Raw genomic sequence first — 62,993 nt, 5'->3', positions numbered from 1 at the left:
TATTTTGGGTAGTTTCAAATTTCTAAAAAAGTCAAAGGTCATTTTGGAAAAGGTTATATACTATTTGGGCCATTTTCATGTATTGGCTATTATTATTTAGTTATCTTCTAAATTTTCACATAATCTCCATCTCTCACAAAATAAATACTAAAAAAAAAAAAAATGACGGGTGGATTGTATTGGCAAGTCCATGAGCCGATTTCTCAAATCTAAAAGACGGTCTAAACCTAATTCAAAGTTCAATCTTAGCCCCCGTTTGACATCTATTAAATTAAAACTTTAAAATAAAACTTATTTTCTTACACATTCACATAATAAAATATTTGACAAGTAAATTCACAAAATCGCTATTTCAAAATTCATTTTCTCAAAAAAAATAAAAAATCTCACTGAATAAATGTGAAACGGCAGTTTAGGATTGACAACTCATTTTGACACCCCTATAATATTACACCCATGTTCAACCCCATTAAATTTTAATTCATTTCTCTCTCAATTCTTATACATGTATTTTACACTTGTTTATGGAATATTATTTTCGAGAATTGTACTACAAGTACAACTTATTTCACACCATTGTTGACAGCTCTCTCATATGAGGAAGTGAGATTCACGATTAAAATAATCACGAACTTCACACTTTGTGAAAGAACAGTCAAATGTACAACATGTGTTGTACACTTATCATTTTCCTATTTTTGAATGATGCATGTGAAGTGAATTAATTACTCTCCACTCCCAAATGGGAGAAATTATCAATTTCCAGTACTAAATCACAGATTCCAAGGATCCATTACCATAAAATAATCCCATTGCAGGATCTTTATGTTTTCGAACTCTGCAAAGTTTAGTTCCAATCAAATATAGCCCCTATTTGGTTCTCATTCTTTCCTCATTAAAATGAAAAATATGACCGTTATCTATTATATCAAACCACCAAATTTGAATTTCTATTTCTTGTGTGGGGACCGTAACGGCTATATTTTTCATTCTCATTCTTACAAAAATGAGAAACAAACGGGGGCATAAATTCTTTAGAAATGTAAACACATTATTTGATTTTTACACACATGTTATAACAAATAAAAAATTTCTTAATTTTATATTCTACAATATAAAAATGATATATTAGAGTCCTGAATGCGTCGAAAACGTGTTTATTGCAAGTCAATATAAAGATGTAGGATTTTTGTTGAACGGCTTATTAGCACAAAACGTTCATACATTTGGCTTTTAGTGAGCAAAATATCTCCATGTTTCAATTTTTTTGCATTTTTACCCCTATTTCCATGTTTCTTTATGTAAAACATCGTTCTATCTATTCACTGTTAGTTTCATTGTCAAACGCACACTTGGACTCAGTTTTATTGTAAACACAACCACTGTAAAATGGGCAAGCAACTTCAAATTTTTTTTTAAAAAAGTCCGTTGTGAAAAGAGAGGAGAATAGAGATAAGTCGATAGATTTGCGTATTTTATTAAGAACCAAAACTTTATATTTATAGAACAAAGTTAGGAATAATTTCTAGGGTTATAGGGGTATAATTATCATAAACCCTAATGAACTTACCATTCATAACACACCCTCTTGAATGACACATTACAAAATATCTGTCTCATTAAAACATTATTTGATAAAACTCAATGGGACAAAAAATCAAACGAAAGAAAAAGACTGCAGTGATTTTGAAGTATTAAAATAAATGCTACCTCATTAAAATATTGTTAAGAAATTCAGTGGGATAAAACCTAAGCAAAAAGCTCGGTTTGACTCAAGCCAAAAAAAGTTCGAACCATTTTTACTCGAACCGAGCCTGGGTATCAAGGGGTACCTTTCTTCTTGGCACAAAATGGGATACCGTGCGGTAGTAGTTTGATCCATTAGACTATCTTTTGCATTTTATCGATCGCGTCGAGACGAAAGAAAATTTGATTATAATTTTGTAGAAAACTTACAACGGAAAACTTGAATGTTTTGAAAGTAAAGTGATCTTTGATTGATGAAAGCTGAAAATTACAATTACTGGTGCAGAGGCGGACACTAGTGAGCTTAAAAGAGTTGTGAATGACTAATACCCCCTATAATAACATTCAGAACAAAAACATAAGTGACAGGATTAAACGTTTAAATAACGAGGAATCATACTAAATGTTTACAAATATCAGAGCTATTTTACAATTAAAATAACTATTACAATGGAAATGAAATTACAACTCAAACTAGAACAAATATTTACAATGTGCGGTTGAAGTTGGGCAAGCTGCGGTTGCGATTGTATCAAAGGGCTAAGTAAAGCTGCGGTCTTTGACATTCTCCCCATTTGTTTTGGCAACATCCTCAGTATCATCAATGCATGATATGCTTCAATTAATGGTTTGAAAGTTCGAAGATCTTTTTCTCTTTTCCAAGTATTCTCCTCCCTTCTACATTCAATCCATTTAACCAAGTACTCTTGATGATCTTTTCTAGAAGTTCGAGTGATTCTATCGTCAAGAATAATTTCAGCAACCTTCTTTCCAGCTTTCTTCATTTCAAACACAGGTCATTTTGGCTCATTTCTGGATGCGTCCTCCTTATTTGTAGAGTATGGCTTCAGTACACTAACATGAAGGACCTTGTGGATTTTACACCATGAAGGAAGTTCAACTCTGAATGCAACTCTTCCAATTCTCTTCATGATGGGTAATGGTCCAATATATTTCGGTGCCAAACTCGAGTCCCTTCCTCTTGTTGATTTATAAACATTTCTGTCGGGAAGCTTAATCATGACCAGATCTCCAATGTTGAATTACAAAAAAAAACGCTTTAGATTTGCAAACTTTTTATACCATTTCTGAGCTTTCTCAAGATAACTCCGAGCAATTTCAATATTTCATTTCCACACTTGAGAAAAGTTTTTCGCCTAAGGAGACTTTATCCTTTGTTCGATATCTACTGTATGAGGGAATAATTGTTACTGGCCAGTAATAATCTCAAAAGGTCTTTTATTGGTGGAAGAGCTCTTTTGGGTATTGAAGCAAATCTAAGCTGCATCCAAGAGTTTCATCCAATTTTTTTGTGAAGTAGAGATAAAGTGCTGAAAATATTCTTCTAGCATAGAATTGAAATGCTCCATCTGTTCATTAGATCGTGGGTGAAAGCGAGAACTCGTACTTAAAGTTAAACCAAGAAGTTTGAACAACTCGATCCAAAATATGCAGTGAATCGAGAATCTTAATTACTGATGATGTCCTTAGATAGTCCCTAGTATTTGACAATATGTTTGAAGTAAAGTTGAGCTGTCTCTTCCACTAATACATACTTAAGCATTGCAATGAAAGTTGTGTACTTAGAAAGACGGTCCACCACGACGATGATAGTGCCAAAATCCTCAACTTTTGGCAACCCAATAATGTAGTCTTTCGATACACTTTCGAATAGCCTAGTTGGGACAGAAAGGGGTTCCAGCAAGTCTACCTTTTTCTGATGATTTGTCTTATCTTGCTGACAAATAAGATAGGTTTTCACATAAGTTGCAATGTCATCCCGCATTTGAGGCCAGTAGTATGCACGTTAAAGTAGTGCACAAGTTCGTTTCTCTCCAGGATGCCCTACCCAAATTGTGTCGTGACATTTTGTAATTAACGATTTCCTCAAATCTCCACCCTTAAGAACATATAGGCGATTTCCCTTAGTCTTCACTAGTTCCCCATCGAGCCAGAACCATCGAGTCTTACCCTGCTTGATTAGTTCAACCAAATATTGAGTAACCGGATCCTAATCCATAAGTGCCCGAATTTGGTCTCTCGTGTTCGTAATAATGGTACTCCATAAAAGAACAGTCATGGAGCAAATGGCAGCCAAATCGGCCTACCGATTAAGAGCATTAGCAACATGATTACTAGATTCGGGCCGATACTTGAACATAAAATTGAACTCTGAAAGAAATTCCTGCTAACAAGCCTATTTGCTCGATAGTTTTAGTTGAACATGAAGTGACTAACTGCAGTGTTATTCGTCTTCACAATAAATGGAGACCCAAGCAAATAGCGGCGCCATCCTCTAAGGCAATGGAATACTGTCAACAATTCATTTTCATGGTTCCACTTCCGACTCTCATATGCTATCGGATGTTCTTCTTGCATAAGGACTTCACCAAGTGCAAAATTTGAAGCATCTATGTGAACTTCAAATGGTTTAGTCATATCTGGTAAGGCTAAAATCGAGTTTGTCCACATGGGCTTTTTCAACCTTTCAAAAGCAATTTGACGTTGGGACGACCAGTCCCAATCTTTATCCTTCTTTGTTAATTTGGTAAGTGACAGTGCAATTTTTGAGTATCCTTTCGCAAATCTTCTATAGTAATTGCATAACCCGAGAAATGAACATACATCATGTACAATTTTTGGTAATCGTCAATCTTTGATGGCTGTAACCTTCTTCAAATCCATGCAAATTTTACCTTGTTCAATGATGTGACCCAATAAACTGATAGATGTTTGAGCAAATGAGCATTTAGACGGTTTGACATAGAGTTCATTCTCTCGTAGTCGATTAAAAACTTGCCTCACATGTTGCACACGTTCCTCCCATGTCTCGCTATAAATTACTATGTCGTCCAAGTACACCACGATAAAGTCGTCTAAGAACCCGTGAAGTACCCGATTCATCATAGTACAAAAAGTTGATGGTGCATTCGTCAAGCCAAAAGGTATCACTTTAAATTCAAAGGCTCCATATCTAGTTACCACCGTATTCTTTTCTTCATCTCCCTCCTTGATCCGAACTTGCCAATATCCGGACCTAAGATCAATTTTTGTATAATACTTCACCCGATTCAATCGATCGAAACATTCCGTAACCAATGGGATATAATAGTTATTTTTTACAGTGATCTTGTCTAAAGCTCGATAGTCACAGCACATACTAAGAGAACCATCGGCCTTTTCTGAAACAACACAGGAGCTCTGTATGGTGACTTGCAGGCACAATAATTCCACTATCCAACATTTCTCCCAATTACTTCCTAAACTCTTCAAACTCAGGCTGAGACATATGGTATGGTACCCTGGCGGGAGGTTTGACACCTGAAATAAGTTTAATTTCATGATCAATTATCCTTCTTAGTGGCAATTTCTTTGGTAATTCGTCCGACATGATGTTCTCAAATTTCCCAATAAGCCTTTTAACGGGTATTGGAATAGGACCAGTCGCCTCTTCCATCTTCTCTAATCGAAAAGTGTACAAAAAAGAAGGTTCATTTCTCTTGAACCCCTTGCTAAATTGTATGGCCGAGATACTCTTCTCGCCCATCCTCCCAGCTTGTGTAGAGATGACACACGACTTATTACCCATCGTTATTAACAAATCGAAGTATGACAGCACTGTTGTCTTAGTATCCTGAAGGAATTCCAATCTCAAAATAAGTTTGAAGTCATCCATCTGAACTGCAGATAAGTTTGTCCTTCCTTCGAAAGGACCTATTTTGATCAACATCGATTTTGCCACTCCAGCTATTGGTTGAGCAGCAAAGTTAATTGCTTTGACTTTCCCAGTACCCCTTTCTAGAACAAGTCCGAGTCGCTCTACTTCAGTACATGCAAGGTAGCTGTGGGTGGCATCAGTATCCACCATAGCCTTGATTGGCTTCGCATTGATCTTCACATCAATGTACATTAGGCATTTGGCCCTACAAAAACGAGTCTTCGCTTCTTTCGTCTTTGCTTCTATCAAGGGGACACCATCCTTTTCAGCAATCCGATGCGATAGTTTATTGCACCGATGTGAAAATACACCAACTATATCCTCATCTTCTTTGGAATCGGTCTCACCATGACAATAGCTTGTGGGGGCATCTCGCTTTGAACTTAATCCGCCACTTGCTAGTTGACAATATGCATTTACCATCTGTTTTTCAGGACACTCCTGCGCACGATGATGTCCTTTGCATAAAAAGTACACAATTTAGGAGTGGCATCAGGTCGGCCTACTGTTGCTTTCCCTTTGTTCTAGTTGTTACTGTTGCTCCTGTTATAATTCCCTTGACGGCTATTATTATAATTTTCTTGAGATTGACGGGTGCCTTGAGGGGCTCCTTCCTTATTCTGAGAGTAATGCTCTCCCCCATTTGGGTTCGAGCTGGGTTTGTAAGGTCTGTTTCTACCTCTAATTGTTTGATTACTCCCCGAAGGTCGATCTTTTCTCGATTCTATTTGATAGTCACTCAAACATTCGACGGCTCCCATGACCGCGCTCAAATCAGTAACCTTCTGTCTCTGAAGTTCCGTACATGTCAACAGTTTCAACCTTTCCATAAAGGTGAAGAGCTTATCATTTTTCGATATATTTCGAATATTCAGCATATGCCCTGAAAAGGTTTTCACATACTCCTTGATGGAGCTTGTATGTTTCAGGTCTCGAAGTGCCCGTCGAGCCTGGGACTCAACATTTTTTTGGGAAAAAACTATGATTTGATTGCTTCCTTGAGGAGATTCCAAGAATCTATTTGGACTCTGTTGGCCTAAATATCAGCATATTTGGTTCACCACCCTAGTTTTGCGTCTCCACCCAGATACATGGTAGTTGTAGTTACCTTTCTTGCTTCGTCTTCAATCGAAGCTGCGAGAAAGTATTGTTTCATGTCAAATAAGAAGATTTCGACTTCTTTTGCATCACGTACCCCTCCGAGGAACACGGTTCAGGAGCTCTGAGTTTGGGAGCATACTCACGCATGGCAGCTTGCCCATTGCCCATCGCACGTTGGAGTACTTGTAATTGAGCTCTCAACGCTTCGATTTCATCCTACAGATCAGGAATAATTGCAACAGCTTCAGTCATTGCTGCGCAAGCCTTTTGGCTTTCATCCAGTTGGTTGTGTAATTCACAAATCTCCGACTTTGCCACCTTGACTTTTTCCTCGAGGCCCTCCACGGCATAGCATAACCTAATATTTATCTTATCAAGCGCATCCACGCGCTGTTTAGTACTCTTCCTTTGAGGATCTCCCACTTCAGTGGTGTGTGATGTAATTGGATCCATAGCTTTCTTATCAAGGGTCGTGAGCTACAACTCTGATACTAGCTTTCATGAGGTGACTTTCTTCTTGGCACAGAAAGGGACATCATGCGGCAATAGTTTGCTCCACTAGACTACTTTCTACTTTTTCTCAGCACGTTGGGACAAAAGAAAATTTGATTACAATTTTGTAGAAAGCTTGTAACAGAGAATTTGAATGCACTGAAAGTAAATTGATCTTTGATTGATGAAAGCTGAAAATTACAATTGATGAAAGCAAAAAATTACAATTGCTGGTGCGAGAGGCGGACACCAGTGAGCTTGAAAGATTTTTGAATGACTAATACCCCCATATAATAATATTTGGAATAAAAGCCTAAGTGATAGAAGTAGAGTTTTAAATGACTAGGAATCATATTAAACGTTTACAAATATCAGAGCTATTCTACATAGGAAATAACTATTACAATGAAAGGAAATTACAATTCAAACTTGAATAAATATTTACAATGTGCGGTCAAAGTTGGGAAAATTGTGGATACGATTGTGTCAAGGGGCTAAGTAAAGTTGCGATCCTTGACACCGGGTTTCGAGTTTCCGCTTGACCCGTTGATATCCATAAGTATGGACATTCGGAGCTAGTGCAAATAGGTGGCGTGTGAGACATAAAAATGTACAGATGCACTCTCGCCCTCAAAAGATGAAACTAGTGGTGGCAAATAAGCCCGTCCACTCGGAGCTTGTTTGTACAAGCCCAGACTCGGGTCAAGCCTCAAAAATGATATTTGGCTTGAGCCTGAGGCTAGTCCGCGAGCCGCATGAGCTCAAATATGGCCCGACCTGTACGTGGGCTCATGCAACTCGATTTTTAAATTAATTTTGTGACTTGTAAATTAACAATCAATTTTTCGCATATTTGAGTAAAAAATGTAAAATAGATAAGCCTGTGAGTCGGATTGACTCGACCCGACAAAGTTCACGCCAAAACCCGAACCAAGCCCGAGCTCAGTTTAAGCCCAAAAAGCTCAAGCCTTTTTTTATGAGCTGGTACAGAGCCTGAGACTTGGCTCCCAGGCTAGCTTGACATGACTCGTTGCCACCACCAGGCGAAACATTTGCTTTACATTTAGTTGATTTAGTTGCTTTAAAATTTTCTATAAATTTAACAATCAATTGAATAAAACAGAAAGGACTCTATTAACCAATCTTAAATTGGGAACAAAGCTTCGTTTATCATTTTATTGTTTCTTCAGTCTTGTTCCCAAATACTTGAAAAAAATTGATCTTTTTATTGAACAGTGTCCATCCATTCACACAGACGAACGAAAAATCATAAGAGTCTATTTACCCAATCAATAGTCCAAACAAGTTATATATATCACTCATACTATTAGTAAGATAGATTAGACAATGCTTAATAGTATTAGAACCAAAAGTTTACAAAATGCTATTCGTTTCAATCTAATACACTGTACATACAATATCATCCGCCAAAAGCACGAACATGGAATTCAAATTTCAGACAATTGCTTAAGGTTCATGGGATGAACTTCAGCGTTGAAGTTGGAAGCATAAGCTACGTTTGCAATAACAAGATTTACAGCTTCCGTAGGATGTAATCCATTAAAAAAAAAAAAAGCATGGTTGCTTCTGTTAGTGCAAATGGATCCTCCTCTTTTGCACAGAATTCCAGCTCCACCTTCATTTATTGCAGCCACTTCACAACAAGAGGTTCTTGTAGTGTTAAACCCTGTATTGGAAAACTATTGTAATCAATAAATTTGAAGGATGATAACATTGATTTGCTTTAGCACCCCTCAACTCACCCAGAAAAAGAAAAAAATCGATACTACTTTAGCTATCATTAAAATAAAAAATTATAGTATATAGAATGTTTGGGTACTTTCATAAAGTAGCTTTGAAGTTAATTTTAATTAAGCATAGACAAATGTGGTAATTTCCCAGGCACCTTGATCTCAATCCATAGGGAAAAAATAACTAAGAAGATGCAAAAGACGTACCTTTAAAGGCAGGATCTCTTATGATATCCCTAATAACTTTGTATTGACAAAAACAAGACCTGAATCAGGCATTTATTCTCTTACAGCAACTACCAACGTCTTCAAGTGCACGTTGAAAATATGTACGGCTCGATTTAAACTTTGTGCACAGCACAGCCATCGAGAGCCGGAAAACCTAGCCCTGGCCATTGGAGTGCAGCCATTGGGATTGATTGACATGAGAGCAAACTTTCGAGCACCCAAATTATACAACCTCTGCATTGACATTAAATTTCATTAAACTTACATATGGCTTGTTAGATCATGCGTAAAATCTGCGGTGCAAGTCAGATTTTGGGATTATGCTAGCTGTGTTTTAACATTATACAAACTTACATATGGCTGGTTAAATCATGCATAAAATCTGCGGTGCAAGTCAGATTTTGAGATTATTCTAGCTAGTTTATTTATCATATCCCGTCGCATGTGAGCGTATGTCAACCAACATGTTAAAACTCTTCTGGCAAACAAGCTTTATTCTTAGGATCGTGCTACACTTACAAACTTTTTTTACAAAATTTTTTACTCACTACTTACAATAAGAGGTGGAGATTACAAGCCGACATTTTTTAAATTCACGTGGAGGCCGCTTGTTTGTGAGAATAAGTTATGTGTGCAAGTTGGACATGTCATTCTATTTCAGGACGTGGAATAGAGTTAGGCCTTGATAAGAGTTGATTCCCACAATACAATGAAGCTTAGTCCCTCAAAGTGTACTTAGGGGTTGTTTAACAAAATTTTTGATGAAAGTTTTAGCAATGTTTATTAAAAGTTGATAAAATATGTGATTGAAGAATTGATAAAAATTGTGAATTTCATAAAATGTGGGATTAAAATTGATGTTTTGTATTGAAGGACTTGTTTAGTAGTGATTATAAGGATTGATTTTTTGACCGTTAAAGAGAAAAGTGAGTCTCACCTGTAAGTGAGAAAATAAAAAATGACGACTGAAATAGTGAAATAATGATCAAAAAATTAATTTTTTAAAATGAAAAATTGCTATCAAATGGAGGTTTAATGGCATCTTGCATTGTCACTCCGACCAAACGAAGTTCAAGAATGACCTAGAAGTTTTCCTTGACTGTGGGAGCACAAAAATAATAAATTCTGCAAAAAATTATTGCTCCGTTTGGCCTACATTACATCACATCAAATTAAATCGAAATTTTTTCTCTTTTACAATCATTCATTAAAAAAAAAAAAAAAACACTATTCTCCCATTATAATCAAAATTACTACTACCTCTGCCTATTTTAATTATAAGTTTTGTTTAGTATATTCGTGTTATTACTCATTTTCATTTCCGCCCCCTTTCCCCTAGTAATTCTTCAAGATTGTTGGCAGCACATTTGACAAAATCATATCCAAAATTACAAACCTGCATTTGCCTATTTTAATTATATTTTTTTTTGTCAGTGGTGTTATTCCTCATTTCGCAACAAGATAACATGATCATCTTTCAAGACTTTGTTCTTGTGTCTCTTTAGTTTTATCTATTCATACAGGTAGAAAGAATCAAAGACACCGGTTTAAGATTAAATTTTTAATAAATGTAAATGGAATGTAACTGGGCCCCATATGACTCATTAAAAAGAATTCAAAAAGTACCTCGAGTTGGTGAATCAATGTAGTAGTCAACTTTGCAGTGAATTCTTCAAGACTGACATTGCTGTTAACCAAGCCCATAAAATAATGGAGTGAATTCCCTCTGCTTCCCACCACAAACAAGAATTTAGGCAGTGATTCTCTGCTTTTACTCCTCAGCTGCATCTCCAAATCTGGCAAAGTCACAGCCTCAAATTTCTGATTTGTGCATTTAAACTCATTAGCAATGCAATTTTGCTTATTAAGTTATGAAGTTCAAATCAAGGGACTGAGGTGTATGGCACCTCAACGTGTGTTTAAGAAATTGTCAAAATAAATAAGTTAATAAAAAACTCATAAGCTTGTTAGTGTTGACTTCAATAGTAAAAAAATATTGTACCATCGGTTTTCAACTTATTACTCAAGCTAGCAATTTGGTAGCCAACCTGAGGGAGAGAGTAAGTGGGTGCTCGACCTGTAATTGAAGAGTAGATTGTCATGTGCACATTTCCAATTTTGAAGTTAAGTTACATGCCTCAACTTGAATTCTTGTCTAGAAATTTGAAGTTGAGCATGTTTCATTAAATCCCTGTTTGAGCTCCATTTTTTTGGGGGAAGAATGCATTTGTAGTGTGAGATGATGATTTAATAGAAGTTCGAAAGATTTTCAAATTGATTTTGCAACTATATATTGAAGACTATCTTTCTCTTTCTTAAATAATTTGGTCGTCAATCTATGCCCCTGTTTGAGCCCAATTCATATAAAAATTCATTTTTTCAAAATTCATTTTTAATCACATATTATTCAATAACATAATATTAGACGCAAACTTAAAACTTTTCTTTAATTTTTAACTACACATTCGCTATTAACCTACTATTTAAAATGCATTCTTTCCCCAAAAATAAGGCTCAAACAAGGACTATATATATACTTGTATCATACGTACTCGACAACGGAAAATATCTATATCTATCAATCGTTACATGTCTTAACTTGTTTAACATTTTGAAGAACTAGTTTGATTTCCTACATAAATGCGTGCCTAAAAATTTGAGGTGGGATATATTTCCATAAAGGTTAAATGAACACTTAGATCCTGTTTGATTAACAAAAAATCATAATTTAATGAAATATGTGATTGAAAAATTGGTAAAAATTATAAATCATACGAAATGTAGGATTAAAAATTAGTTTGAAGAAAAATAATTTTAAAAAATTTGGTCAAACATGATCTTAATGTAATTTGAAATATTTATGATATTATGATTGTTTAATTATAATTAAAGTTGGTGAATACCTTGCTCTTTTTAAAAGCTAAAAACAATTTCCACTCGAAGGTTGGAGACCTAAAATACTTTTCCCATAATTAATATTGTTTGAAATTGATCATCTGCCTATTATGACTCAAAGGCAACATGCAAATGATCATGCTACTTGCTGCATGTTTGATTGAGCTTAAAAATAACTTAAAAAGCAAATTTCAAGGCACAAATTTATCATTACCGAATATAAAACGATGTCTGTTCGTACATGTTTGATAAGTACTTTCTTTAGTTCTTTAATAAAGAGTGCTGTCTAATACTAATTATCAAATATTTGCATGAACAAAGGAAAAAGAACCCAAAAAATAATAAAATAAAATAAAATCTTACAGCAATTGCCCCACTATCATCCAGAATTCCAGAGCCCTCAGAGGCAAAAGTTACGCCATAAACAATTTTTTTGCCCTTAGTTGATGGATCAGTGAATGGGGGAATATATGTTGGAATCCCCCAATGCTCCCCAAGAAGGTCAATAACATTTTTACCATTGGTAAATCTTCCAGAAGGACCAAACGGGAAATCTATTCCGTAGGGAAGATAATCAACCTTGGCTATGGTAATTTTTATGAAATTATTGTTGCCGTTACGTGTTGTCATACTTGGCCAATTTACGTGAGCCTATGGCCCACTCAATCTGAATCACGTGGCGCTCTACTCGAGGTGGTTTGTATATCCGAGGCCCTTCATGCCGAGGCCTGTGAAGATAGCCGGGGCAGAAGCCTCGAATCCGAAGCTGAAGCAGAAGCCCCTGAACCATGAAGGAACGTCTTCCATGATCACTTCTCCCAAGAGATCTTCTACATAAAGATCTTGTTAAAATGATTGATGGAACGTTTGTCATAAGTATACATGTCAAGTCTTATCATTAGCATGGGGGGTTCTGTATAAGCAATAAATGCGTAGCAAGCTAGCAAGTCAAGAATGGTGCCTAGGATTGGATATTTGAATTAAAGAGATGAGGCCACGTGCCACCTCATCTAAGAGCTGCCATTTCACATGTAACACTATAAATACTTCCCTTGTATAACATTGAAGGACTAATGCAAGAATCAAGACAAGAAACCACACTTTACTATCTCTTTTTCATATTATCTTACAACACTATACGAGTTCATACATATTTACATTCACATTTATGAGCACCGACTGGTAATTATTGTACAATCGGATTACGAACATCCCGCTGAATTCCGAACGTTCTCGTCCCGCGTCGTTGAGCTATTCCCACGCCCCTGATTCTTTGGTTTTAGACCGTCCACGTGTCTTAGTGTGTAGGACCTTCGCTCACGTATGCGCTGATGGGTCCGGCATATGTTGGCAACACTTTTTGGGGTCAACAGATTGATACCGTCTGTAGGAAACCATACCATAACCATGAACAACATTGTAGTGAAAGATTATTAAAAAGCATTTGGGCATCCCCCTTGAAAAAGGATTTGTTCTTGAAAAAGAACAAGAGGAAGCCCCACAACTTAGCAAAATCTGAAAAGTCAGACAAAAAGAAAATGAGTTCAAACGAAGACACACCTCCCAGAAGGGTAAGAGAAAATGCAAATGTGCCTCTTCCACCCGCTGCCCCAGTAGCTCGGCAAAGACTCCACCACCATCAAAGAAGAGATGGAATGCGAGCGACGGCACGGCTGTCAAGAGAAATAGCTGCCATGACGGCCAACATGAGGGATATTGCTAGCCAAAACTTGGCTATGAGGGAGCTCATGGCCCAAATGCAGGGCCAAGGAGGCTTCCCCATTCCTCCATACACCCCTCAAGGGCACTACCAGCAAGAAGATGAAATTCAAAGTCATAGAGCTGCCTCGTCGGACTATAGCCGAGGTGGAAGCCCATTTGAAAGGGAAGTTGAAGTTGATGTTTCCTCCAACTACGCTTTCGGTCGACCCACCGAGGTCCCATTGAACCATGACACTTCCCACCTCCGTATGAACAGGAGTCAAGACATAGGAGGACAGGTAGTGTATTTGACAGAATTAGGCCCGCTGAACCAAGGTTTAGGCAACAGCAGATTCACCAGCTTTAGACAAGGCAACCTCCTCCACCTCCAATGCCCCAACAATCGGAATAAAGGCATGAAACTGCCCCCCGTGTTGCACCACCTAGAAATAGGCGTCAAAGGAGGGAGGAAGTGGCTAGGAACCGTCCCGGAACCTCTCACCAACAACCATGGCAAGAGGCCGAGGAATATGATTCAAATGAACAGCAAAGGTCCTGTAACTTGGACGACAACGATGAGAATTTGCCATTCTCGAGGGAACTAAGGAGTGCCCAGGTTTCAAACCACTATGTAATGCCAAAGATACCTAAGTATGACAGAAGAAGCGACCCAGAGAAGCACTTGAATACTTATAAAACTCAAATGAGCCTAAGGAGCGCCACCCCAGCTGTGAAGTGTAGAGCTTTCCATTTGACACTGAGTGGAGCGACTGAAATTTGGTATAGCAGGTTACCACCTGGGAGCATAAGAAGCTGGCCCGAGTTTAAGACAACATTCTTGAAGAGGTTCGCAGTAAGCAAAGAGGGAGAGGCCTCCATCCAACGTCTCCAAGACATGAGACAAGCACATGGGGAGTCCCTAAAGAGCTTCCTATCATGCTTCACCGATGAGATGACGTATTGTGTGTAAGTCACCGACCGTGAGGTACTATCCGCATTAAGAGGAGGTTTGAACATGAATACCCTATTCTGGAGGGACGTGCAAAATCAAGATCCCACCACCTATAATGCCCTACTCGAGATGATGAGGCGGGAAATCATCAATGAAGAACTGATTGAGTATAGGAATAGGGCAAGTAGAGGCCTCCCACCTCCTCAAAGGCAGCGTGCTAGAGGGCCGACCTCCCACCTGATAGACTACCAAATGAACCAGGCTGGAAATGAGAGTTCTGGCCAAGCACTTGCCACCACCACTTTGAACGTGGTTCCTATCTTGGTGTATGAGGATATCAACCCAATTACTGACACCCAGCAGACGGAAATCCCACAAGGATCCCGTAGGGGGAGAGGTTGAGGTCGGGGTTCGGGACCTAGAAATAAGTCAAATCAGAACCTATTGGGATACTGTGTACACCACCGGTCCTATGGACACGACACAGCAGATTGCCGAGACTATGCGCACCGCTCCCGACTGGAACCCCCTAGGGATAGAAATGAATTGCCCCAGACGAATAGGCCCCCACCCAGGCACGACAACCGACGTGGGCGTGAGCGTGAGGAGGCTGCTCCCCGTCAAAGGGATGTTTCCCCACGACGGAGGGAGCGTGAAACGGAGAGGCCTAGGGTAAGACGCAGGCACCGAAGAAATCGACAAGCCTAGGATGAGGCCCCTATCCATGAGATAGACACCATATTTGGGGGCCCATATGTCGGCGGTGAGACATGAAATGCCAAAAGGAATTTCGCCCAGGAAGCTCAACACCCCCCTTTGACAAGCTACATTGTGGACTGCAGCTCCCGGAGGAACCAAGTTCCACCCATTGTCTTCATCCAGGAAGACGCCGAAGAAGTTCACTACTCCCATTGCGATGCACTTGTTGTGAGAGCCATCATGGCCCGAAAAGGGCTCAAGCGAATGTTAGTTGACAACGATAGCCCTGTCAACATTCTATTCGGATCCGCCTTTGACAAGATGATATTGGATCATCAGTTGACACCCACCACAACTCCTTTGTACGGATTCACCGGAGATAGCATCACTCCAAGGGGAAAGATAACACTTGTAGTGGAGATGGGAGAGTCTTCCTAAACTACAATGAACTTCATAGAGTTCTTCATTGTCGACAATCGATCGACTTACCATGGAGTATTAGATAGGCCAGCCCTAAAGGAATTGGGAGCAGTCATCTCCATCCACCACCTATGCATGAAATTCCCGACGAAAAATGGGGTAGCAACGGTGAGAAGTGACCAAAGAGGGTCGAGAGAGTGTTATCTAAGCTCTATAAAAAAGGTAGAGCCCTGGGACGTCCATGTAATCATAGCCGATATAGTCATGGATGACGTCCCAGGTGATGCTCTCACTGAACCAGAAGATATTGATATGATAGATGCACCACCCAATTCGGAGGTCTTGGTCATTGATGAGATCGATCCCCGTATAATTGAACACGAACCTCAAGCATCCCCAGTTGAGGAACTTGAGAACTTCTTGGTAGACCCCCGAGACCCATCCAAGATGCTGAGAGTAGGCAAGGGCTTATCCAACATTCTGAAGGAAAAAATTAAAGATTTCCTAAGTAAGAACCTTGATGTCTTTGCTTGGAAGCATGAGAACAAGGTAGGCATAGACCCCAAGGTCAGTTGCCACCACCTGAAGGTCGATCCAAAGGTTGCCACACACAGACAAAAAATGAGAGCCCTCAATCCTGAAAGGTACGAGGCTTTGAAGGAAGTGGTCCAGAAGCTCATCCAAAATGGCTTTATCAGGGAGGCTACTTATTCGAGGTGGGTCTCCAACCCGATTTTAGTAAAGAAACACAATGGCAAGTGGAGGGTGTGCATCGACTTCACCAACCTCAACAGAGCTTGCCCAAAAGACAGCTTTCCTCTTCCAAGAATTGATCAACTAGTAGACTTCACGGCTGGGCACGAGTTGTTGAGCTTTATGGATGCATACTCCGGCTACAACCAAATACCTATGCTCCCGGCCGATGAGGAGAACACCTCTTTCATTACAGACCGAGGCCTTTATTTTTATAGGATGATGCCCTTCAGGTTGTAAAATGCCGGAGCGACTTACCAAAGGCTCGTCAACAAAATGTTTATGGACCTCATCGGCAAGACAATGGAAGTATACGTGGACGACATGTTGGTGAAAAGTTTGGAGGCTAAGGATCACATAACGTACCTCAATAGCACTTTCCAAATCTTGAAAAGATATAAGATGAGGCTTAACCCCCTCAAGTGCGCCTTTGGAATGGCCTCTGGCAAATTCTTAGGATATATAGTCAATCAACGTGGAATTGAAGCCAACCCTGAGAAGATTGAGCCCTACACAAGATGAGGTCCCCCCAAAAGCCAAAGGAGATGCAAAGTTTGACAGGGCGAGTGGCCTCACTTAGCCGTTTCATCTCCAAAGCTACAGACAAATGTCTCCCATTTTTTAAGTTGCTAAAAGTTGGGAAGAAGTTCCAATGGAACGAGAAATGTAAAGAGGCCTTCCAAGGCCTGAAAAGGCACCTGGGGCAGGCCCCTTTTCTCTCCAAACCGAAGCTCGGAGAGATCCTACAACTATATCTGGCCGTCTCAAATGAGGCCATCAGTTTGGTTCTGACTCAAGAAGAGGGAACGGCCTAACTTCCAGTCTACTATACAAGTAAAGCACTCCTATCGCCGGAAACCCGTTACCCCGATATGGAGAAGCTCGCTTTGGCCTTGATCACGGTCTCTAGAAAATTAAGACCCTACTTCCAAGCTCACACCATCCACGTGCTGACAAACTTTCCCTTAAGGCAAGTGCTCTAAAAGCCTGATACCTCAGGAAGATTATTGAAGTGGGCAGTGGAGCTAAGTGATTTTGACCTCGTGTTCAAGGCTAGGATAGCCATCAAGGGTTAGGCCTTGGCTGACTTTGTGGCAGAATTCACCAACTTACCTGAGGTAGATAAATTATAGAACCCGTCGAGCCCCCTACGTGGAACTTATTCATTGATGGGTCGGCTGGGGACGCTGGCTCAAGTGCTGGAGTTGTCCTCATCAGCCCTGAAGGTCACAAGCTAAACTCGGTGGTGAGGTTCGGGTTCAAGGCCACCAACAATATAGCAGAATACGAGGCACTACTTGCAGGCCTTAAGTTGGCCAAGGAAATGCAAGTGAAGAGGCTCCTCATCAGCAGTGATTCCCAGCTGGTTGTTAGCCAAGTAAATGCTAACTTCTCAGTCAAGAACAAAACGATGGCCTCCTACTTGAAAATTGTGATGAACCTCATCCCATCCTTTGAAAAGTTTGAACTAACCCAGATCTCTCGCATGGAAAATTCTCATGCGGATGCACTCTCCAAGCTCGTTAGTAGTAAGGATTCAGAACTACTCACAATAGTACCTATAGAGCACCTCCTCCTGCCATCCACCGAGGCCCCCAATGTAATGTGGGTCACTGGAACTCCTACCTGGATGCAGCCAATCGTAGCATATCTCAAAGACCAGATACTTTCCACTAACAAGCATGAGGCCTACAAGCTAAGGAGAAGATCGGCTCACTCCCCCTTCGTTGATGATGTTCTCTATAAAAGGAGCTTCTCCTCCCCACTCTTACAATGTGTTGGGGGAGAAGATGCTACTTATATATTAAGAGAAGTCCATGAAGGCATGTGCGGCAATCATTCCAGAGGTCTATCTTTGGCACAAAAGATATTGAGGTAAGGATATTACTGGCCTACCCTGAAAAGGGATGCCCTCAAGTTTGTACAAAAGTGTGACAAATGTCAACGATTCTTTTCGGTACAAAGGAAATCGTCGCAAGATTTGACCGTGGTTTCCAGCCCTTAGCCTTTCTCGAAATGGGGTCATAGGCCCTCTACCTAAAGGCAGAGGAGGTGCAAGTTTTGCAATTGTGGCCATTGATTATTTTACGAAATAAGTTGAGGCTGAGCCACTGACAAAAATTACAGAAGCCAATACTTCCAAGTTCTTATGGAAGAATATTATATGTCGGTTCGGGATTCCCTACTCAATTGTCTCTGACAATGGTAGACAATTTGACAATAAGAAGGTCAGAACACTATGCGAAGAACTCGGCATCAAGAAGCATTTCTCCACGCCTCACCACCTACAAGCAAATGGCCAAGTGGAGGCTGTCAACAAAACAATCAAACACGTCCTGAAAAGGAAGCTCGATGTGTCAAAAGGGGCCTAGGTGGACGAGCTACCACAAGTTCTTTAGGCAATCCAAACCACCACGAGGACATCCACCGGGGAAACACCTTTCCTCTTGGCATATGGTACTGAGGCAATGAGCCTCGTTGAGGTCGGACTTCGTCTCCAACACGCCTGCATTTTAGTGAAATAATGAACGATGAGCTTCGGAGGTGTGACCTCGACTTCATCGAAGAGAGAAGAGATACTTCCCAGTTGAAGCTCGCCACATACCAAAGAAAGATAACGAAGTACTTCAACTCAAAGGTAAAGAAGAGATCATTCCGAGTCAACGATTTGGTCCTTAGGAGAGTCTTCCTCTCCTCAAAGGAACCTAGTTCTGGTTCCTTGGGTCCGAACTGGGAAGGGCCATATAAAATCAGAGAAGAAATTCGACTTGGGACTTACTGGATTGAAGATATGGACGGCAAGGCCCAACCCCGCCCATGGAACATCGAACACCTTGGAATCTATTACCAATGAATGTACTACCTCGCTGGACGATCTTTCCCAGCTCTTGTAACATTTCTAAGGTTCAATAAAATTCTATGATTAAATTAACGGATCGCATTATTTCCTCACCTCGGAGGAGAGGCAACCGTCCCATCTATGAGCCACCTCGTTTGAACTGTGAGGGGCATGCACGTGCCTCCCTTTGGCGAGGCTGAACATCAAGGGAAAAAACCTCAACATGGCTGCACCATCCACCATATTGGGAAGCGTCGTCACCTCGGAGTAGAGGCCGGGGTCCCATCTCTGGGCCACCTCGTTTGAACTCCAAGGTGCATGCACATGCTTCCCTTTGACGAGGCTGAACTCCAAGGAGAGAAGCCTCAACATGGTTGCACCATCCACCATGTTGGAAAGCATCGTCACCTCGGAGGAGAGGCCGCGATCCCATCTCTGGGCCACCTCGTTTGAACTCCGAGGCCCATGCACATGCCTCCCTTTGGCAAGGTTGAACGCCAAGGGGAGAAGTCTCAACATGGTTGCACCATCCACCATGTTGGAAGTGTCGTCACCTCGGAGTAGAGGCCAGGGTCCTATATCTGGTCCACCTCACTTCAATTTCGAGGCTCATACACTTCAATTCCCAATTCACCTGCAATAAAATTCCCAGTTCGGTTGCAATGATTCATTCTTAAGATCTCTTTAGGTTACATTTATTAAGCTTAAGTACAATTCATTTGCTTAAGTCCAATGGTCATAACTTAGCTAGTTATTTAGTCCTTCAGTCAATGTTACGTTCAATTACTTAGCGAGGCCAACACGCCAGAGAAAGAAACAACATTAACCGAAAAAGTTATTATATTGATTTTCAATTGAGGTTACAAAAGGAAGGCCTGAGGCGAGTACATTATGAATAACTAAAAAGAAAACTACCCTAAGCTTGAGAAGGTAATGGAGGTGCTTTAGCAGCTGAGACTTCTGCAGCTTGAGCATCAGAGTTTGCTTCTTCTACCTTTGCTACTTCATCTTCCACCGCTTCACCAGCTGGGGTTTGAGGCACCTCGTCCACAAATTCCGACTTGAGTTGCAGCAGGCCTTGATTTGGGTACAATTCCTCAGCCCGTTCCATCACCTCAGCATAAGCAAAGTTCTTCCAGTAAGTGCTGAAACTCTTGTACTCCTCGGTATTGTGAAAGTTGGCAATGTAGCCTCTCACTGCCTCCTCCCTTGCACTTTGGGCTTCCTCTGTAGCATGGGTTGCATCATCGACGTATCACTTAATTTGTCCCTTGATGAATTTGTATGCGTCGTAGGCCCTGCTAGCTCCAGGTTAACCTTCTCCAAGGCTTCGGCTGTCACTTTCTGGTGGTCATTGGAAACCTCCACCTTCTTAGTCAAGGAGGCAACCTCGCACTAGGACTCATGTACCTCCCTCTTCAATGCCTCTATCTGAGCCAAGGCAGACTCCAGCTTGGCCGATTCTTCAAGTTTTTAGGCCCTGGATTCTTCAGCTTCGGCCTTAGCTGCCTTCAGCTCCTCTGCAAGGGAGGCAGCCTTCTTCTCAGAGGACTGGGTCCTTGTTTGAAAATCAATAAGAGCCTCCTTGCACTGCAGTGCGAGGCCAAAGGTCTTAACGCTTTAGCTCACTAGAGCCCTCGTCAAGTCAGTGGCATCACAAGCGAAGGCGTGCGGCTGCCACCGATCTGTCCAAAATTTATAAAAAATTTCAGCAGCGCTTCGGATTTCAAGTGACAGGGCCTCCACTAAAGTTGGGGCTAGAGGCTCCTCCCCGTGGGCAAGGAAGCTCGGAGACTTGCCTTGTACTCGAATAGGTTTCTCCTTGGCAGCCTCCTCCTCAGCCACCTCAGCTTGCCTCCTTGCAGCCTCTTCCCTCGCATCCTCTTCCCTCGCATCATCAGCCTCTGTACGACTGACCATTTCAATCTTATCCGCTTTCGAAGCGGCTTCCAGTAGCTTCGGCGGTCCAACTTCTTTGCCTTAGGACACAGAACTCCCAAATTTGCCAGACGAGCTGGAGATGTGCACCAGCTTCCTTTTCTTTGGCTCCTCAGAGACTTTCTCCTTCCTCCGATGCTCCTTAACCTTTTCCTGCCTCTGGGGGGTCTCCTCTTTGGAAGCCCGCGAGGTGTTGTCCTTGGAGAGACATTTGACTCTACCTCGGACCTCCTTCGCACCACTTGACCCCGACTTTAGGAGCCTCGCCTTCACAGTGGAAGTTGCCCTCCATGCCATTTCAGGAGCTGGGTACTCCTTCCACTTAAACTTATCTGCAGAATGCAGTGTGTCAGTACCAAAACGAAAACACAAAAAATATACAAGTGTGGGAGCTTCATACCCTTGGAGGCCATCAGTTCGAAGTCCAGGAAATAGCGATTTCTGTCGATAAGGTGATCGAAGTGGCGAAGTTTTAGAGGTCTCTTGTAAATATCCTCTATCACTTCAAACTCCTCCTTGCTCAGCTCGAACCTCGTACTGCAATCTGCAAATGAGGCATCAACAGTTAGACAAAAAATTAAAGCTAAAAACAGAATGCAAACTACTAGGGTGGGAGACTCATGAGCTTCGTAGTACTGGGTTGGTACCGTGCAAGACAGGGCTTTGTCTCCCTCCACCGCCTGCCACCTACCCCTCACCCAGAACCACGACTCCTTCCATCCCTTTATGGAAGAAGGCTGCCCCACCACAAAAGGTGCATGGACCCCCCAGGGAGTCAAGTAATACCATCCCTTGGACTCCTTACCTATTATCCTGGGCTAAAATAGGGTCATGAAAACGTGGAGAGGCATGTCCTCCCCAAGCGATACTTCTTTCCACAGGAAGTACGAGTCGACCAACTGGTTCCACCCATTTGGCAGAACTTAGGTCGGCGACAACATAAAATTTCTCAGCACAGCCCTGAAGAAGGGGTGCAGAGGAAGACGCATACCTGCCCTAAATAAATATTCGCTCACAGCCACGCACCCCGGCCTCGGATAACAGGCTCGCTCATGGGCCTCTGGCACTAACACCTCCACATAATGAGATACACAGTACCTCTCCCTTATCTCCCCAACCTCTTCGACGTCATATTCGAAGGGACTCTAGACGCCCCACATTCTACATTGTAATCTACTTTCTCCTTGGTCATAGCAATATGCTCAACCTCGGAGTCCCCCTATAACTAAACCCCCGACCTAACGATGCGACAGTAACCGACTCCCTACCCGAAGTCGACTCCATCTTAGAAAGCAACTAAGAACACAATAAGAGGATTTTTCTGTGAAAAATACCTACTGAAAAACTACGCGAACTGAGTTTGCCAGAAAAGCAGTAAACGGAATTGCCTCAACGCCGGAATATCTAAGCTCTATCAGGAGAAATCAGATTGTAAATGCTGAAAAATTCTTAAAAGGGGAGTTTTCTCGCTTTTTATAAAGGGCCTGGACGAACCCCCACCGTCAGATCGAAGCTCATTCAATCTGATCCCTTCATTTTTAATCAAATCCGAGGCGTAGGATTCAAACGGTTTTTCAAACCTGCGCCTTAGATTTAAGCGTGTCTCCCACGCACCTCAGCCAACGCGTCTGCTTCTAGAAGCTCCAGCTGTTCTAATAATTACGATTTTAATTTGACGACAGCAGGTGCCTTGAAAGTTGCAAGGGTTCAGCCACCTTTCTTCGAAAACATGCGCAAAACATCAAATCATTGGCACAACTAACAAGGAACAATTATTATCAATGAACCTCGGCCTCATCTTCAACGTTCAGTCATCAAGCCTCGTAGGTTCAATTTCCCAACCACCTCGACTTCATCTTCAACATTCAGCCATCAAACCTCGCAGGTTCGGTTATCCAACCACCTCCGCTTCATCTTCAACATTCAGCCATCAAGCCTTGTAGGTTCGGTTTCCCAACCATCTCGGCTTCATTTTCAACATTCAGCCATCAAGCCTCGCAGGTTCGATTTCCTAACCACCTCGGCTTCATCTTTAACAATCAACCATCAAGCCTCGTAAGTTCAGTTTTCCAACCACCTCGACTCATCTCCTTCTACCAGATCTCTCGAGCCTCGTACATTCAGTTCGTGCCACCACCTCGGCTACTACATCATTCACCCGCAACAATACATTTCAAACTCCAACCATGATATAAATATCTATACTTGGACTTGGGGGACTATTATTTATGGTTCAAAAATTCTTTCAATTTTTACCCAACCCACTGGCTTTACTTCATTGAAGTCCACGCATTACATAAATGACTATACTTGAACTTGGGGGACTATTGTTACGTGTTGTCATACTTGGCCAACCTACGTGGGCCTATGGCCCACTCAATCTGAACCACATGGCGCTCTAGTCGAGGGGGTTTGTATATCTGAGGCCCATATGTCGAGGCCTATGAAGATAGCCGAAGCTCTAAAGCGGAAGTACTACATGAGTGGCAGAAGCCCCAAACCCGAAGCTGAAGCAGAAGCCCTCGAACTATGAAGGAACGTTTTCCATGATCACTTCTCCCAAGAGATCTTCTACGTAAAGATCTTTTTAGAATGATTAATGAAACGTTTGTCATAAGTATACATGTCAAGTTTTGTCATTAGCATGGGGATTCTGCATAAGCAATAAATGCACAGCAAGCTAGCAAATCAAGGATGATGCCTAGGATTGGATGTTTGAATTAAAGATATGAGATCACGTGCCACCTCATCTAAGGGCTGACATTTCACATGTAACACTATAAATACTTCCCTTGTATAACATTGAAGGACTAATGCAAGAATCAAGACAAGAAACCACACTTTACTATCTCTTTTTCATATTATCTTATAACACTATACGAGTTCATATATATTTACATTCACATTTATGAGCACCGATTGATAATTATTGTACAATCAAATTACGAACATCCCACCGGATTCCGAACATTCTCGTCCCACGTCGTTGAGCTACTCCCACGCCCCTAATTCTTTCGTTCTAGACCGTCCACGTGTCTTAGCGTGTAGGACCTTCACTCACGTGTACGCGGGTGGGTCCGACATCTGTTGGCAACACTTTTTGGAGTCAACAGTTGCCATTGTCAACTAAAGAACTCCCAAAAACAAACATTCTTTGATTTTAGGTTCATGTTTTTCTCTATTTAAAGTAGAAGAATTACATGGGAGGAAAAGAAGAAGAGAGAGACAAAAGAATGGAAGATTTTGGGGTCTTGTTTGAGACATTGGAGGTGGTGAGATTGTTCGTAGTTTTCTTGTAGAAATTGGATATAAGAGGACTAACTGACAATAATGTGCGTGACATTCCATTTATAGAGAAAAAGTTAGTACAATTATTTTCCTTTTTTTTTCTTTTTTTTTTTTTATTATGATGAGGGAACCCGTAGCCACTACCCTTTGGGTACGCACTGGGTAAATCCTCGGGTTGACGTAATAGCCTGCAAACCACGCTAGTCAGGCAAGCTGCATAAGACAAGCCCTGTGCAACAGATTCGATCGAGAAAGTGTTGGTAGGGAGAATCGAACTCGTGACCAAAGTTCTCCGCGCTCACCTACTTTATCAACTCGACCACCCCATGTAGGGCAAGTATTTCTTTTATGTATAAACAAAGTGGTGGGTGTGTGGGTTTAAAGATTTTCTTTTTCAAATTTTCAGATAAGAATAAAAATTTTCAAATGCTTCCATTTGGAAAGAATTTATAAACAATTTAACTTATAAGTAGATTGAAATGTGTGGTTGAAAATGTTATTTGACCAATTATATTGATTAATAAATCATTTTTAGATTAGCCAAATGGAAGATTTTTGTCCCCTTCGCCTTCTTACTTAGGATCCTAATAAGGCCTTGAGATGTGGTGAGCAATAGTTGCTCGAGACTCAAGAACTCCTTAATAAATTTAAATAGCGAAGAAGGGGAGAAATCTTAGAGAAGAGATGGTAGCAGTGAAAATGGGTAGCAAGGGAAACAATAAGGTTGGATGGGGTGCAGTGACTAGGTAAATAAACGGTGAAAAAAAAGACTGATGTAGTTACCCATGATTGAGTGTTTTTATGTCGTTTTTTCCAATTTTCAATGAAAATCTGTAAGTGTTGTCTGGAGATGAAATTCTCTCTCTAACACTAGTTATGTAGCATGATTGATCAAACTTCTGATAAAATAAAGAGGCTTATTTACATTTTTTTGATAAAAATATTTTACTTTATTTTCTCCAACTTGGTTTTACCCATATGCAATGATCTCAACAAAAAAGGCATGCTCTGCAGTGGGTAGTTTGGTTTCTTGATAGCCCAATCCATTGTCATAAATTGAGTGACTTTTTGGGGGAAGTCAAAGAGCATTATAATTTATAAATTCATGAGTCGATCTTGATGATGATTCCAATGGACCTAGAAAGCGAAATATATTCGGCTTGCTTACGTGCTTCTTCATCAATTAGATTGAGTGTGTGGTATGATAGCACCTTTCGATCGGGCTGGATCTACTTCATTGACCGTGTGCTTGATATCCAATCCTTCCTAATTTTGGCCTTAAGTTATGCATGATAAGTATGGAGAAATTAGGTCGGGATTCCTAACTTTTGGGTCTCATCTCGAACTTACCTATATTTAATACTTATTATTTGAAGTAGCCAAGTTTAACTCGAACTTGATAGTTTTTCATGTATAAAGATGTACATTTTATTCGCGGAGTGCAACTAATCCTAAATAAAATTCGAGGTCAATTTAACTTTAAAATTTGAGATGGGAACGTGGGCACTCCAGGCTCCTCTTGTTGTACAAGTGGCTCCCAATGTCCCTCTAGAAACGGTCTACTTTTGGCACATTAATGGTTTAACTATAAAAAATTACACATTTATATATATATTGTTGAATGTTCTAGTCAAAATAATTATGCCATAAAATTGTTGGAGAGACGTGCTGGACGTCCAGGCGCCTATTTGGCGCCCCCTACTGGGGGGTCGTCTGTCACTGTCAGACGACCCCCCAGTAGGGGGCGCCAAATAGGCGCCTGGACATCCTGTTTTATTCAATTGTTGGATCCTAATGTCTTCCTTCACACAGAATAGGTCCAAAATCTATGTGGCTCTTTATAATAGTATAAAGGATAAAGATATACGTACAAAATATTTGATAAACTCGATAAGTGGAGGCTCAAGTTTGTCAAACATTTTGTAGATGAATTTGTTGATGTAGCATTGTCCTAGTATAAAAATGGATAGTATTTTTTCACTTTATTTAATCGACAACAGCCACTTGTCGAGTTTGTCAAACATTTTGTAGTTGAATTTGTTAATAAAGCATTGTCCTAGTATAAAAATGGATAGTGTTTTTTCACTTTATTTAATTGAACGTAATAAATATATCCCTATCTCCCTTCTTACCAAGTGAGATGCATTATTATGGAGAGCATCTACCTACTCAAAGTAAAGAATTAACCATTTTAAACATTCACAAAAGTCCAAGTACGAGAGAAAGCTATTATTTTCAGAATTAAATAAAATATATGTTATGAAATTAGGAGAAAACAAGAATGAGAGAAGAGAATATAGAAAATAATACAATATTTTGTGTTTTATCAAACTAAAAAGATATAGATTTGTAATAGCATTCATCACATATCTTTGTGAAATTCATTATGTTTAGATTCATGCAATGCAGGTTAGGCTTATTTTTTCTTATTTTCTATTTACATAAGTATTTTTAAGTGTTTGGACAGCATGACGAGAACTCTTATAAAAGTGTTATCAATAAGTTTTCTTTTCGATTTTATTTCTTTCTTCATAACAGCATAATTTATGAACTTCTTTTGAGAGTTTATAATAGGGAAAATTGCAGCCGAAGTACCAAACCTTTCGTTTATTAGCAGACTTTGCCCAAACCTTTGATTTGTGCCACCGTGAGTACCAAACCTTTAAAAAATATGCAGCTCAAGTCCAAAATGACGGTTTCCGTCTATTTGACCCCAAAATCCGTCAGTTGACCCCAGAAATTAAAAATCTGATTATTTTTCCCAAATACAGCAAGGGCAATTTGGACATATCACATTTTTCCTATTAAATTAAAAATTAAAAAAGCAAAAAGAAAAATCATAATCCCCACCCACCCCATCTCCTTCTTCCCCAGTTGGATGATTACCCATGACCTTTACCAGTAGAATAATGGCACAATTGAATGATTACCCATGACCTTTCCATCACTAATTGAAGCTTGGATAGTCGAATTGAACAATTGGAGCAACATAGAAACATCAAATTCCCTAGAACTGAAGTTATCACACACAGCCCTAATTGCACCCATGAATTCGCTCAATTTTGGACCAAATTGGACTTGACCCATGGCTGGGCAAGGTGCGCCAGGTGGAGAGGAGGTTAGCCATGGTGGTCTGCGATCATGGGTCTACCAGACGGCGCCGAAATCTGAGATTTTCGGACCCTGTTGTGCAGGCTACGCGATGGCGACCGACGATTTTGTTGTTGTTAATTCCATGTCTTTTTGTACTGTTTGGAATTGATTAGGACCATTGTTGGAGTTAGATTTGGGTGGGCAATCGACTTGTATTGGGTTCCGATCAAGGAGATGACCGGAGGTGGTGATTCCGGCAGTTTCATTAGCTGACTTTGTTGATTAATTGCGACTGAATCCATTGGTTTTATGGGGAGATGATCAGTGTTAATTGAAGAGGAGGTCAAGGGCTTTCCGATGGTACCAATATTCGGTGGTCTAGGTGGTCGGAAGTCATCGAAATTATGCTCCAACTGTGAGGGGGTTGAGGAAGAAGGAGATGGGGTGGGGTGGGTGGTTGGGGAAGAAGGAGATGGGGTGGGTGGGGGTTATGGTTTTTTTTTTTTTTTGCTTTTTTAATTTTTAATTTAATAGGAAAAATGTGATATGTCCAAATTGCCCTTGCTGTATTTGGGAAAAATAATCAGATTTTTAATTTATGGGGTCAACTGACGGATTTTGGGGTCAAATAGACGGAAACCGTCATTTTGGACTTGAGCTGCATATTTTTTAAAGGTTTGGTACTCACGGTGGCACAAATCAAAGGTTTGGGCAAAGTCTGCTAATAAACAAAATGTTTGGTACTTCGGCTGCAATTTTCCCTTTATAATATGTTATGTTTATATACTCGCCAAAAGTATATGCCTCTTCGTTAGAACCATATTTATTTTTTGCTCTATTTTTTCGATGAAATTTTTTATCTTGGTATTTAATGACAACGCTTCCCACATGCAATATATTTTACAAACTATAATATTAACAGATTGTCATTCTACTCTATCGATATGAGTTAGAGCATTTATAGTTTGTAAATGAGACTGGCTTAATTTCCTTGATCAGTAGATGCATCTAAATGAACTATCTCTTGAGCTTTTGGTTCAAATTGTCTTGTACAAGAATCTAAATAATATAATTCTATATTATCTTTGTTATTTTCAACTATTAAATTTCGTCTTGCCAAATTGGAAGGCAGCAAACCACATTGTAAATATCATCGATTAGGGTTTAGAATATTTTATAAGGGTTCAAATCAAATGCGTACTTGCATCATTATTTAACGTCCATCTCAATTCGTAGTGGTGAGGGACTATCCATATATTGGATTATAAAAATGACTAAATGGAAATATAAGGCTTACAATAAGTCAATTATAACGAGAAAACTTGATATTGAAATGCTGCATATCAATGTTTCTATATGTATAATAGTTTTCACTAACTAAAAACGGAAAATGATATGTTTTCCAATTGTATTGGTTAAATAATTAGTTGGAGGTATCGATAGTCAATCGTGCTAAACTATCTTTTATCATCCAACTAACATACATAATAAACAAAATTTAAGATGTATATTTCAATAGCATTATCAAGGCACATGGCCTTGATGGTGTAATGTAGAAATTATGGTTGTAATTTAAATTTTGATCAAATAATCTTGCAAACTTCAAGTTGTGAATATATAATAAACTCTATATAATCAACTAGTGGATATTTCTATTAGATAAGTAAAATCTAAATGATCAACATAGATGGCGATGAAACCCCATACATCACCGTAGATAATTCTTAGAAATTTAGGGGATTCAATCCCCGCATTAGCTAGTGAAGATCTAATGGTCAATTTTGCTTTGAGAACAAGTGTAAAAATTCATTGAATTGAATATTCTTCAAAGAATATTTCTCAAATTCTCAATAATTTTTGCATCATTATTAAATCAGGATGGTCTTACTTGTCGTGCCAAGTAATAGAAACTTTAAGGACATTGAATTTCTATTCAATATAGTTTTTTATTTTATTTTAACAATTATATTAATTATAGTGTAGTGCGTATTAAAAGAATAGAGCCTTCAATTAGATTTGTAGAATCCAATATTACATTGGTGTTAATTTTCATTGTCTTTCTCTTATAGGGCATGATGATAATTTCAATTGAATACTTTAACATACCTCAGACCTCATATAAGTACTGTCATAAGTATGCTATGCAGTTGTCTCTTTCTCTATCGTTACTTTATGTGTCAGGGATAAATCAAACCAATTTTAATAAATTTTGTGACATTTAGCGATTGAAATAGATATTTATAACATAAATGGACAATGAGAAATTCAACATCTACATAACATTTCAAAATATTATTTACCATTATGATAAATTAATATGGCAAAATGACATGTGAACTAATATATAGTGCTAGTATGAAGTTAAAACTTGAATTCCGAACCCTCAAAACATGTATTTAAAAAGTAAGTTTAACCAACTTTAATTACCATTTAACATTGCGTAAATATACACATAATATGAAATTTAAATATGTTCATATGCTTGGTTTCGTAAAGACAACCATTAACCTCAAGTAATGGAATCTTTAAGAAAAATATGGAAAAAGAAATAATTTTCTACCACTAAACAAAAATTTAAAAAATAATAATTATTATGTTAATAAACAAAAAGGACAGTAATAAAAGTTCATAAAAAACGTAATATTTACAGGTAATTTTCAATCTGTAATTGGTAATGGGTCATGAGAGATCCCACCAGAAGAAATTGCCTTGTATAGTTACCAAATCACTCATATAGTTACCTTTAAGACTATAACCCATAAATCCGTCATATTCTCAACTAAAGCATATTAGTTCCGAAAAAATTTCACTTTGGTCCCTAAAGAATGAAAATAGTTCAATTTGGACCTAAAGTTTATAAACGCTACAGTTAGGCTATACAGAAAATTTCGGCGTATTACATATGTTATGTTAATTTTCTATGGTAGAACCACGATAATTTGATACCCGATAAATTAATAACATCCGTTGAATAATATTTTTGGCCAATCCCGCCTAACTCATAGTGTGCTAAAATAATAATTTGCTAAGTTTATAAGATAATAATTATAAGTTTTTTTTATAGATCATACATAATATATAAATTGTTATTTCCTGATATATATAGGGCTTATGATTCAACTTTAAAATTTTCCAAAATTATGATTTAACCATTGCTTGTTCAAATAGAGTTTTTTACTTAGTTAAATGTTCATAAAATGGACTAAAGTAGTGCATTGAACAGTGGACAATCTATTTTTCAAAATAAAAATAGATTGATCATGAACTGAACTTGGTTAATATTTAAGAAAATAAGGATTATCTTGATAAATTAATTATATATTAATGTAATCGATAAATTAATAACTTATTAATTTTTCGATGATTTATTATCACCAAATTAATAGATTTTCTTTCATTCCAAAGCTATTAATTGATAGAGGTTTAACTTTATAGTTGAGTGAAAACTCTACTCTTTTATTTTATTTTCATATGGATTTTGCCCTGCTCAAACTAACAACTTGTAGATTAGGCCCCTATTTGATTCGAATTGAAATCTGATTTTAGTCTAACTCAAAGTCAAATAATTAATATTACCACATTTTTTATATGTCATACAACTTTTCAATCATATATTTCAAAGATTTCTATCAAAATCTACTAAAAATCTCCACCAAACACTCTCTAATGTAACTATATATTTGACTTTATTTAAAAGTTTTTTAGTGGATAATTATCATAAAATCCCTTGATTTTACCTCTTTTGTGGAATAATACCTATCTTTTCATTTTTGTCCAAACCCCATAGATGGCTCAAACCTTGTGAAATACTCCCATGATGTACAATTCTGTTAGTTAATCATTGTTAAGTGCAGCAAATATGGCAAAAAATTGATAATTAACACAGCACTCCTTAATGTTTGCCTGGTAATACCTCCTAAGATTTCATTTTTCCACAAAACCCCCCGAATCACCCAAACATTGCGGAATACAATATTTTCATTTCTTTTTTCACATAATATTGTAAAATGATGAATTTACCCTCATCTTTAAATAACACAAAAAGAAATGAAGGGAAAAAAAATAAAGAATTAAATGTAGTCATAGTCTCAAAAATTTTCAAAAAGTGCAAACGAGATTACAAAGACTCAAAAGCACCATACACCTAGAAGACATCAGAATCAAGTGTTCAGGTGTTCTGGGCTGCGCTACGTTGAGGCACCAATAGCTTGATTATAGTGAATTTCGCTGATCATAGGTCCCATTAATGGTAGCTCTTGCCCTACCAAAGTGCTACATTGTTTTGGTTGTCCTCTAATGGATAGGCTTTTTACCTACCATCCCTCCAATTAGTGTAACATACATGAGGAATGTGTGCAACTTTATGGTGATCTCCAAGCAGCTTCACAATAAATTTATCTGGCATATCGAACAATTCAAGAACTTTGATATTGATAATAATTCAATTATAGTTGGAACACTTTCTAGAAAATTATGCCCAGAAGAATTAACTTTCCCAGTGCCAATTTTTGCGGAATGAATTTCTTGTGTGTATTGCCTTTGTGTTATAGAATGTTACAAGTTATTTAAAGATACAAAATATACTTGGAAACTAGCTATTATTCACAAGAAAACTATCTAATTAGTTGTAAGTAAATAATAAACTTCTAATAATACCCTGATAACCCCCCCCCCTCCCTCAAATTGATGTCGGTGAGTCCACAAGCATCAATTTGTTGACGAGTTAGAGATTTGGTGAAGATATCTATGGCTTGTTGAGTAGTGGAAACATGGGAAAGAGCGATGACCTTGGAATTATAGGCGTCCTGAATATAATAATAGTTCATTTCAATATATTTGGTACGTTAATCGTACACAAGATTGGGTGCAATCTGAATAGCACTGGTGTTGTCACCATGAAGAAGTGTAGGTTGTGATTGAGAGATACCAAGTTCTACAAGAAGGCCATGCAACCATACAACCTCAGTCACATGTAACAAACATAGCTCGTTATTCAGCCTTAGTGGAGGATTTAGAAGCACAGTCATGTTTCTTACATTTCCAAGAAATGAGAGCATTGCCCAGAAAGATACACCACCATTAGTAGATTGACGAGAATTAAGACAATCAGCCGAGTCGGCATCATTACAAGTAGTGAGCTCGAGAGGCTACCCTCAAAAAAGAAGAGACCACAAATAAGATAGTGAATAATGCGATGGACAACTACCAGGTGAAGATGACGAGGGGTTTCCATAAACTTGTTTACTATATGAACTTTAAAGAAAATATTCGGATGTGTGATAGTATGATATATGAGACTACCCACCAACTTTTGATAAAAGGGTAGGATCTGAAAGAATATCTCTTTCGTCTTTTCGATATTTAACATTAAGCTCCAATGGCATATCAAAGGAGAAGGCTTCAGATAGATCGGCCAGCCTAATCAAGTCTTGAATATACTTATGTTAATTCAAGAAGATACCATGTGATATAGTATGGACCTCTAAGCCAATGAATTAAGTAAGCTTACCAATGTCTTTCATATGAATAATCAAGTGAAGATGCTGCTGAAGCTTCTGAATAAGAGTGTGTTTAGATCCGGAGGTAATAAAACCATACAAATGTATTCCTCGAGGTCTCCATGTAAAAATGCGTTCTTTACATCCTTTTGATGAAGAGACCTAGATTGAGAAGCAGAAAGAGATAACAAGAGGCGAATGGTGGTCATTTTAGTCACGAGAGCAAATGTTTCATCATAGTCGATTTCATGCTCTTGACGATTGCCTAAGACAACTAACCTAGCCTTATAACGTTCAAGAGAACCATCAAATCGAAATTTGATTGAATATACCTATTTATTCCCAATAGGTTTTATAGTCAGTGGAAATGGTACAATATCCCAAGTTTGATTGGCTTCAAGAGCCTCAAGTTTTGCATTAATTGCCTATTTCCACACTCTTGTTCCATAGCCTGTTTATAAGAGTTATGAATGAAAATTGAGTTAGGGGTAGCGGACATAAAGATATGGGAAGAGAAATCATACCTATTTGGAGGTCGAGGAACATGAGAGGTGCGACGAAGAGAAAAAGGAGTGGAGATCATCTGGTGAAGAATCAGATCTCGTAGGTGGAAGATCGGGAGGCTTAATGAGACAGGTGTTGGAGAATGAAGCTAGGGAGCTGTGATTGGTAGGGCATGCCTGCAAGAGTAATCTTGACCCAACTTATATCGAGAGAATTTAGCATCAACCAAACAGAATTTTGAAAAGGCATCAGCAAGGGTGTCGCCTACTAAAGCTAACCGATTCTTTCCCTGAATAGGTTGCTAGTGTTCGGTCCTGATCCAAGATGAGGAACCCGTAGGAAATCGGGCAATACATAGAACATAGGGAATGAGACAACAATTTTGGAAGTGAAAAACAACATTACGAGAAATCCTAATGCGATGTGTCTTAGGATCATAACAGACATATCCTTTCTAAGTCCTACCATATCCCAAAAATGCATACTTGACAAATTGAGGTTTAAGTTTTGTCCTTTCATGCAGTGGTAAGTGAACAAAACAAACATAGTTAAAAAGATTAACATGAGAATATGTGGGATGATGACCAAAGAGTTTATAAAATGGATAAACATTATCAAGAATGGGGGAAGGTAATTGATTTATGATATGAATAGCGGTAGACAAGACTTCACACCAAAAATTGAGAAAACAGAAGACTCAATCAGAATAACTCCAACCATGTCAAGAAGATAATGATTTTTACATTCTGCCACCCTGTTTTGTTGAGGTGCAGAAGGACAAGATTGCTAAAAAAAATAATCCTTTTGGTTTGTAAACACATTAGACATATATTAACTTCTAAATCAGATCATAACATCTTGATGGACGGGGAAAATTGGTTGTTAATGAGAGCAATGAAAACCTATAAGGTAGAAAAATCTCACTCTTTGCATGAAGAAAGTAAACCCATGTGAAGCGACTATAGACATCAATAAAAGTAACAAAGTATTTATAATGGGCACGAGATACCAGATGTGTTAAACCCTTTACATCATTATGAACAATATAAAAAATATGCATAGCATGAGAACCATAAGAAGGGAACAGTAAAACCTTGCTCTTAGCAAGTTTTGAGATACAATCAAGTGAGCAGAATTCTTATTATCAAGTAAACCAAAGTTTAACAAATAATGTAATACATTAGAATTTTGTCCCAATAACTTATGCTAATAAAAACTATTGAAAGTAGTAGAAATACAAACAATAGGAAAATATGGAACATGCTTAGGTGAAATAGGAAAGATACGTATCTCTTTAGGCCACTCATGATCGTTCTCCCAGACACCTGATCCTGCATAAGGTAACCAGAAGAAGAAATAGAAATAGTGCAGTTGTTATCTACAAGTTGACCAACAAATATATAAGATTAGTTGATAAACTATGAAAAACAAAAACATTAGGTAAATTTGTTGAAACATCACCCATTACCGATATATGAATAGTGTTATCATTGACAGTGTGTATATGGAGAAATCTAATATAAGGTCTGAGGTTACCAAGTAACTGAGTATCATGAGTTATATAGTTAGAAGCACCTGAGTGCAGTGAACAAAAAGGAGCAGTTGAGATTTTACCGAAGACATCTAATGTAGACAATGCAGAAATAATCATTCGTTGGATCATCTTAGGAGTGATGGTGCGTTTGATAGAACAGTGAGAGGCTAGAACTTAAGTGGGAGTAGCTAGCGAAGCAAAATTGGATGCTAAAGTGGCCACAGCAACATAACCAAGTCCAGTTTTGCATGGAGGACATATAGGACATTCTTTAATTACATGTCCAGACTTCTTGCAATAATTACACATTTTTCTTGGACACTGAAGAGCCATAGGACCAAACTCCTTGCAGCTGTAATACTGTACACTAGATATATCTCGAGTTTTGAATTTTCTTTGAGCAGCATATGCAACAAAAATTGGTGCTACTTGATTATGATGTTGTTCTAATGAAATATGAGTTATAAGTCATCTTCTTCTCTCAGTAACTTACCCATATAGCCATCCAAAGTTGGAAGTGATTCTCAATTCATAAGGCTAGAACGGATGGATTCAAATTCCCTTTGTAATTTTATGAGAAATCGATCCCTCTTGGTGACTACATGCCATGTTGGATAGCCTCCAAATTGTTAAGTGAAATCAAAGCATAGATAATATCTGTGTACTTAGTCCAAAGGTTAGAAAAACCAGAATAATACTCTTCAATAGACCGAGAGTCCTGTGCGAAATTCACCAATTTAAACTCCAACTAAAGTCGTCGATCATTGTTGCCTTGAGTGTAAATTTTATTCAAGTACTCCCACATAACACGGGATGACTTATAAGGTCTGAGAATAAGAAAAATTTTAGTATCAACAGATCCAATGATCCAAATCATAATTCAAGAATCCTTTATTTTCCAAGTAAGATACTTTTTCGTGTCCTTTTGTTGATTGAGGGAGCGGGAAAGAGGGAGATACTCCCATCAATATGTCCGCATAGATCACCTTTGCTTTCAACTAATAACTGAAAATGAAATGCCCATGAAAAATAGTTCTTGACAATAAAGTGAATGCAAATAGAGTCGCTCTTCTCAATTGACATGAAGAAATTGTGTAGAAAATTAATCACAATTCATAAATTCTGCCAATCACAATGAATTAGCCCAACTAATACAATAGTCCATAATCACAGCCCAACGAATTTTTAAAAAACAACTACCCAACCAAGTTGGTGTAAAAAGAGACAGGCCAAGACATAAGCCCAGGTCCAACAACATTAACCAAGAAATGAAACAAGAGCCCAACAAATAACAAATATAATACTTTCTGCCCAAATTACATGACCCAATCCACACATGGACCCACTCAATCAGAGTTGATGAAGTGATAGGCGAGAGAGCCAAATCCATGCACAGACCCAAACAACTGGAGACGACGACGAAGTGAGAGAGATGACTATGACGAGAAGTGAGAAACTGAAGATGCTTCAACCAATAATTGAACGATGAGGCTTGCTGGAAATCAAAGAGCACACAAGTACGAAGTAACCTAGAAAATTCTATCCCCCTGTCCACACGTAGAGAACGTCGAAGAGAATGACAGAGAACCGAACGTCAATGATGCCCAAGACTCGAGTTTCGATCAAAGATTACTATGAATAGAGGACGGTTGCAGCTTGTCGAATGACTGTCTGAGATGCCAACCACGAAATACTATGAATAGAGAGCCAAAATCGTAATTCTCACACGGGTGTAGGTAATTCTTGGCTCTAATACCCTATCAATTTTTGTGGAATGAATTTCTCGTGTGTAATGCCTTTGCTTTATAAAATGTTAAAAGTTATTTAATGATACAAAATATACATGGAAACTAATTATTATTTACAAGGGAACCATCTAATTAGCTGCAAGTAAATAATAAACTTCTAATAATACGCTAACCTAGATGAGGCATTGTTCCACCCTCAACTATTACCCTCTCTTAGATGTTCCAACTCGTCAACATCTAATAGTCTAACCCTTTGAAATTTTCCTGTCTTAAAATGTAATTATTCTCGAACATAGATCACAAGAAACTATAGATGAACTAAGTTTGGCATATCTCAAAGATACTTGACTGGGTCATTCCTTAATCATGGGGAGCGAGACCATTCTTTTTTTTTTTTCCCTTAATGATGGCGGTGGTGGTGGTGGGATTGGGTAGGACGTAGGTAGGTTGTTGGACTCGTTTGCTTTTTTTTTTAAAAAAAAAAAAAAAAAATTAGATTATGATTGAAATCAATTCTTTATTTTTTTCTTCTTTTCTTTTTGTTTATTTAAAGAGATAGTAAATTTGTTATTTTATAAGTTTTTATGGAGAAAAATATTCAAATGTTGTATTCCACAAAGTTTGGGTGAATTATGGGGGGTTTGCACCAAAATAAAAGATAGTTGAGTATTTCTCAATAGAGGTAAAGCTCAGGAAATTTTTGCCAATTACCATTTTTTAATTTATTAAGAGTGAATATATTCGCACCATAAATTTTACTTGTTAACCACATTTTAATTACACTAGGGGCCCCTAAATTTTACTTATTATAGTACTTGTGTCTCTAAAATTTTTATATTCAAACTTCCTTTAATTGCATATCTCAAAGTTGACTATGGATTCTATCAAGTTTTCCATTTGCATGCTTTGAATATTAGGAAAAACAAGTTTAAGTGTAATTTTGTATTTATTATCTTTTAAAATATGGTAGATAAATAAGTATTTAAGTTCTCGACAAATTGTTACATGGAAATTGTTGTAGAATAAGCATTTGAATTTAATTAAAATGTGATGTAACTAGTAAAAAATTATAATTACTCTTTTATTAACAATAATTTGAAAACCACTTTTTACATTAACACATTTTTATTGTTTCTGACGGGAGAAAATATGCGGGCCTTTCGTCGGTTTGTCAACTCCACGCACACGCACAATTAAACAGAAATCCTTTCTTTCAGGATTCAACTTGCCAGGAATCAATCAACCCCTTGTACCTGATTCCCTAATCAGTCATCAATAATCTGATTCACAACAAATTGAAGAGGTTCTTCTCTCGGATCCCTTTTCTTTTTCTCAGCCCATTTATCAATTTTGATTGATTAGTTGAAGAACTTTTTGTGGGCTATTTCCTGAATCTTGCTTCTAATTTGTTTGAGAATGTACTTCTATGTTTCGTTGCTAATTATCTAATTATCGTCTTTCCGCGAGAAGCCATTTGGCGAAAAGTAGTTTTTACTGTCTTTACAGAGTTCCTTTGAGGGAAATGAATGCAGTTTCATTGCGGGCATTCTTGAACTTTACGGTGAAGGCATTCAAGATTTATTTACATTTTTGAAGCTTTGAAAAAGTGAAAATTTAATTGAAATGTTATGTATTATCACAAGTCTGATTATGTTGACCATTGGATTTAGACTTTATTCTATTTTTCCCCTTCTTTTCAGTATGCATGGTAGTTTTTGTTAATTATTCATTTCTTGCTAAAAGCTCTTATCAGATACACTTGGGAACATTATTTGGAACCGAAGGCTGTAGGCATTTACATTTTATAGCATGTTATGCGAGGATTTGATAGTGGTAGCAGTCTGGCAGTACTAAGGAAAAAGAGAGAGAAAATATTGTTTATTCTACTGTGGTGTAAAGTGCTGTCCAATAGTGTGCACTAAACGTGCACTTAGAAGTTAGATATGCATGTAATCCACAACAATGCTTGAGTAATCTTGGATCATGATTAAGAAGCGAGTCATAAGTTCTAGGCAAATAGTTTTCATTAATTGATTTTCTTGTGGCTACTGTCTGGCTAGTTCTTGAAGTTCAATTTGAACCAGCGAAGTTGTCCTTAGATTTGATTATTTGACTAACATGATCTTGTTCTCATAATGTACGAATAAGGTATAATTTTGGTATTTTTCTGTTGACTTCCCGAATACGCTCATTTGTCCAGGAACTATTAATAATTCAATGATAATTGTTCTCACACATTTGACAAGATGAGTTGTATCATGGTCATTTTTTACATGAATGTACTTAGCAAGTAAGTATACTAGAAGAAGCCGATGTTTCACATACAGGAATGCTTGATTGGCATAGATGGATTGGCTTCAATTGACCTTCTTACTATGAGAATGCTAGAAAAATCAACTCTTGACCATTGTAGCTAGGAACAAATGGAATAAGAACTGAATCCTGAAATCAGCTGGTATTGGACTTTTTTCCATGGCGAGAAGGGATGGTATCACACTGCAATGCAATTTCCAAGAAGGGTTAGCAGGGAAAGCAACTTCTTTGATTATAGAAAGGACTAGGGGTCTAGCACTTTTTGTTTTGGGGGAATACGGCCTCGAACATCAAGCCAATGCGAAAGTGAGCATGTTTTACCCTAGCTTATAGTGAGCACAAGATAAACGCTTTTAAAGAGTCTAGTGCTTTTGTTTTGTGGGAATGCCGCTTTGTGCATCAAGCAAACGCGAAAAGTAAGCATGTTTACTCTAGTTTATAATAAGCAAAAAATTGACGCTATTAAAGATTGAGCAAATTAACCTTCTTTTGTTGGTCCCGGCGGCCCCCTTACATACCTTGCAATTATGTTTCTCATTTTGGAGAATAGGGAATATGAAGCAAGGTTGTAATATGGTAAGGAGAAGTTCACTTTCCCCAGCTCCAAACATACTTATCAATTGATAAGGTGAGGGAGGCTTCATTTAAGGAGCAAGATTGACAAGGCATGTACTGTCAACCACAAAGAGCTTGGTAGCCTACTAATTAAGGAAGCTTCATATTCTATTTAAGCTGGAAAGGCTTGAGTTTGACATTGATTGCCTTTGCTAACATGTAGCAATTGATCTTTCACTTTCCAGTCGTTTTCATGTATCAAATCCAATGTCCTCTTTCTATGAGTATGAATTCGATTTAGAAATTTGAATCGAACTAGCTCTGACAATGGAAAGAGCAAACTGCTTTTAGCTCATATTCAAGCTCACAGGGGTACAACCAATTAGGATAGATAAGTGGTAATAAAATAATGTGTGGACATAGAAAACCTCCCACTATAAATAAGAGAGATGCTTTCTCTAATAGCTTAAGCTTTGAACCACTCGGAGAGGGGACAATATCAGTGTTTGAAATGCCTGAAATGTGATTTAAATTCATTGTCTGAATAGTCTTGTTTCAGGTGATGGAAAAGTGAGAGAGTTCGATTTTTAGTTTTAGGACATTGGAGGAATTACCAAAGTTAACTTTTCTGTTGCTGGTAATCCTAATTGTACCCTGAGGGAGCTCATTATATCCATAATGCAATCACTTTTTGTTGATCATATGTATAACCATGTGGTCAATTTGGAATTTTTCTTTTCTTAGCAGGAAAGCATTTCTCAATATTTTTTTGCTACCAAACAAATGGAAAATTTAAAACGTCGAGCTTTTTTATTTTTTTCTCTTACCTTTCCGACTACTGTACTTGACAGTTTCATTTGTTGGAACTTCCTTTGCAATTGGTTGTGTCTTTGGACTACTTTTAATGGGTAATATTATTTCGGGATATTGTTGGCTAAATGTAAGGTGAAATCCTATAATATTCGTCTTTATTAATTTATTTGTTGAAGGTGTGAGGGATATTGAACTAAAGCATAATGAGTTGGTTGATACATCTGTATAGGATTTCCCATCATCGGGAAAGAGAATTTTTTATCATATTAAATAGTCATTTTGATTTGGTTCTGCTAGATATGAAGCTTTTTGCTACTTTCTTTCTTATTGGATGCAAAAGCTGTCATTTCAACAATATGGGGGTGACAAATAAACTGTATAGTTTCTCAGGTTTGTAACCATATAACATGTTTGGAAAACTGTACTCGGTTGGACTGGTTTAGCTTGTTTTTCTTCCTAGATGTTATCCATTACTGTCTGATAATTCCTACCAAACATATAATCAAGGATATTTAGAATTTCCTGCAACCTAGCACCGAATTAATAGCATCACTTCTACCACTTGCATAGCATATGGATAGTGGCCACTATACAAACTTGAGAAGGCAAGAGAAGTGCTTTTTATATGGTAGAGTTAATTCAGGTAGTTTCAGTTTAGATGACAAATTTGTGGGCGGTGAAGACTGATTTAATTAGTCTTACCACCTGCATTAGTGTAAATTGTTCTTAAAGAAGACAACAGTTGATTAACTTGTTCTTGAAATCAATGAAAGCTGAAGTTTTGGACTGCATCTAAAGAAATCCTTTGTTATTATTGAAGGACGAATGTGTTCTGATTTGATCTCTTTTTTGTGATAAGTTGTTCTGATTTTATCTCTTAATAAGTACAAGTTGAAACAAATTAATATCGTGGCTCTCGTTTTTATCAATTCCATTAAAATATTTTTGTCTTTCGGTTTTAGTTTCATCATGATTTAAGCATGTGAACTGCACTTTCTTCTAACCACTGACTGATGACATAGTGGCCTGTTTTATCGAACAATGGCGTAATGGTGGCTTCTGAAAGATACTTGGAGGTTAATGTGCTTTTTACCCTAAAATCAATTGGGATGCCCAGGCCCGGCATGGCCTGGAACGTAAGAAGCCTGCCCATATGTACTTCCATATCATCTGCTGTTTGGGTCATTGAGGAAACAGGGCCAGAGATTTTAGGCCTTCTGTTTCTCTTCTTTACCCCTTTTGTCCTTTTTCAAAGTCGTAGATGGCCAGTAGTCATATCCAATTCTTGTTTAAATTTATGTTTTTCTCATATTTTCTATTATCTGATCGTGCACAGCACGGGAAAGGTGGACTGCATTTCAGAATTGAGTGAACGTCAATATGAGTTTGGCTTGTCTTGTATGCCATGGTGTAGAAAGTCCATCACATTCCTTCAGAAGTTACTCAGTATCAAGTTCAGACAACGAGGGACGATGTTCTGCAGTTGCCAATTGCTTGACTAGGAAGACTTCATTTCCGCATCCTCGAGCTAACCCTCGGATTACACCATCAAAAGTGATGCCTCAACCCTCTGTCCAGAGTAACATGGTCGCAGGCACCCCGCGTCTGGTCCGAAGCCATGCTATTAGACGGGACCTTGTGAGAGATTGGAACTTCGATGAAGTTATGTTGGAGCGCTAGTCGAGAAACCAGGGATAGGAAGAGATCAAAGCAAACAATCTATTGTCACCTTCTAAACTCAAGAGGCGGAGCTTTGAGTTTAGTGTTTTCGTTTTTTCTTTGTTCTGGTTAAGTTACCGTTTGTGCGTAGCGAGTGTATGCGCATTTGTAAGAACGTTGATGGAATTTGACCCGAAACTTTTGTGTACAACTTTTAATTTATTTGCTTCCGTAATTTTTCACTTCTTGTGTCACAAACATTTTTAGCAATACGGAAAAGTTATTTTTCTAGGAAGGAAGTTGAGATTATTGTCATTGAATGGAAAGTAACTTAGAAGTAGTCAATTGTCTGTAATTGAGTAGTAATTGGTTCATATAGTAATTGAGTAGAAAATGTCATAATTTTTTTTTTTAGAGGCTTGTTTGGGAGCAATTTTTCATCTAAAAAATTGATTTTTTGATCATTATTTCACTATTTCAGTTGTCATATTTGACTTCTTCTTTCACAAATGAACTTTATTTTTCTCCTAATAGTCAAAAAATCAATTCTCAAAATCATTTCGAAAGAGGCTCTAAATCTTTGTATTAATTATGTGGCCCCAAACTTTAGGATCGAATTCCGGGTGAAAAAAGAGCTTCTCTTAGACCACAAATTCCTCTTGTGAAAACTCTTTTCAACAGTGTTTTTAACAGTACTCAGGTCTAATCAATCGATAAGTGATGTGATGGATGAATCAAATTTATAAAAATAATATTATTCATAATTACAATGTATATTAATATATTGAAAAATGAATTAAATAGTAAAATCAGGAGTAATTAATATTACTTAGGCCCCGTTCGGTATCATTTTTTTCAAATGCATTTTTTTCTCTTCTTTTTAACTACACATTCTTTATTAAAATAATATTACACGTAAATCAAAAACATTTCCTCATTTTTCAACCACACATTTTCCATCAATTTACTATTTTAAAATTCATTTTTACATGAAACTAAATCCCGTTTGGTCCCCATTAAATTACATTTCATTACATTCAATTGTTCTCTCTCCTATTTTAAATCACACAATCTTTCATAAAATAATATTACACGTAAATCGAAAAATTTTCCTTTTTTTTCAACCACTCATTTTTCAAAAAAAATATTATTCTTCCCATTTTCATTACCAAAAAATGGGAATCAAACAGGAGCTGAGTCTCAAACACCTCTTAATTTGAGAATATATACTACGGTAGCGGTCACAATTTCTCATTAATTTGCGGACGAATCAAATTCACACAATTTGATGAATTTTACAGCATTGTGGAGTTAAAATTGCATTCATTCATGATGCGTTCTATCTCCTAAACTTTCAACTTACACAATGTGCGAGTTTCAATAATAAATCTTGGCCCTCAAATCTTAATTACTTGTAATTTTTTAAAAAACATTTAAGTTAGATTTCACAATGTAAAGAAAGAAAATAAGTAAAATTTTATTTATCATATTATATATTCTTAACCTCTAACCTATCATGATCATGCACTAAGGTTTAAGGGTATGTTTGTGGATATAAGGCCCTGTTGACTTACATTTTTTCAAAAAAATACATTTTTAAATTGTGATTTGACATAATTTCAACTACACATTCTTTAATAAAATAATACTATACAAATTCAAAATTTTTCCTTATTTTTTAACTACACATTTTCCGTCAATACGCTATTTAAAAATGCATTCTTATGAACATAATGTGACTCAAACAAGGGCTAAATTGCACATGATCAAAAAAAAAAAAAAAAAAAAAAATATATATATATATATATAGAAGAAATTTATGAGTTGTAGTGTCTAATTTTGGTAGAAAACCGTGTGAGTGGCTATTTTTGAACGGTAATTGACTTGATTTTGCTGTCATTTGGGGTTGTTGTTTGTGTAGGGTTGGTGGGGATTGACGAGGAGATGGTGTTGGTGCAAAAATCCGATGGCAAGGGTGGCCGAAAGTCGGGTAGTGGTCAGTTTGTGAGGATGAAGACGACAGCTCATGGTGGCTGGAGAAGAGAAAATGACAATTTCGATTTCCAGAAAAGAACACGTTTTTAATTTTCTTGTTTTAAAAAATATTTTTTCAAAATGACAAAAAGAACGTGTTTTCAATAATTTCAAAACAGACACTCAAAACATAAAACTCAAAATGAATTCAAAATTTAAAACTCAAATACAAAGAGAACAACCTCTAAGCTTCTAATATTGATTTTCCCTCATCCTTCCTCCTTTTCCCTCTCTATTAACTGTCTTCCCCATGATGGATCCTTACTCTACAAACTGTCATTGGCTTCTACAATTTCCTAACCAGAGGAATCGATTATCTTGTACGAGTTTTCCTTTCCAATAATTTCATGTCAATTTAGTTCTTCCAAAGAAATTTTTGTTGGGAATTTGTATATGAAATTGGTTTTGACCAATTCTTAAATATTTAAGTGAAAATTGTTATTCGGTGAAGGAAAAATTAAGACAAATTTAAGTTACTTAAATACATGAATTATTAGAAAATTACATAGAATATTATGAAATATTCTAAAAATTATTTGACCAAAAAAGTGTGTCTTTCTATATGAAAGATAGTGACTTTTAGCATTATCATTTTTTAAAAGAAGTATCTCTTCAAATATAAAGATTAATTCTAATAGTTGTATCCTTCCATAGGTCATGTTTTTTGAGACAAACCTTTTCAACGTCTATATATAGACCTCATGTATTTGTTTTCATTTATTTATTTTATAATTGCATTAGCATACTAATGTATATTCACTTCAAAATTCTATATTTATGTTGAGTCAAATTTCATATAAAGAGGGTTCAAAACATAAGTGTATTGGTCTATGTACTTTGGAGTGCCTCTTTTACGAGATGTGGTTGTTGTACCTTAGAAGACGAAAGTCAAAAAATCGTTAGCATCTGTGCGGGGTATTAGCATCTTAAGGAGAAAGAGTCGAACTCTTGTCTCAACCAAATTTATATTTATGCATTTCTCGTTCCTACTTTACATATTTGATTTTGGTAAATCAAAATTTTGTCCCATTTTATATACACAAAAAGTATGTTATTTGAATATATAATTTATGCTCGTCTATTTTTTCAACAATCTTAAGGCAATAATGTGTTAAGCATTTTATATTCTAATTGTTGTTTAGAATCTGGAATTCTACTTATTTATTTTCTCAAAGAAGACATTGGTATTCTTTTATCCTATGTCTTCTACATCCGGTTTCAATTTGTACAGAATTAAATTACCATCTTGTTGACTAAATCATAATTTAGCAATGACAATTAAGATAATGCATAATTTAGCCTTTAAATGGCAGTATATTTGTGCTGATTAAGATGAAAAATTGTGAATTTGAGTCTGATATGCCAACCATTATGTTCCTTAATGTTAAAATTGCCTCAATTCAAAGTAGCCGACTATCATGATGCTCATACAAAAAATAAAAAGATGAAAATGACAAATTGTTCAAATAACTTCTCCATTGAATTTTTATTTGGTCAACTCGTGCTGCTAATGGAGAAACTGCAATGTGTTCCTGTCTAGAAAAAGATGAATGGAAGATAACCGGGAACATCAGATAAGTTTATATGGATTTGTATAATTCATTTCTTTCAATTCAATAGATAGGTAGATGATGTTATTGTGGTTGAATGGTAAAAAATGGTGGTTGATGGATAAGTTCTTTCCCCACCAAACACCGTTTATAGTGTACATAAATGAGGAAACTAATTTGTTAATTTTGGCAGTAGACGGAAAGGGGAAAAAAAAAAAATACTCTAACCATTGGACACATATAAATGCTTAAATGATGTCAACTAATTGTTTAAGTATATGAACTTTTCATTGAAGACAGATTACTATTCTTTTTTGAATAGATGCCTTATTGTTTGATATGAAATGACATATATTGGAAACAAATAGCACTATCTCGTGAAGTGTCATAGTTTTGATAAGTTGCATACATTCGGAGAAGTTGCAATTCTTGTGAATCAAGATGCTTAGCCTTCTTCAATTTGGTACTATAATAATATATGTGTATAGATGCAGCATATTAACTTCAATCTTGTAACCAATTAAATTGGTATATGCTTTGAAAGCATTGTTGGTTTACGAATCCTAATTTGTGTTTTGGTCTATGTGTTGATCTTGATCAAATTTGTATGTTTAAATTAAAAAGAATTGATTGAAGCACAAGTATCTTTCATTTGTATTATTTGTGAATTGGTACCCTAAATTGAAACCCTAAATTGAAAGTGTTTAGACTTTCACGAAGCATTCGATATAGACATTATTTATTTGATAGATGAATTGAGTTATAAAAGAGTTGATAAACTCTAAGTTCAAGTATAACCTAAAAATGTGGGAATTATCATTAATGATTGCAAGCTTATATGAAAAGTTCAAGATGTGTAGATGCAACACTATTACTTGCACATACATTCCTAATTGAGGGACTATGGAGGGAACTTATTTACAAGTTACATTCCTCATACCTAGGGGTGGCAAATGGGCCGAACGGAAGCTCGCGAAAACGGAGCTCATGGGCGGCTCGGACTCGTAAAAACAAGAGCCCGAGCGCGAGCCGAGCGGGCCGGTTCGATGAGCGAGCCGAGCTCGCTCGGGTCTCACAAAAAACGTGCCGCTTGCAGCGAGCCTGTGAGCGGCTCATTATAAACGAGCCACAAGCCTCGTTAAAAAAGTGATCGTTTCGGTCACTTTATGTAACGGTCACTGACTTTTGTTAGTGACTGTTTCAGTCCCTGAATGAATTTTTTTTTTACCGTTTTGGTCCTTAAATCTTTTTTTCTTTTCTTCTTCTATAAATAGTGGCATTTAGCCACAAAATTTTCTACAATTCACTCTCAACTCTCAATTATCTTTCTCTCAACTCTCTTGTGTTGTATTGATAGTTGTGCAATTTTTATATACAATTTATACAATATCCAATTCTCATTTATCAGTTCTCATTATATTTATTGAAATTTCATCCAATTTTCATTTCTCACTACATTTATACAATTATTTTTTTATTAGTTATTAGTTATTATAATTAAACAAAAGGATCCACGCATATTTGACGAGAACTTGTTCGGTGTGGGAGGAAACGAATCGCCTATGACACCGCAAAGTCAATTTCAGAATCAATTTAAAGGTCTAAATGACATACTCCTACCTGAAGATATTCTAGATTTGGGTCTTCATCATCATGCAAGCGGCAATCCAAATTATCCAATTAATTTGGATGATGTTGACGTTCCCGAAGCGGAACACGATCAGGAAGAAGAGGCTGAATTAAACATTCCTGATGCGAGGGAAAAGTGAAAGGGAAAAAAACAAGCAAAATGTTGGGATCACTTTAAGTTGATTTCAACGAGAAAAATCGTAAATAGAGTCCAAAAATTCAAAGCAGTATGTAAATACTACCAACAAAGATTGCCATGACAAAGAGGAATTGGTACCACACATCTCAACCGTCATTACAAAGTATGTGCGGCCAAACACGGACTTATTCCAGGCTGTCAAACACAATTGCAATTTGGTAATCTAGACTCCGGTGGTTCTGCTGCACCCCTATCCACATGGGAGTATTCGGAGGAGAAAGCTCGAACCGGAATGGTGAAGCTTGTTGTTGGTACTGAGTTGCCTTTGACATTAATTGACAACCAACACTACATCTCGTATGTGAAAGAATATCTGCAGTCAAGGTACGTTGGGGTAAGTCGAAACACTTTTCGTTCCGATACAATACAATATTTTACTTCAACAAAACAACAATTAATTATGAATTTGCAAAAATATGGGGGTGTCATATCTTTAACTTTGGATATATGAGAAGAGATCAATAAAAGAGCATATATAGTTGCAATTGCACATTATATAAACTCACTTTGGTGCATGCATAAAAAAATCATTTCTTTTAGAATTATTGAGTTTCCTCACAACGCTAATAATATATTTAATGCTATTATTAGTATTGTTAGAGAATATCATTATGAAGGTAAAATTCGTTCATTTACTTTCAATAATGCTAGTGTTAATAAAGTAGTTGGGGAAAATTGCATAGGGTACTACAACCTAATTTTGGTGGGTATTTGTTTCATATTCGTTGTGTATGTTATATTTTGAATTTAATTGTCCAAAATGGTTTAAAACATATAAAGGATGCACTTCAAAATATTAAGAACGCACTAATATATATCACAATCTCCCCAAGTAGAAAACAAGCATTTGAGGATTATTGTGCCGAAATAGGAGTGCAAAATCCTAAAACATTTGTTAGCGACGTAGGTCATAAGTGGAACTCTACTTACTTGTTATTGAAGTCATGTGAAAGTTTTGAAAATTTAATAACTGATTTTTATAACAATAGACATGTTAGAAGTGATGACGAGGGTATGTTGACTGAACGTGATTGGCATTTAGCTTTGAAAGTTAAAAGATTTTTGACATCTTTTTATGAAACACTAAAATTTTATCGGGCATTTACTATCACACCAACTGTATGGTGCTTGAACGTCTTTATATAATTGCAAGAACATTTCATAAATACAGAAATGATCCTGATTTTAGTGAAATTATAATTGCTATGGAATTAAAATTTAGAAAATATTGGGAAGATTTGCCTATGTTATTTCCTTCAGCATGCGTGATGAACCCCCGATATAATTTATCGGGAACTAAATATATAATTGATCAAATTTCAAACACCTTAACATTTGATACACCTATCACATATAGAAATTTAGAGCAAACATTATGTGAAATGTATGAATTATATGCGAACCGAATGGGTATCAATATTAGTCGGGTATCATCTGCACCTACTCCTTCTGCTGAAATTGAAGAAGAAGATGCGGAAATATTTAATTTATTTCAAGGCATTAATTCGTATAAATTTGATTCATCTACAATGTGTTCATCTACTACCACTGCCACTGCCATGTCGTCACCATCTGTATCTCATTCTCATCAAACATCTAGGGGCTCAAGCCATAATGTATTGTCTGCTGAATTAATTGATTATTTCAACCAGAATATGCCAATAGATAAAACAATTAAAAAAAATTCAGACGAAATAATTGAATTCTGGCGAAGATATGAACGACTTTGGCCAGTTATATTTGCGATTGCAAAAAATCTGTTGACACCTCCGGTTAGCACTGTTGGTTCGGAGTCTGTTTTTGGTGTAGGTAAAAGAGTTTGAGCAAGGTCAGGAGCCGACTGAAAGAAAATATTTTAGAAGCGTTAATGTGCGTTAAGGATTGATAGGACGCTCATTTTCGACTACAAGATAAATATGCCGAAATTGCATGTCGTCAAGTAAGTGATATTTGATTTAATTATATTGATGAAACTTTTCTTTTCTTATCGTTACTTTTAATTTTCTTTAAAAAATTGTACACACTACAAAAAATGGTTCGTGTATAATTTTTAACTCCGTCTACTGAAAATTTAAATAGCCGGCCCCAAACCCAGATAAAGAAGGAGAGTTTATATTTTATCTATTTTAAAAAGAAAAATAAAAAAAAAAAATATTTTTTTTTATCTCTTTTAGTTAAAAATAAAAAAAAAGGTATGTTATTTGAATATAATTTATGCATGTCTATTTTTCCAACAATTTATCCTTCTTGAGATCATTCCACAATCAGTTGACTCTTTTGGATCAAAAACTTCAATTGCCAGTTGGTGAACAATGGCTTGATGAATACATGGATGAAAGTTCCAGGCTCTGGGAAACTTGCCTTGTTCTTAAATCTGGAATTTCAGGCCTGGAAAATAATTGCTCTACAGGATTCAACATAACTTCTTCTCTCGGTGGCCATAACCGTTTTAAGTCCACAGCTTTTGCATCAGGTGAACAAAGACTCTTGAACAATCTAGTCTAAAGTTTAAGCAAATATGCACGATTTATTATTTTAGACACGTGTAGTTGCACTCGTATCACGTTGAACCATCTCATCACTATTAGAGAAAGCACTATTATTTATTTAAATGTAGTCTTCAACAAAGAAAAAACTACTAAAATCATCCATATTCATGGGTAAATATTGACGTTTTTTATTGGTAGGGGTAAATTTTGTTCATATATTGATTTTCTTGATTGAATTTTCGAAAAAATCAGGTTATTCGAGCACCTGGATGTCAAAGGGAGGCAGTGGGATTGGAAGAAGAAAACAGGTCACTAATGGAGAGAAGAATTGAGCCTCTTTCATTAAGATTTGAAGAGAAAGTGTCAGTAGAATCATAACTGAATGGATTCAATGGATTCAGGGGAGTTTTATATGCAATTAGAAATATGAATTCAATTTTACTGATGGTCTTACTCTGTGGCTTGGTTTTCTGCTAGCCTGAGTCGAATTTTTCGAGATGGGGATATGAAGGCTGCTTATTCTTTGGATCATCCTTTATGATCTCCACTGCAAGATTGCAACAGATGGTGACATCTGAGATCAATCAGATAACGGGCTGGGGTGGGATTATGCTACACGAGTTTCAACTATACAAGATTGCCATGGATGAGCTTAGGGGAGACTTGGAGAGAAACTCCTTACAAGGAACTGGAGAGTGGGAAACAGAAGTTGGAATAAGTGAGAGTGGAAAGTTTGAAGAGTTGTTTTGGAGCTTTTGAGAAATGGTACTGAGAATATCATTGGACAACTTGATGATTTTTTTTGATGAAATTGTAGAAGGGAGGAAGAAGCTATTGGATTTATGCAGTCACAGGTAGAGAATTTAGAAGATCGATTCAAGAATTGGGAGAAAAAAACAATGGGAAACAGGCGGGGGAATCCAGAGTTGGTAGAAGAAATAAAACAAGGGAAAACAAGTAAGGGTATCCATAATTGGATGGTTATAGCGTCCATTTAGTTTATCTTTCTTTTCTATTAGTTTTGTGCATTCCCTAGATTACCATACAAAGTACCCGACAAGATGAGAATTTATAGTGAATAAGATTTTAGCTTCTTTTTTTTAATGTTGTGCAATCCACCCGGTACTAAGAATATAATTGGACAATTTGATGATTTTTTGAAAAACTCGTAGATTTAAAGAGTTCAATTCATAAGATTTTGACTTTCTTTTCTTCCTTTCCTTGATACTCTTTAATATTGGCTAGTCCACATGATCAAAGACAGTGCGCATATTTTTTTCTTTTGAGAACCCAAACAGAGATTCTTTGAAGGAAAAAGATAATGGAGAGACATGATTTTTAGAAAATTAAGCGTGAAAATCCAATGGGCACCAAAAAGATAAAGCAAAGTAGTAAGAAGAAAGCTGACATTGACTACAATAAGCTTACTGAGATAACAAATTCCACCAAACAGGCACAGTACTAATCCCGATTTTTGTCTCCTACAAATTTAAAGCAATGAAAAAAAAAAAAAAAATAGGATGGAGACTTATTGTTACTCAAATGAAGTCAAATTTTTTATTTTATTCATTCATATTTTGGTGAGAAAATTGCATTATTTGCCTCCAATTTATTGTCGCCACACCAACTTAATCCGCTATATTTATATAAGTGCACAGTCCTCAACATGTCATTAGTCCAAATCTCTATTACATGGCTGGTCTTGCATGTACTTTATGACATTAACTTGGACTGATACCAGAAATTTGAAGGGTGACATGGCACAGAAATTTTCAAATTTTTTAGCCTTCTTGAGTGTTTTTGTGGACTTTGGTGGCGGTACAATGAGTGATGATTTCAGTAGAAGAGGAATGATAAAAGTGAAGACTTTGAAGTGTTGGAATCCTGGGTTTTGACTTTAGTGTCAAAAACCCACCCTTCCCTCCGAAGTATGAATTTCTGAGATCAAAGGATCTAAGGGATTCCTCCATTCGAATAAAAAATAAGTAAAAAATTACTTATTTTAGAAGAATATTCATGTTGCTGTCAAAGTAACTCAGCATATTTTCAACTCTATCAACAACAAAAATTATTTATTTGTAACTTTTAAGTTTAGTGAAACTGATCATCTAAAACCAATTTTTAAGTCCCTTTCTCCATTTTACATGATCTCAGGTTTGTTGTCCCTTTGCCAGAAGAAATTCATGGCTTCCTGTCTTAAGCGGTTAATTTAATAAATGGTTACTGAAAAGTAAAAGTTAATATGCATGATCATTCAGTCAAATAATTGAAAATTAAGAAAAAAACTACAATATGACTGACTTACTCATTTTATCTTAATAGCATATATAATAACAATAATAAAATCAATATCAGAAAAAGAATATATTATAATGACAAAACATACCACAAAATTACTTTCTTAAGTCATCCAAAATCACTCGAAACTGTAGACATTTGTCGGAATACCCCATTAAACACTGAGACTTATTTGCGGATGTATGAATACTACATTTCTGCACTAACAAATGCATGAACAAATGAACTCTCCCCATATTATGTAGCACCATTCTGTCAAGAGAATCTGAGCCAAGTTTTTACTGATTTTAGCGACTTAAATTTTGGAGGAAGAGCAGAAGTACACTGGACAACACAATTTAACAAGATTTTATGCTAGATTTCATCTTTAACAGAATCAACAATCCTCTCTACCAAACACGCGACATGGATGTATGAAACTATTTATGGTTCCTTTGAAGTGCCGAGCACAGCAAACCCATCGGAATTGGTCCTAAATTTTAGTAACATTATCATTTGTCATAACCTATCAAAATTTCTTTCTATTTTCCAACTCATAAGTGGAAACATATGTAACCACTGAAGGCAAAACTATCTGAAGTTCTTGCACCAAACATCTAGCAGAAAAGAGATGAACTTACTAACAAAGCAACAATAGCATAAATAAAGGGGCAAACATTGATGGCAAAAGACGACGTCTGATATTCAATCTTGATAATTATGTTGTCTAGTTTCACTTAATGTTCAACAAACAAAAATGAAATTTCCATACTAGTTAATTTACATTAGATAAGGGATCTTCTAATACCAAATCTTAGTGTTTCTTATTACAACTTGAAATAAGATGATCAAACTACAAGAAGCTCAATTTAGTTATAGAAGGATTGCAAGTTTCAACAAGCATACAATTGTGTATTCAGCAGCACGACAAATATTCAGTCGATATGGTTACAATTTATTGTAGATTTTCCCTTTTCTTTTCGTGGAAATTTGTTACTTATTTCTTATAGACAATAGCTCACAACAGGTTTTTCTAATGGTAGAGTAATTTTTAGTTCAATGAGTTTCAATTCCTCTCCTCTTTTATGTATTTTTTCATGGTAGTTTGATTACTTGTTATTTATCTTATGTCCCAATAGAAATGAAAAAATTCTTAGTTTCGACCACAACCTGCATTGCATCCCTGCTCCGATTCTTTTTTATTTTATTTAATTGTTATGTTTTCAATTTAAATCTTATTTTAAAATTTTAAGGTTAATGTAAAAATAATTAACTAATTAAACGAGGTGGTAAATTGAGATTTTTTTTAATTCCAGTCTCCCTTACTCCCAAAAATCCTCAATAGAGCGGGGCCCCTTTGCAATTAGAAAAATATTTCTTTCCTCACATTTTGGCATGCCAAATATGAGATTATATAAAAGAACAATAATATAGCAAAGACAGGCTCAAAAATAGGATAAAAAGGGTAGACACGTGTTAAAGTATGATTAAACATTTTGAAAAATTTTAAAAAAACAAAGAGCCAACCATTTTCTATCAAATCAACTTGTCACTAGTCCTTATTTTTTAGCATGTTTGACTACTTTATTCAAAAAATAAATTATTAGAAGAATTGAGCCTAAAATATAAAGAGGAAATTTCATTGGGTGTCAAAATTTGCCTTTCCATGATAAAAAATGTCACATTTTAAAAGCTCTGTCAAAAATGTCATTTTAGGACATATTTGACCCTCTGAATTATTTGAATACCTTATGTATCCTTGTACAAAACCTGTGTATTGTGTCAGAATGAAATGACAAGGTGTTAGAAAAAGGGAAAAAAAAAACACAGCCAAATGAAAAACAAAAACAAACAAGAGAGAAATCGATCGACACTTTGACCAAAACCACCCCTAAACTCTCCCCTCTCCCTCACTACAATTGCCGCCCAACACCCTACCGTCGATGACCTATTAAGCAAGCACACCATAGCCGGACCTATATTAAGTTCCAAGAGCCCACTGTGTCAGTCCGAACCCTTGAAGGGGCCGAAAAAAATTTATTTCTTTGTTTAAAACCCACTAATCCCCCTCAATTCAATTGTTCAGCAACATCGTTGAAGAAATAAAAATCTAGATGGCTTAAGTCTTGAGGCTTCTTCATAAATTACTTTTGATGGGTTGTTTCCTTGGGTGAGTGGGTGTTTAGCGACGGGGCTTCTCTCGAACATGTCAGGAAATCTCCCTAAAACTCTGAAGAATTTCATATCTAAACTGTAAGTACATTTTTCTTCAGTCTTCATCGCACTCAACTAACGGTTTGTTTCCTATCTTTTTTACATTACAAATTTTGTTTTATCGGCCGTAATTAATTTAAATATTGACAAATTGAAAATATGTATTTTTTATATTTTGTAATGGTTTATTTGTCAGAGGAAAATTGCTTGCATAACATTTGTCTTCTACTATTTTAAGAGTGTACCTAGGAATTATTTTATTTTATTTTAGATGAAAAATGGTATTAGAATAGTGTGATTATGTGAATTGTAGCTTAAGTGGATTAATAGTACATTTTCTTTCAAAAACTTTATATGTAACTCCAGAAATGGAAGTATAAGCTGTAAAATTATTTAAAAATGAAGAGTATGGATTAGAAATTCTTTTTCCCCTGAAGAGAAAACAAATGTGATGCCCATACAAAAAGTTGACCTGTTTATGTAACATTATGATTGGTAAAAGATTTTTTCTTGTTCTTTGTAGCTCCTTGTTGATTCACTTTCCTACTCTATCTTTCTAGCTAATTGAAGTTCGGCTAATAGGGCTATATTTTACACTAGATTATGAACCTAGGTATGTTGCCGGATTGTAAGGGTCATTTCGAGCATTCTTAGAAAGAATTTCACATTGGCTTCAGATAATGAAGTGCCAACTTCCCTCTTAGCCATTGATCATGAAGTTATAGTTTGTGCAAAATGAGTTGTTGGTCTGGACTTGTGGCTTGTTTAATAAGGCGTAGTATAAAATATTCTACAATGTTATTGTACTGTCTTAAACTTGAAATGCATGTCATTCATGCACTTGTGAAGCGTTAATCTTTGAGCTAGGGTAATTTCATTCGCGGTAATTATACTTTTACTTTAGTTTAATCTGGTAATTGCACTTTAATTTCATCTCATTTCAATATGATAACTATAGTTTTAATTGGGTGATTATACTTTAATTTGATTTCAATTTAAGTAACTTTGTCTAATTTTACCAACGACAGTTAAGAAATGATGTTTTTCGATTATCACATGTAACTATTAGTTGTTGACATGAAATAATTACCATTCCATTGAAATAAATTATGGATATCCTTTATTAACTACTAGATCATTGATTTTCGTCAGTTCAAGTGATAGATTTATTCGATTGAAATTAAATTAAAGTCTAGTTAGTGAAATTGAACAAAATTGAAGTATAATTACATGATTAAGCTAGAGCGAAAGTATAACTCGCCAAAATCAAATGCATTAAATATATTAAAAGCGTTTACAACCTAAATCGATTGGATCTAGGGCATAACACTTACATATAATACCTTCAATAAAATTTTCTCTTTTCAACTACAATTACTCTCTTCCCCTAAGAAATTAGGCACTTGGCATTGGGGTAAGAGCTTGTGGGTATTTTTTCTATACAGAATAATGTTTTTTCTTAGTCAACTGAACCTTGAAACAGGTTTGCCTCTCAAAACTTGAGCAACCTTTTGACATTACAACTCTATGCATATTGATTTTCAATGACATTAACCATTATGCTTTGTAGGCTTCGCACCACTTTGAACATGGAGATATGCTATAGACATCTCGATTTCCTAATTCGATAGTGAATGCATTTTCGATACATAGTATGGACATGATAGATAGCTTGAGAGAAAAATTTATCTTTTTTAATAATATTTAGTATTGCTAATCTATCTATAGTGTCTAATGCATGCACCCATCCAAACACATTATAAGATTTCACGTCGATCAAAAGCAATGCGAAAACATTCATAATAGATAGCGACTGCTTTTTCCCCCTTCATGAGGTAGGAAACACAAACGTGTTGTTAATATAGAATGAGCGAGTCTTTCCATTCTAAATTTCTTAATTCAAGGTGAGCTAAATCTCAACGAAGAATTACAAAAATCATAAAGTTTAATTTCTGTTCTCACCTTACAGTATTAAAACCAACTATTTACTACAAGAAAAGCCATATTGTATCCATTGGGGTAGAGTTGAAAATGAGATAGTGAGGTTACAGAAATGGTCGGTTGGAAAAAGGACAGGGTTTTACAAAAAGTTGTTAATTACAGCTGGGGTACTTAACATTGGTCAAAACTACATATGGGTTTGTAATTTTCAAATCTTGGCAGCACCATCCTCAAATATTTGTTGAACGTAAGAATGAAGATCCATTTTCGATGGATTCTATCAAATTTGAAGCTACATTCACTGACACTATCCATATGCAATGTAAATCTCAGATTGCTTTGCTTGGGATTCTGGTGAAAGGGATCTGGTTCATTTGTTGTCCATCAACTTCAAGTCTCATCTGGGATTAAAAGGAACCAGCCACGGTATGTTTCTAGCTAAGATATATGAGTCATATGTGTTGGTCTTGTACTGCTTTCATTTGTAGGTCATTGTGTATATTTGATTCCATTGAAAATGTGCTAAATGCATAGAAGTTTTAAAGTGTCATTACGGACGAAAATATATCCTTGGGCAAATCGTTCTCAGATGTGGTGGTTGGTGTTGAATCTATGAATTGATATACACACACACTCACACATTGTATGCAGATTACTATCTTATTTTGGACCAATTGATTGAATCTTCAATCTCGGTTGGAAAAATAACAAGAATTATAAGTGTGGCGGAGCTTAAATGATTGGCTACTTACTGTGCATATCAAAAGTGAACATGGGAATTATATTGAATAACAATGTACATGATGTAAATATTTTCCATGGTAAAGGGATGAAGCGAATGGGTTGTACAACTGTTTGTTGTCACATTCTTAAGGTTATAAAAATATGGTTATATTCATACATGATGCGTACAGTCTCTGAATCTCAAGTATCTTGTGTAAATAATGGAACCTTAAACAATATTATCAAGAATCAAAATTTGGCTTGTTAAGAGACATTCTTTAAGAGAGATCTTTATTTCTACATTGTTTGTTGATTATAATTTTTTTGGTCTTGCCCTTCTCCAAACGAAATGCAGATAAGAAGGCTAAATATGATGTCAAGGTCAGTGGAGTCGAAATAACACCTTTCCCTGTTTGTATAGGGAAAGAGTCCACCTTCAGCATTGCTGCATCTTCTGGTAATAGCATTATTTCATATGCCTTGTACACTGGAATTTGATATTTCTAATTCTCATTTTCTGCTTAAGCATTTGTCAGTGTAACGAGTTCTTTGCAAACATGTCTTTTCAATCATAAATCGACAACATTTATTTTCTTTTTTTTTCTGATAGCTTTTCTGTGATATAAAATGGATGGGATAACATTTTCCTAGAAAATAATACTCCTTCATCAAAAAATATCGTGACTTCTACTTAGTCAAACTGAGTTTCATTAGTTCTGGTACTTCTCTAAATGCAAAAGAGACTGAAAATTGTACCATTTATATGTATGTTAGCATGTAGTTGATCACGTTTCCAAATATTAAACAAATGATGATTCATTCAGAAAATTTGTTTGCTTTAGCAAAATACTCCCGAGAAACCGATCTTTTGGCAACGCATATTTAGAAAATCCATGTGCAAAGGGTTTTCCAACATATTTTTGTTATTGAATGTACTTGTATGATTAGTGTTTTACAGTGCTTTATGATTATAATGTTAGTTCGATCCATGGAAAGATAGGAAGAAATGCTACTTCTTCCTATTATTTTTTTTGGTCTCTATGTTTTGTTTTCGTTGAATGTTTGAAGAAAATAATGATAATGACAACGGCATAAGTTCTGAATTTCAGAAGTTTTGATTGTTTATAGTTGGAAATGCGAGCTGATTAATGTGAGATTTTCAGGCATGGTGGCCGAGGTGAAATTGGCTTCGACGTAGGCTGAACGTGTTGTTGAGAAGAAGAAAGGAAGAAGAGGGCCGAAAATTGTGATTGGTGAGTGCTTCGGGGTGTTTTGTGCTTTCCTAATCTTAGATATGTTTTGAATCCTACAGTTTTGTCTTCAATTGCCATTGTCTTAGTCGGACTTGGTGTGTTCACTTTGTTAACCATCAAATCATATAAACATGTTTGTGGTTATTTTGTCACAACATTGAACATAACTCCAACAGGAATAGAACGGGTACTTAGCATCCCCGGACCTGTTGCCGTACTTCTACTTTCAATTGGTTGTGTAAGGGGTTATTGAACTTAGTAATATAGACGGCCTTTGTCCAACAAATTAAAATGACATATTATCTTTCCATGACTATTATTTCAAATGAAGTGTAAACATTCCTACATGTACAACTATGAAATCACTGACCACTGAACTGTCGTTCCCGACAGTTAGCCTCAATAATTCTCAACAGATAGACTGATGACTTTCGTTCCTGATAGTTAGATTGTTGATAGATAGAATGATCGACAGATGAACTGTTGTTCCCGACAGTTAGCTTGAGTAATTCTCGACACATGCATTTTTGTAAGTTGTTGAACTGTCGCGAACAACAGTTCCTTTACTACAAGTCTCACTTTCCTTCCTACATTGCACGTGTGTTTCTGCACTTAACATGTATGAAATGCTATGACATCTCGATTTGTTGATTGATTCATCATTGTACCTTGTTTGTCTATATTTGCATTTTTTCCAAGCCTAACGTTTCATGTGTGTTTGGAATTGTCCGATATGATGTATTCAATTTTGTTTTCTCGCAAGACACATGGATTTCAAATTTCTAGTCCCGGAGAATGCACGAATGAGGGCCCACATCTCGCAGAGAAACAATTTGCGATACGTGAAAACTATCCTCGAGCATTTCGATGCCCGACAGCGCATGAACTTCTGTAACTCACACCTCGACTTCTTATCCGACGTTCCAGATCTCCGATTCTCCGTCCAACTGATCCAGCAGCTCATGTTCCAATGTATACGAACTGATAAGGCCCACGAACTATGGTTTAATTTGCAAGGGTACTTAGCTTGGTTTGACCTGCAAGAGTATGCTGTCATGACGGGTTTAATGTGGGGTCATTTTCCAGACACCGACTCGATTGACCGAGTTCTGCAAAAGAGCAGACTGAAGGATAAATACTTCAAATCAATGGACAGGATCACATGTACCGAACTCGAAAAGGCCTTTCTCCAAGCGTCGACGCCTCGGGTTGATTGGTACAAGCTCGGCTTTACTCTAATCATCGAATGAGTGTTCAATGCTCCGGATAGCCATGCCAATATCGAAATTCCCACTTTGTCGATCGTAGATGACCAGGATATTTTCTTTTCCTATCCTTAGAGTAGAGTATCATACAGACGTCTCATTAGGGGCTTTCGAGCCAGTTTGGGAAGAAAATTTGTAGATGCCAAGAACAAGAAGGAGAAGACGGTTACTTATACAGTTCACGGCTTTCCCATTGCCATGCAGATACTCCACAATCATTTCATAGGACGTAATAATTATTTCAGTGCAATTGTATTGTAATTAATGTCTTTGTTAATAGACTCACATTTATTTTCTGCTGTAACAGATTTGGCATTCGAGGCTATCCCAGAAATTGGTGAAAAGTTTGGTCGGCGACTGGGTCAACAATCCACATAGCTTCTCAGCTGGACATCAACAAAATAGCCGCAGTGATTACGCGCAAAGATTAATGCGATGATTGTAGTACAGTTTTGGGGTGTCGTATCCATAGAGAGAAGGAAAATTATTTAAAGGATCAAAAGCTTAGGGTTTTTGTCTTGATTTGTGTGAAAATGATTTGTCGATTGGAATAAATTGAAGTAAAAGTTTAATATTAATATATGAAATAGTGAAGCGCCGGAATTCCCTCGATTAGATTGGTTCAATCAATGTTAATTTTTGCATGAAAATACTCAATTAACGGTTTTCATGCCAATACTTTAATTGGAAAATTTTACCTTCAAACCTATTCAATTCCACAATAATTTCTCAAACCTAGATTTCTTTCATAATATAATTTCACAATAATCCATTGAAATTATATCCAAAAGCGATTATATACATCAAGCATATAATGGTAAAGAATCACATCAATAGGAGATTTAAGATTGAAATTCAACAAATACTTCAATTATTCGATGGAAAAAATGTGATTGAATTCATGAAAATTTAATACAAATTAAACCAACCTTAAAACATGTTCATAAGAATAAGAAATCTAAATCTAGAATTGTTTAACAATGAAAGAACACATTTAAGCAAGAAAAGACATGAAAATTCCCAAATCTAACCAAGTTCCTTCGTGGCTTCACCAATAAGTTTAGTCTCCATGGATTTCGTGAGCCAAAACCAAAGAAAAGTGATAGAGAATATTGGTAGACATTCTGGTTGAGATTAGGGTTTAAAAACACGTGGAAACCATGTTTCCATAAGTTTTTGAGTTGATTAAGGAAACTGAAATTTCGGCCTCGAGGAATAACCATGCGATCGCAACCCTCGAGGAATAACCATGCGACCACATGGTTATAAGTGTTGCAGTCGCATGGTAGAAACATTTTGGCCTCTGGAATTCCCTAGAGATGCTTGTGCGACCGCATGGCTTTATAATCATGCGGCCGCATGGTTATTGCAATTTTCTCCTCCAGACAATTTTTAGTATTTTAGCAATAACTTTCTCTCTCGATGTCTAACTAAGGTTATTCAAGTTGTGTTGGAAAGCTAATACAAAGGGCTACAACTTTGATTCAGACATTATCCTCTAGATCGATCGTTTTCCATGTCAAAAATAGGTCTCAATTTAAGGCTGAAAATCGATGCGTAACTTTTTCAATTGGGAATTGATTTGTGAAGATGTTTTGATCATATTTCACTTCTTTTGACTTCAAATTACATCCAATTGACTCCTAGATTTCTTGAATCATCATTCCATCACCCGTCTCATTATGCATTTTTGCAACTTAGTCCCTGAACTTTCACTTTCTTCCATTTTGGTCATTTTTCACTCTTTTCTTCTAAATTTCAACTTTTCTACCAAAATGCTACCTGAATCAAAGCATAAGTATAATGAGTGTATTTTGGTATCAAATAGTAACACGAATGCAATAATTAAGAGGGGAAAATTATGATATTTTGCACTCTTATCACAACCCCCAACTTACTTATTGCTAGTCCCTAGCAATTTAATGCAAAACAAGCAAATAAGTGATTGGTCGATGATACAAAGAAATTATTAAGTTCCTATTTAACCACATGTCATGTCCCTTTCAAACTCAACACCACAAGAATTTAACAATGCCATGATCATCAAGATATCAAAAACACTTGCCAAATATGTGAGTGTTTGTCAAGCCATAGTCATCTTACCACCAACCCTAACACATGCAACATCAAGTATGTCTCGAGCTAAAAGCTCAGCTTCACAACTCATGGGTATCAAAGTGTTTAGTGCGATTTTCTCTCTATGGAGCTGAAAAAGGGATACACTCAGAATTTGGAGGCTTAAATGTTTATGAATGAATAACAAGCGAACATTAATTTTATGATAGGCATACTATCAAATGAAAATTCATCATTTTCTTACCACAATCATACTTGGGATCAAAATAGTCAATGTAAAGAGTTGTAATGTGGTTGGGGTTATGTTATATGAAAATGAGGATATAAAGATTCAAGGACTTCCAAGCATGTAGCTAGACATCTAATCAAGCATCTTGATAAATTACATTTTTTTATCAATACACTCTTCAATATTTCAACCCCAAAATCAATCAATTTTTTTTGTCTTTTTTTGTCTTTTGTTTTTTTTAGGGGTGTTTTGCTTGAGCACATATTAACTCTTGTCATTTTATTTTTCACAAATAAGCATTCAAGTAAAAAGTTGGGTAAATATGTGGATAGACTATACTCCAATGGGGAGAAGTATGTATAACATGAGTGTATGAAGAAAAGGCTATGCATGTATGTATGGCTCAACATGGCTACTAGGGATTGTAATTATTGAAAAAGAAGGCTTATATGTTAATCCTAAATTGACCTTCATCATTTCCCAAGTAATTTACCATCTTACCACAAACCATATATTCTCAAAAGAGTTTCCAATTCACAAAATCGATGAATGCTCATTGCTATTTTAGTGCAAGGTGGCTCTCGATCCTCACTAACTCTCACGAGAAAACTTCAGCAAGAGACTACTCTAACTACATGTGTTAAACCACTATCTTACCACAAGGCTTGTGTGCGCAAAAAGATTCAGCGAATGTCTTAACATCCAAACTTTCATAAACAACATTAATTCCTAGTGGCATATATTGTCATTCAAGAACATGTAGTGAATTGGAGACTTAAAAAAAAAAATTAGACCAAAATTTCATGTAAATCATGCAATTCACAACAAAATTTAAGTTAAACTCTCTCCCCTAACTAAACATTGCATTGTCCTCAA

General features: G+C 36.6%; 1 protein-coding gene and 1 pseudogene across 1 annotated transcript; one reads left to right on the top strand and one right to left on the bottom strand.

Annotated features, from left to right (window-relative positions):
- Positions 1 to 7,145: 7,145 nt before the first annotated feature.
- On the bottom strand, positions 7,146 to 24,384 carry LOC111390301 (annotated as a pseudogene).
- Positions 24,385 to 38,020: 13,636 nt separating this feature from the next.
- LOC111390292 lies at positions 38,021 to 42,529 on the top strand. Its single transcript, XM_023015311.1, has 2 exons — positions 38,021 to 38,201; positions 41,916 to 42,529. Exon 2 carries the CDS (start codon positions 41,960 to 41,962, stop codon positions 42,257 to 42,259), a length of 300 nt encoding a protein of 99 aa, XP_022871079.1. The 5' UTR covers positions 38,021 to 38,201; positions 41,916 to 41,959; the 3' UTR covers positions 42,260 to 42,529.
- The last annotated feature ends 20,464 nt before the right edge of the window (positions 42,530 to 62,993 follow it).

Source organism: Olea europaea, unplaced genomic scaffold (assembly GCF_002742605.1).
Source record: "Olea europaea var. sylvestris unplaced genomic scaffold, O_europaea_v1 scaffold670, whole genome shotgun sequence".
In the NCBI taxonomy this organism is placed as follows: domain Eukaryota; kingdom Viridiplantae; phylum Streptophyta; class Magnoliopsida; order Lamiales; family Oleaceae; genus Olea; species Olea europaea.
This window is presented reverse-complemented; position numbering and strand designations above follow the sequence as displayed.

Bases quoted from the DNA above. Each gene is read 5' to 3' on its own strand.
- LOC111390292 (XM_023015311.1), top strand. From the start codon at position 41,960: ATGAGTTTGGCTTGTCTTGTATGCCATGGTGTAGAAAGTCCATCACAT.